This window comes from Entelurus aequoreus, linkage group LG05, assembly GCF_033978785.1.
Source record: "Entelurus aequoreus isolate RoL-2023_Sb linkage group LG05, RoL_Eaeq_v1.1, whole genome shotgun sequence".
In the NCBI taxonomy this organism is placed as follows: domain Eukaryota; kingdom Metazoa; phylum Chordata; class Actinopteri; order Syngnathiformes; family Syngnathidae; genus Entelurus; species Entelurus aequoreus.
In genome coordinates, this window is record NC_084735.1 from 30,993,538 (window position 1) to 31,054,485 (window position 60,948).

Below are 60,948 nucleotides of genomic sequence, written 5' to 3' on the forward strand. Positions count from 1 at the left end.
ATCAGTGTGGGCTAGTAAGCCTACATAGCTCCTTTAGCAGTCAGATGCTATTTAGTAAATAACCACAGCTGTCATTGTATCAGAACATAACAAAATCACATACACTTAGAAGAAGCCATTATTGCTTTAAAAATATATCTTAAAGTTTTAGAAAACTCACATCAACAATAACTTCAGCAGACAAGAAAATAGCATTAACGATCAAGTTAACACACCCAACCGGAAATTATACTTTCAAAGTAAAAGGATTAAAAATAAGAGTCCCTGCATAACAAGGATAATTTTTAACAGGTAGGATCCACATTCATCCCTGGTGTTTTTAACAGGACAGTTTGGTGTTTTTCATAGGCCTGATTAGGGAAAGAGTATAAATGATGTTAGTGTGTTATGGTCCCTCATGGCCTCTCAATGTCTTGCTGATTAATTAGACATTTGGACTTTGTAGTGCTCCTGATGGCAGACACGGCTCTCTCCCCTGTTGAGGATTTGCTCTGTGGAGCGACAGTTGTATGTACAAAAAAAGTCTGACTCGATCATCACGAGTAAGCGCTGTATTACGAGTCCAAAAAGGCTCATACAATGAAGCTACAGCACGCAATCGCCGGGCAGCAACCGAAGCGAGGGATTCTGTTTCTGCTTGGCATTCACTGCAAATCTTTGCTGCTCTCGCTCCTAGTCTTTCTGCCTGGGGGGTTGCGAGTGGGGCGGGGATGGGCTGGCTTCCACCCAAATGCATGCTGGGATTGTGTTCCTCTTTATTTTAAGCCTTCCCTGTAGACATGTCCTGTTTTTTTTTCTTCTTTCCTCCCCACTTTGCCATCAGCTTTGTGCGTCTCGACGTCTCCAGTCTGTTTGTGCACATTTGCGTGAGCACATTGTAGTCACTTCACCATAGAGTGAATATTAATGATGACTCTGTTGTTTTTTTTCTTCAAATCCTTAATGACGCCGCTGAATGTAAGCATGTTTGTCATCCGCTTACACAACATGTAGGGCAAATAAGTCACTGATTGGTCGGATGGCATCACACCTTTTCCTCCCCCAGTGATTGGCGTGCAGGCTAATTAGCTCTCTCTTCTCGCTGCAGGGGGCATCACTCACGACACCTTTCAGAAGGAGCTGATGTGCTTTGACCCAGATGCAGACAAATGGACTCAGAAGGCACCCATGACCACTGTGCGCGGCCTCCACTGTATGTGCACGGTGGGCGACCGCCTCTACGTGATCGGCGGGAACCATTTCCGAGGAACGAGCGACTACGATGACGTGCTCAGCTGCGAGTACTACTCCCCCGCATTGGACTTGTGGACGCCTATCTCCCCTATGTTGCGAGGCCAGAGCGATGTGGGCGTGGCTGTGTTTGAGAATAAGATCTACGTGGTGGGCGGATACTCGTGGAACAATCGCTGCATGGTGGAAATAGTTCAGAAGTACGACCCAGAGAAAGACGAATGGCACAAAGTTTTTGACTTACCCGAGTCGCTGGGCGGAATTCGAGCCTGCACACTCACAGTGTTCCCCCCGGAAGATATGTCAGGCTCGCCGTCCAGAGAGTCACCCCTTTCAGCACCTTGATGAGGGAAGGGGGAGCCCTATTTTGGTCATACCCCCTCAAGCCTCTTAACTCCCCAACAAACACATATAGACATTGTTTGCACTTCTTGGGACTAAGTCTGAACTGCTACCCTCAGTCCTACACTTGTTGTTAAACCAACCTAAAACCGTACAGTAACAGCAACCGATTTACACCTTAATGTTGCACACTCGGTTTTTATTTGTCAGGGAACTACCTTGACTTGGAAAGGGACTTTGCAATTCAACTTTTCTACCTGATGTCGCCGCTTGTTTTACGCCATCGCGCAGAGCACAGCGACACCGGTACAAAGCTCAGGGCTCGGCCCAGGCCCGTCTAAACAGCTCTCCTTCGGTTTCACATCTTTCCTGCGATTGCTACGAAACTGTTCAAGTGGTGTTTTCTAAAATTTAATAAACGTGGTTTTTGAAATACGTAGACTCTCATGGCATCATTACTGGTGACATTATAGTCGTCCCTCACCACTACTCAAATTTCTTCTTTTTTTTCAAAGCATATTTAACAACATATATGCCCTAAATTAAGCATTTTCAAGCATAAAAATAGATAAATGAACTAAACATATCAATACTACATTAGTATTAGCCACTAAATGACAGATCACGCTGTTCAATATCTTGGCCTCAGATTGACTCAGCCTCAGGTAGCATTACATTATATTGGGTAAAAAGAGTGTAAAGAGTGTTATTTCATGTCGAGAGGGCTCATAATATTAAAAAATGCATTTAACGATAGTAAACCGTAGAGGCGCGAACCTTTGGGCACCTCACGATTCGATCTGATTCCGATTCTCGGGGTGACTATTCGATCCCAATTTGATTCATGGTTTAACACGACTATGATTCAAAACGATTCTCATAATGTATTATTTGGTATGTAAATTATAATAAAAACATTTCAAAACAGGGTTACAAAACCTCCTATTGATTGCTGACTTAAGACGGATACGTGCAACAAGAAAGCATGAAGATAACCTAAAAACTTATTTTGTAAAAATGTTTCATTAAAAAAAGTGGGGTTTTTTTTGTTTTTTTTAATATTTTTTGAAAATTAAGAATTATTTTAGAATTGTAATTAAAACAAAAAAAAGAAATTGGGATTCAAAATGTAATAGATTTTTTGAGCACCCTAGTAAACAGGTTTTTTTCTGCTCTAGCTATAAAAATATTCGATTTATAATCGATGATGCCTGCTTGTGCAGAACCAATTAACAGCGATAAACGAGCGATTACTGTACCAGTCTTTTTTGTGATTGATTCCCAGTCACACCTGTCAGCTACATAGAGCTGGTGTAAACAATCCGCTGACCGGCGTTACATGGAACTGCTGTTTTCTCCCTGTGTTGGCATAGGGACAGACGGAGGTGTCGCCCACAGTCTGCCCACCTGCTCTCAGCCGATTAAACCCTTAATAGCGGCATATGGTGTCCGAGACGAGCGCCTCCCGCTGTTACCAGGAACAAAAGGTTTGTGTAATCATTAGGTGAGTTTGGTCCATAACATTACATCCTCATTAAACTCTCATTACAGCACATTAGTGTTGCCTCTGATTCTCCATGTATTTGTGATCACATAAGATAGGAGCAGAATATGATTATTTTTTGGCCATAATCCTTTCTATTTGCATGGGGATACGTTCCAGGACCACCAGTGAAGGCCGGAAAACCATGAGTAATTTGAGACACCCATAAAAATTTCTATTTTTTACACAAGGCTCACGAACTTGCAACTACTCCTGCGAGTGTGTGGCGTTCTCTGATTTCGGAACAACATTTGCACTAAAACCAACTGCAGTTTTAAGCCATACACATTTATTAAATGCATTTTAAATTGTGAACTACTCACTGAAAGGTAAATTGGATGAACACTTTAGCCTAGCCGGCCAGCGCTACAACCACACTTACATTGTGGGGCCACCTCCATATTCCCTTCCAAAGCGATGAGCTGCACTATGGCACACCTCCAAGCTGTGTCTACATAATCCACATTGCTTGGTTGTTGTAATTCCAGTAATGCTTTACACTACGGGTGTCCAAACTTGTGTCCACTAAGGGCCGCACACTGAAAAATTAAAGCATTCAGGCTTAATATTTTATTTATTTTCAAAACTAATACAATGTATTTTGTATCCCCCCAATTTTGGTGATAGTTAAAGGTCCCAGGGACCCAAAATGATGTCAATCATTAAAGTGTTAAAAGTAAGTCATATATTCATATTTTTTTACTTTGAGCGCTTAAATATCTAAGGTTCAAATTCCGATCTATCCGTTGACATAAGTTTCGATTATTCTTATTTGTCAGATAAAACCCAGTTTTTTTGTGGCAAAAACACTAAATATGCAATATTTTTGCCCCAAAAAATTTCAAAGTGGAATATTTCATGTGAAGTAATTGGAGCCTTAAATAGATAAATTATTCATAACAATGTTGCTATGTGTTCATGATTGTTTTTTGAGCAATGACCATTTAAAAAAATATCTGACTAAAAGTCTTAGGATCCAAAAGGGCCCCACTCATAATTAAGTGTAAAAGATAAGTCATATATCCATGTATATTATTTTTACTTGCAACGCTTAAATCAGTAGTTCAACTAACTTCAGATATATCTCTTGATTATAAGTTTTTATAATTTATTTTTCTTATGTTGTATGTCTTTTTTTGTCAAAGAAAACCATGTTTTGTTTATATGGCAAACACACAAAATATACAATATTCCAATGTGGATTATTTGATGTGAAGTACTGGAGCCACTTTACAGTTTTAAAGTAAAACACATGGCAGCTTTATGGTATTAGTTTCAAAATTGCAATATTGCAATATTCCCGTTACATCACATTACATTATATTGTTTGGTCTTTTATTCAAATATATATATTTTTTTGTAATGGTATTTTTAAAATGTGCCATGGGCCATCAAAAAAATCGCCCTTCAGACACCCCTGCTTTTCACTCATAAATCTCATTGCATATTTTGAGGACAGATTTGAAGGAAGTTGACTCCCTTCACTATTAATCTTATTCTGTATATTTTGCAGAACCAGCATCCTCTCCAATAGACATTTGATTGTGGTCTATCTTGTCTGCTGTTTTTAAGGACCTTCTGCAAAAAAGTGAGTCTCAGAAGTTTTTTTGAACTGAACTTGCTGGCCATCATGATGAGATGAAAGATGGCTGTTTTAGTAACACTCAATGTGTGACTCAAATGAGAGTGTTGGGTTGACGATAATACCCAGATTCTTTACCGAGTCGCTTTGTGTAATTGTTTGGTTGTCAAATGTTAAGGTGGTATTATTAAATAAGTGCCGGCTGGTGTCTAGCTGGACCGATAATCAGCATTTCTGTTTTTTTAGCGTGAAGATGCAAAAAGTTGCTGGACATCCATTGTTTAATATTATTTAGACACGCCTCCAGGTGACTACAATCTGGCGTGTTGGTCCGCTTTATAAACTGAGCTCAATCTGCCCTGTTCTTAACGTGTTCATATGAGTAACAAAAATGTGCAAATAAAAACAAGAAAGGCACAAAAATTAAAAACTGCTTCAGTCTAGACTAGTAGATAACACAGCCATCCTTTTAAAGTTCATGAACATTAATAACACTGCTTCAGTCTAGACCAGTAGATAACACAGCCATCCTTTAAAGTGCATGAACATTAATAAAACTGCTTCAGTCTAGACTAGTAGAAAACACAGCCATCCTTTAAAGTGCATGGGGAAAAAAGGCACAAAACATAAATAAAACAGCTTCACTCAGTCCAGACTATTAGTCTATTTGTGCAATAGATGAAGCTCAAAGAGTGGGCTAATAATTTTTTTCCTTGTCATCACGTGTGAGAGGTAGATTTTTCTGAATGAAAACAAGCATCTGCAAGGGGTTCTGGGTATTTGTTCTGTTGTGTTTATGTTGTGTTACGGTGCGGATGTTCTCCCGAAATGTGTTTGTCATTCTTGTTTGGTGTGGGTTCACAGTGTGGTGCATATTTGTAACAATGGTAAAGTTGTTTATACGGACACCCTCAGTGTGACCTGTATGGCTGTTGATCAAGTATGCTTGCATTTGTGTGTCAAGCCGTAGATAGTATGTGACTGGGCCAGTACGCAAAGGCAGCGCCTTCAAGGATTAATTGGCGCTCTGTACATCTTCCTGCGTCCGTGTACACAGCGGCGTTTTAGAAAGTCACAAATTTTACTTTTGGAAACGATACCGATAATCTTGAAACCGATACCGATAATTTCCGATATTGCTTTTTAAAACATTTATCGGCCGATAATATTGGCGGCCCGATATTATCGGACATCCCTACTGACAATAGAATGTTATGATCAACGGTATCGAAAGCAGCGCTAAGATCAATTAGCAGCAACATGGATGACGCATTAGCAATAGATCATTAGTCATTTTTTGCGAGGGCTGTTTCCGTAGTGTGATTTGTCCTGAAACCGGACTAGAAGGGTTAACAGAGATTGTTGGACGCCAAGTGTTCTTTTAGCTGCTGTGCAACAATTTTTTCGAGGATTTTCGAGATAAAGAGAAGGTGGGACACCGACTGGTAGTTTGCCATGAGGTCAGGATCGAGGTTAGGTCCTTTGAGCAGAGGATGAAGAACCGCTTTTTTGAATGTTAGAAGAACAGTACCAGAGCAAAGTGATAAGTTAATAATATTTAACACTATTTTGGAGGGCAATATCCGTCGTACATGCATTCGTATCTGTGTTAATAGAACTCAGTTGGAACTGGGACGCGTTATCTTTAATCTCCTTTCTAATGTTGCATTTTATTATTAAAGAATTTCATAAAGTCATCAGCCGTGTGGGTGGAGCTACTGGGGGTTAGCGATGCTACTGTATTGAGAAAATATTTAGGTTAGTTTTTATTGAGGTAGATGAGATTGGAGTAGTAATTAGTTTTAGCTAATGTAAGCGCATGTTTATAAGTTATTAAACTATCACTCCATGCTTGATGGAAAAGCTCAGGTTTAGTCGCAGGCCATTTGCGTTCCAGCTTTCTACATGATCGTTTAAGAGCTCTGGTTTCTTCTGCAAACCAGGGGTTGTGCCTTTTTTAGCTTTTGCTGTGCTATACTATCAATGGTGTTGCACAGGGCATCGTTAAAGTTGTTAGTGAGGTTATCGATAGAGCCCACATAATTTGGGAATGGTGCTATTACCGAAGGCAGTAAGCCAGCAAGGGTCGTAGTTGTAACAGCATTAATCTTGCTGCTGCTAAAGCAGTGGTTATTAGTAGATTGTTGACATTGAGTCAGAACTTCAAATTTTACAAGGTAATGATCGAACATTACTTTAGTTTACAGGAGTACCATAACTTTGGAGGTGGTGACACCCCGGCCAAGGACAAGGTCCACCGTATTACCGCTGCGATGCGTGGGTTAATTTATTATTTTTGTAAGACCACAGCTATCAATTATAGTCTTGAGCGCCACACACGGAGGGTCTGACGGGGTATTCATATGGACATTAAAATCCGTCATTATAATTATATTATCAAGATCAGCGACAAACTCTGAAAATCTGATAATGTCCGAATAGGGCCCATGGGGGTGATAGATAATAGCCAGATAGAGAGGTAGCGGTGTGACAGATATCATAGTAAGCACCTCAAATTATTTATATTTATTACTTAGGTTAGGGCTAAGGTTAAAGTTTTCTTTGGATATTAGTGCCACCCCTTCATCCCTTTTATGGGGATGAGCAATATGTGCACGAGTATAGTTAGGAGGAGATGTCTCGTTAAGCGGTAAAAATTAATCTGGTTTTAGCCAAGTTTCGCTGAGACCAATGACGTTGAGATTGTTGTCTCTAATGACCTCATTAGCTAATAACGTTCTGGGAGACTACAATCTGATGTTTTAAAAGCCTACATTATAGGTAGTGGGCTGTTTTGAGGACTTTTTGTTACTGGTGTCCTTAGTACTGATATTAATAACGTCACGTTTATTTTGTGTAGTGTGCCTTAAATAATTTCGATCACATCTAGGAATTGATGTGATGGAGATCTTGACATTATTTGCTTGGTGCTGCGATAGATTTAACATGTTATAATTTGCCACCTCATTTGAATGCATGTCCACCTCTGGCACAGTCACTACAGAAAAAACATTGTGAGTTATGTATTATTCTATGAGAATTTTCCAGCCTGGCGCTGGTTAGTTCTAGCTTAACTGACGCCTCACCCGGACTAACAGACACTGTAATTGCCTGTGTCCGAGCTTGCTCAAGTGTAATTAGTAAAGCTTGACTCAAATAGTAGTCTATATTTCTGGAAAGAGTGATGGCGCCTTCCCGATTAGGGTGAAGGCCATCCCTCCTCAGCAAGCCCGGTGTGCCCCAGAAAGAGGGCTAATTATCAATAAACGTTAGTCCCTGTTCTCTACAAAAACTAGCCAGCCACTTGTTAAGCGAGACTAATCTGCTATACCTCTCATCATTGCCTCTTGCAGGCAGGGGACAAGAGACAAGTACTCGATGCCCAGACATCTTTCTAGCGATATCACAAGTCCTAGCTATGTTCCTTTTTGTAATATCTGACTTTCTCATCCTAGTGTCATTGGAGCCGACATGTACAACTATGTTCGCGTAGCTAGTGGTGCGATTAGCCTGTCGTACGTGTTTACTAGGCTTGTTGCAAGTCATCTCCGTAAGACCAGCTTCAATGGCAGGTGCTCTGGCCTCGGGAATACCCTTAATTATGGCTGGTTTACTAAGCTGTATGTTCCGGGTGATGGAGTCCCCTATGACTAAGGTGTGGTCTCCGGTAGACAAGGGTGTAGGATTACCTAAAGGGCTAAATCTATTATGCATTTCAACCGGTTCATCGTGGCTTGTAGGCCTTTTAGGGCTGCTACAAGCTGGGCTAGTCAGCTTGCTACAGCTAACGCTAGCAAATGTGTCCGCAGCGTCTAAAGTTACGAAATTGCTCTGCTCTAACTGGTGGACACAGTCCTCTAGTAGGGCCAACCTATCCATGAGAACGGTGCACAAAGAGCAGGGAGCCATACTCACGTTGTTTCTTTCACCGAGTCAAGTTCTTGCTGTCTTCGGAGCAGCAGCGTGACGGAGCAGACGCCTTCGGAGCGTAGTTGCCTTTGACCGCGAATAGCTTTGTGCTGAGAGGTGTTTCTAATATACAATGACAAAATATTACAAATGCTTTTCTGCATTATACACCATCAATGCTTGTCTACGCCCTCGTTCTTACGCTTAGCAAACAAATTTGAACGTTTATCAGTGACTTGTCGAGGCTAAATAAGGTAAGCAAAATATTAGAAACACCTCGGCGAAAGCGACGACCGCGCTTCACAACTTTCTACCGTTCCCCGTGCAACATGGCACCCTCAGTAAGGGTGGCAAACACAATCTTGTTTTGACTTTCTCACCATCCAGACCGAGTGAAGTGTGAGCTGCTGTCTCTGAGTGCACTTGGAAAATAAACTTCTTTTTATGAAGCGGGAAGACTTCATCCTCGGTCTAGTTAGTGTACAGAGCTGCTACTCCTGAATCCTAAAGTTTGTGTCAATATTACATGATGGTGCTTGTTTTAATGAACAATGGAGCCCTTTGAGATAAAAATGGATGACACGCGTCCTTGCTCGTCTCCTATGCCTTTCATCATCGTTACTACCTCTGCTTCCTGTCGGATTCCATCACCACCGGTGGCCTTATTTGCCTTGTGATAAGATGTGTGTATGTACAGTCTAGCACACATCTGGGTCGCCATGTCTTCTCCTGTAATGGAAGGCAGGAAGTGACCCAGATTGTACAGGCTGCTGGGGTGTGTTTACATGCACGCACCCTTGTGACATTGTCAGGAGTGGGGAGGAGGGGCCTGTGCTTACTGTAACTATAAAGCACCGATCCGCCCACCCCACTCCCAGCTCATCCTTACGATGAAACACTTCGCACAGATCCTCAATGTCGTCTGCATGCACGCACAATGGCGTTAATGGCTATTGATCCCAGCGGCTGGCACGGGGTCAAAGTAACTACTCCCCTTACATTATAATTTCATTTCCGCTCGTAATCAAAAGTGAAAGGTGCTTCATAAAGGTTTACGTGTCTTTATTAATCTTCTTAATAAATATTAATAGGTCAGGTTTTGGTCTGGGCTGTCCCACGTGTGTGTGTCCTGAATAATCTGTCCCCGATTCATCCCTTCTTCCAGCAGCCTGTGTGGACACGTATGAGAGATTATGGCAGCAGTGGGAGGGGTAATTAGGGCGTTTGTTTGTCTCCAACATCTGGCCATGTCGCAGACCTAGATTTTATTGTACGCTCGGCTTGTTTACCCAAATTGCAAAGTGTGTGTTCTGCCTCCAAACTGGAGTGTATCTTTCCGCGGATAATCCTTTTCACGCATCTTTGCCTTTGGAAAAAAAAATTTTTTTAATGATGTTTGCCTTGTTGTAATCTAGATAGAAGAGTCTGCATCTTCCAGTTTGATTTCAGACCTGCAGCATCTTTTTCCCACTCATGAGATGGCTGTCTATCAAGTAAGCATTAATTTACAATCAATCAAAGGATGTGAATGTGTTAATCAAGCAAATGGGACAGTTATATATTTATTTTTTCTTATAAAAAAAAAAGAAATGTGTAGTACAAAATTATTTTTTTTTAAAAATGTGTATGTACGTGTATATAAAAGTGTGTGTGTGTGCGTGCGTCTGTGCGTGCGTATATACTGTGTGTGTGTGTGTATATATATATATATATATATATATATATATATATATATATATATATATATATATATATATATATATATATATAATATATATACATATGTATGTATATATATATATATATATATATATATATATATATATATATATATATATATACAAACCCCGTTTCCATATGAGTTGGGAAATTGTGTTAGATGTAAATATAAACGGAATACAATGATTTGCAAATAATTTTCAACCCATCTTCAGTTGAATATGCTACAAAGACAACATATTTGATGTTCAAACTGATAAACGTTTTTTTTTTGCAAATAATCATTAACTTTAGAATTTGATGCCAGCAACACGTGACAAAGAAGTTGGGAAAGGTGGCAATAATACTGATAAAGTTGAGGAATGCTCATCAAACACTTATTTGGAACATCCCACAGGTCAACAGGCAAATTGGGAACAGGTTGGTGCAATGATTGGGTATAAAAGTAGATTCCATGAAATGCTCAAGTCATTCACAAACAAGGATGGGGCGAGGGTCACCACTTTGTCAACAAATGCGTGAGCAAATTGTTGAACAGTTTAAGAAAAAACTTTCTCAACCAGCTATTGCAAGGAATTTAGGGATTTCACCATCTACGGTCCGTAATATCATCAAAGGGTTCAGAGAATCTGGAGAAATCACTGCACGTAAGCAGCTAAGCCCGTGACCTTCGATCCCTCAGGCTGTACTGCATCAACAAGCGACATCAGTGTGTAAAGGATATCACCACATGGGCTCAGGAACACTTCAGAAACCCACTGTCTGTAACTACAGTTGGTCGCTACATCTGTAAGTGCAAGTTAAAACCTATATATATCTCCTATGCAAGGCGAAAACCCTTTATCAACAACACCCAGAAACGCCGTCGGCTTCGCTGGGCCTGAGCTCATCTAAGATGGACTGATACAAAGTGGAAAAGTGTTCTGTGGTCTGACGAGTCCGCATTTCAAATTGTTTTTGGAAACTGTGGACGTCTTGTCCTCCGGACCAAAGAGGAAAAGAACCATCCGGATTGTTATAGGCACAAAGTTGAAAAGCCAGCATCTGTGATGGTATGGGGGTGTATTAGTGCCCAAGACATGGGTAACTTACACATCTGTGAAGGCGCCATTAATGCTGAAAGGTACATACAGGTTTTGGAGCAACATATGTTGCCATCCAAGCAACGTTACTATAGACGCCCCTGCTTATTTCAGCAAGACAATGCCAAGCCACGTGTTACATCAACGTAGCTTTATAGTAAAAGAGTGCGGGTACTAGACTGGCCTGCTTGTAGTCCAGACCTGTCTCCCATTGAAAATGTGTGGCGCATTATGAAGCCTTAAATACCACAACGGAGACCCCCGGACTGATGAACAACTTAAGCGTACATTAAGCAACAATGGAAAAGAATTACAACTGAGAAGCTTAAAAAATGTGTCTCCTCAGTTCCCAAACATTTACTGAGTGTTGTTAAAAGGAAAGGCCATGTAACACAGTGGTGAACATGCCCTTTCCCAACTACTTTGGCACGTGTTGCAGCCATGAAATTCTAAGTTATTATTTGTAAAAAAAAAATAAAGCTTATGAGTTTGAACATCAAATATATTGTCTTTGTAGTGCATTCAATTGAATATGGGTTGAAAAGGATTTGCAAATCATTGTATTCCGTTTATATTTACATCATACTTGCCAACCCTCCCGGTTTTACCGGGAGACTCCCGGTATTCAGCGCCTCTCCCGATAACCTCCCGGCAGAAATTTTCTCCCGACAAACTCCTGGTATTCAGCCGGAGCTGGAGGCCACACCCCCTCCAGCTGTATGCGGACCTGAGTGGGGACAGCCTGTTCTCACGTCCGCTTTCCCACAATATAAACAGCTTGCCTGCCCAATGATGTCATAACATCTACGGCTTTTAGAGAGTAGAGTGCACAACTGCGCACACATCAAGGAGACTAAGCAGAAGGGCTCCTGGTTAGCGCCTTGCATGGCAGCTCCCGCCATCAGTGTGTGAATGTGTGTGTGAATGGGTAAATGTGGAAATACTGTCAAAGCGCTTTGAGTACCTTGAAGGTAGAAAAGCGCTGTACAAGTATAACCCATTTATCATTTATTTATAAGAACGAGGAAGTTACAGACATGGTGACGCCGTCGACGAGCAAGATGAAGAAATACCCTTGCAAATTCCAAAACGAATGGAAACAAGAATTTCAGTTCATCCAGGACTGTTCGAAGGGGAAGGGGTATGTAATTATGTTGCCTGTACATTTTGTAGAACAGACTTATCCATTGAACACGGTGGCCGAAATGATATACTCAGTCATGAATGGAGAAGTTAAACAGGACAATACTGCCATCTACTGGATAGCCTCCGGAACAAAGAAATTCAATTATTTATTTTATTTATATGTAAAATAAAATTATATATATATATATATATATATATATATATATATATATATATATATATATATATATATATATATATATATATATATATATATATATATATATATATATATATATATATATATATATATATATATATATATATATATATATAAGGTTTTTTTTACACTTTTAACTAGAGGATTTAGGGCTGTATAAGTAAACTTTAAATGATTGATTGATAGTCTGTCTTTAAAAAAAATTTTTTGGAGGATTTGAACCTTTAAATTGCATCTATAATGTATTTTTTTTGTCAAAAGTTTTGCTGCATCTTTGGGTTAAATAGTGCCATCTGGTGGGATAATTAAAAATCATTATCGTCCAAATTTCAAAATGTATTTAGTGCAGGGATTTTCAACTTTTCCCATACAAAGAAACACCAAACTAATGGAGAGTTGCAGTGGGGGCACCCACTAGCTGGCAATTAGAGCACTAATTGCTAGCTGTCATGAATACAATAATGAAATTATTCATGATTTTATATTAAACCTGCAAGGTACAGTGATTAAGGTTGTCATACCACTGTAATTTCTAAACTGCACTAAGGTGTGTTGGATCAATGTTAATGTGTATTTTACAGACATTTCAATGTATGCAGGAAAAAATTGCAGGAGGAATGTAAAAAAAAAAGTCAAATTAACCAAAAATTCTGTGACCCTCATGCAGTAGTACCTCTGCGGACACCCTGAGAGTTCAAAAACCTCCAGTTAAAGACCTGTGATTTAAAGCATTGCATTAATTTATGTTCAGATGAAAATAGAATTAAAAAAAAAAAAGGCATTTTCAATTGTTTTCAATAGGACATTTTTGTCATTAGCTTTTGTGTAGCTTTGCCATTTTAGAATAATTTGAGTTTGCCATTTTAGAATAATTTGAGTAACAGATGACAATTTATTGATCCTGTCAAAATGATGTCTGTTACTTGGCAACTCAAAGCTTCAGCTCCCTCCACAGTTAAAAAAAACACACAAATTTGACATACAATAATTTAAAAAATGGCTCGAAAAAAGGGCCCACAATGTCTTAAAAGTCAAACTAGTTATCAAAGTGGTCCCAGTGAAGCACTATGAATGCAAAATAGATAAGCTGCTCTTCTCAGAGATTTATCTCTATGCAAGTTAAATACAGTACATCTCTCTTCCAGTCCCTTCATGTTCACCACTGTAGAGATCTACAAGTCCTCCAAATACGGGAGTTTGGTCCCTAAAAGACAACAAAAAGAGCACAAAAAATGTAAGTGTGTTTGGAATAATTTTGTAAATTTTGGAAAGTAAAATAAATTACAAATGACTTCAAGTTGTACTTTTGATAAGCATTTAATTGTCTGAATACCAAGAGTATTCTAATGAGAAATTACTGTTTTTCTGTTCAAGTATTACCTTATCGACCGGAATATAAGACAAACCACCCTGAATATATATTGGTAAAATATTTTCTTTCAAAAAAAATGCAAAGAATAAATACATTTTTAAAATGTGTTTATAATATTAATTTAAATCCAATTTAAGTCTTCATTATCTATTAAATCATATTTCTTAGCTGCAGTTGACACAAAGTATAAGACGACTCATCTTGCAGTGTGGTTTTGGAGGGAGAGAGGAGCCTTCTTTGTCGTCTACTCTTCTGTCAATATGATATTTACTTTTTTCCACACTAATTTTTGTTTAGCTTAAATAGTTGTACCAGAGCTGAAAGAATCAACCATGAACAAAATGTGCAGCCTATTTTACTTCACAGATTACTTACCCTGTGGTTTGGAAAAGTTAGACTTTTCAATTTCATTACCCAAAGGACATTAATTTAATTAATTTTTTATAGATTTTTTTTAATTAAGTTTGAGATAACAGGCAGAAAAGCAATATTCAACAATGATGTCATACTGCTATTAACAACAAGAGGACATATTTGAGCTAAAATAGGATTATATTTGTTTCTAGATCAAATACATGTACATACGTGGGAATGTTGAAGAAAAGGCAAAAGCAAGTGATGATATGCGTAATACTGATTCCGGAATCAGCAAAACGCAAGTATCCGATAATGTCACATTACATGTAAAATATCCGATACAAGCAGTCTTGCAGTGGGTTTAATTATGCAAAGCTGGACAGCCAGTTAACATCTAATTAAATTGTTTTTGTTGTATTTTATTGGATTCATTTACAAAAGTTAAAACATGGTAGGCTATAGGCTACTAGGAGCTAGAACTTACACAACAGCTAAGCACATAATAGCACACAAGCTACTGTAGACATACAAGTGTCCTGAATTAAACAATATTGCAGTCTAAAACACAACATTTGTCAATACAAAGTATTGAATAATTATAGTTGCATATTACTTACAAATACAAAGTCTCCAAGGCAGAAGCGTATTAGAAAGTATTCAGTAACAAATTTGTCTGCATTATTCAACTTACTCATGCCCTTATTTAATGAATTAAATTTAAAGAATTATCAAAACACAAATTTCCATTCCATTTTAAAAGCATAAATGTGCATAAATCATTAGTTTTTCTTACCTATCATTGTTTTGAGTAAATTCACTTAAGCCTTTCCACACAACATTCTGCAATACAAAATAATAAAAGTATTCACTATGATTCGTTCTGCTATCGGATAATATCGGTGTCGGCAGCACTCAAGGCTCCAATATCTGTATTGTATCGGAAGTGGAAAAAATTGTATCAGGACACCTGAGCCAGCATTTTAACACTGACATGAAAAACTAAATAAACTCATCAGTATATGATATGGACAAAAAGCTTTGAGTATATTTGTTCCTACATGATGGACACTCACAACTCTAGCGAACTGTCAGACAAAACATATAAATGAAAACAATTTTTTTTAAAGCAAACAAAAAAAAATATTGTTGGGCCGCCAAAAAATGTTTCTCAGCTGTAGTCAATATGGTGCTGCTGCGATACTCCGTTGTAATACACTTTTCTACCACAAGCGGCTTCACTGGCAGTAATGACAACCTCAAACAGAAGTCTGGAGCTAAAGTCATAGAAAAGGTTTAGAAGCACAAAAAGTATGACTAAAGTGTTGACGCTGTGTTTTTATTTGCACTTCAAATGCATTGACAGTTTATTTAAAAACATGTTATCAATTATTATTCTTGTTTACTTATTTTATCACTACATAATTGTATGCGAATACATTTTGTCGGTTGTTTGAGTCCCTTTTTTATGCAGTATATTTGGTTAGTACATTCTAATTAGCCTGACCTAAGGCTAAGCTTTATGTGTGAAATAGTAATAATCTTTGCGATTAACATAGGGTTTCACATTTTTTGACAAGGTTGTTACCTGTTAAACTGTAAGTAGGTTAAATATATTTACTGAATACGATTAAAATCAAGAGTACGATTTATTGATTCAGTGGTAGAGTATTCCTATGTAGTGGAAAAGTTGGGCCTCGAGATCAAAAGGTGAAGAACCCCCTGTATTTTTATTGCAATTGTGATTTACGATTAAAGACTTCGACTAGTCATAAATTAAATAAATAAAAAATAATAAAAGCTTGGTAATTTCAAAAGTTGAGTTAATAATTGAATTCTACCACGAAATAATGAAATGGAGGAAGAAAAAAAAAATTGCTGTGATTCATGGACTGCCGGTCTGGTCTTCAGTTTATTGTTTTGTTCATGCTTGCCTAGCAACAGCATCCCTTAGCAGTGAGTTTAATATCTAGTTGACCACTCATCAAGAAGGAATGTCCGTCCGCCTTTGTGTGACGTTGCTCGTACGGGGGAATGAGCTCCGTCTGACCCTGCAGAGGACGTTTGATTGTTTGCATGTTGACAGCCCTGATTGATACCTCTTTGCCCTCCTCAGCCTCCGTGTCCTGGTTGCCGTGGTTACCTGAATACCTCAGCAGGTGAAATGAAAAAGCGCGTCATGACGAGTGGGCCACTTAACCCGCCTGAAAGGAAAGGTAAAGCAAACATGTTAACTTTGGAGAAGCAGATTTGTTAGCGCCGCAAAGTCATCATGTTCATCATTTCAATTTCCACTTCATTAGCACTGAGCCTTCAGGTGCTCTTTACAGCCAGGACCTCTCGTGGTCTTAATGAGAACAAGGCTGTGCCTTGTTTTTCCTATAAAAGATGTACAGTATGTATGGTGATTAAATCATCACACATGTACACACGTCATGCAACAGGCTGACACATTTACATAAGCCCTCAGCATCCCTCCAGTGACGAAAGTTCATTCTTTTCATGCACAGCAGCATACTTGGAACAGAAACATCGTTTATTTCTGTATTTATTCTGCATGCATTAGTTTAAAGAGGATATGATGGCATTGAGTTTATAAATCCACCTCATTGCCACGAAGGACCACAATGGATGCTGGCCTACTTAAAAGAACCCAATGCCCTATAAAAGTTGCAGAAAACCAACTCATGAAAATAAAATAACAGAATTACTGTAATTATTTTTTTATATAGTAAAAGAGGGAAAAGAGGTTGACCTTAATTTTGGTTTATGTTTCAAGACATCAAGGAATCTAAGACTTTGATCTGAATGTGTTGATGTGTGAATCTGTGTGTTTTTAACATTTTACAATAAGAATAAGAATTAATAGTACAGTAAAAAAGTATACATTTTTGTCACTAAATATTAATAATTAATTTAAAAGGGAATAGTGATATACTCCTATATTGCTTTGTCCTTTTGGTATAACTAGAAAGAACCAGGTCATTCTCACAATTTTACATCAAAACAGTTTATAAGTAAAAGGTTGATAAAATGATACATTCAATGACATATTTAATCAATATCCATCCATCCATTTTCTACCGCTTGTCCATTTCGGGGGCTCGATGGGTGCTGGAGCCTATCTCAACTGCATTCGGGCGGTAGGCGGGGTACACCCTGGACAAGTCCCCACCTCATCGATATTTAATCAAAAATAATGAATATATGATCATGTGTACAATTGTACATACAATTATTAATTAATTCATAATTACATTATATTCAAAATATAAATACAAATGTAAATACATAAATTAGCTCTAACCCTAGTGGTACATATGTTTTTAATATTAGAAACAGTAACTTTTTTATTCTAATGCAATAATCACTCTTCATTAGGCAAAAGTACTTTTTCCCCCCTTATATTTAAAAAAAAAAAAAATCAAACTCAATATTAATATGCAGGTGAAAATCCATGATTTTTTTATCATACTTATTTTTACTTTTTTTTTCTTACCTTACTTTTCGTCTTTTGTGCAGGTGCAGGGTAAAATCCATGATTTTTTCCCTTGTACTTACAGTACTTTAACAATGTATTTAGTATTAGTATTTTCGGGATATTTCCGCTCTTTCTAACTGGTGACTGACTACTATTACTGTAATACTGTTAAACATGCATAATGATGTCATGTGCCTCCATTGTGCACAATACAACCAGCAGAGGGCAGCAGTGATGTCTTCACCTTAGTAGTGTTGAATGGAACATGCTGCCTCTTCATGGGGTACACCAGGAGGAACAAAATGCATACATGCACTCTTGGCACAAAAAATATGAATTATGTCATCAAAGATTACACATATGGTTTGTAAAGATAACACATCACAGATGAGATAAAGCAGGAAGTAGGTGTCAGGTAGATGCAAACATCGACTATGTTCTGGTGTAATCAGTCTAAATGTGCTGAATCACACTTTTGTATGTGACTGAAACCCGCTCTCCGTGGAACATGAGTCACCTGTCTGCTGAAAGAATGACTGACTCACACTCGACATGATTTATTACTGGGTCAGAAGGTAGCGCTCATCAGATGCTGACAATGCTGCGACATGCTAATCAGCTTTGTCACTCACTCTAGAAGCTGGAAATGACAAAGAGTTCTCAAGAAAATGTGCTGCCTCCATGATGTACTTTGTAGCTCATGATGTTCCAGACGTTCTTTCACTTACTTGCTGGGAGTATGTGAGAGTCACAAGCACTGGATCACCTTACCAGTACGCTAACAGGATGTGAACATTTAGTTAGGAGACATTCAAAGTGTATGTGTCTGTGGGTGTTTAATGGGGTTCTGCCACACCAAATTAATCCAAACATGACCTTTTGGACCTTAATCCAGTCTTAATGGAAGAGAAATGTACATTCCTTCAAAGGTCCACACAAAGATCCCTTCATAGAAGTGTCCAAAAATTATTGCTAAAATGAAGCATTCGTAATCAGAAGGTGTATTAGTTCTTAACCGTGATTGATTCATTATTTGATAGGTGTACTATCAAAAATACTTTAGGCCAGGGGTGCCCTAACTGTTTCCACTGAGGGCCACAAACTGACAATTCAAAGGATGCAGGGGACAGTTTTTTTTTTAGTTTTCACCTTCAAAACCTAGTACACTATAGAGATTTTTTTCAAAGAACTAGAAAATGCAATTTTGCTCGAAACTTTGTGTAAATGCTGAAGAGCCAAAATTAGAGATGCTTTAAAATGTAATATCGGAAATTATCGGTATCGTTTTTTTTATTATCGGTATCGTTTTTTTTTGTTTTTTTGTTTTTTTTATTATGTCAACATAAAAAACACAAGATACACTTACAATTAGTGCACCAACCCAAAAAACCTCCTTCGCCCATTCACACTCATTCACACAAAAGGGTTGTTTCTTTCTGTTATTAATATTCAGGTTACTACATTATATATCAATACAGTCTGCAAGGGATACAGTCCGTAAGCACACATGATTGTGCGTGCTGCTGGTCCACTAATAGTACTAACCTTTAACAGTTAATTTTACTCATTTTCATTAATTACTAGTTTCTATGTAACTGTTTTTATATTGTTTTACTTTCTGTTTTATTCAAGAAAATGTTTTTAATTTATTTATCTTATTTTATTTTATTAATTTTTAAAAAAAGGACCTTATCTTCACCATACCTGGTTGTCCAAATTAGGCATAATAATGTGTTAATTCCACGACTGTATACATCAGTATCGGTTGATATCGGTATCGGTTGGTATCGGTAATTAAAGAGTTGGACAATATCGGAATATCGGATATCGGCAAAAAGCCATTATCGGACATCCCTAGCCAAAACTGAACTGAAATGCTAACAGTTGGCACGCTGGCCAGATAGGGTAAGGTAACAAAACATGAGCACAATAAACTAAAAAAGCTAGCATGCTAATAGTATTATGCTAACATGCTAACAGTTAGCTTAAAAACAAATATGACTCTAGGTTGTATACCTGTTAAATTAGCTAAAAAAGTTAGCCTGGTAAATACAGTAGTTACCGTATTTTTCAGATTGTAAGTCGCTCCGGAGTATACGTCGCACCGGCCAAAAATGCATAATAAAGAAGGAAAAAAACATATACAGGTATACGTTGCACTCGAGTATAAGTCGCATTTTTGGGGGAAATTTATTTGATAAAATCCAACACCAAGAATAGACATTTGAAAGGCAATTTAAAATAAATAAAGAATAGTGAACAACAGGCTGAATAAGTGTACGTTATATGATGCATAAATAACCAACTGAGAACGTGCCTGGTATATTAACATAACATATTATGGTAAGAGTCATTCAAATAACTATAACATAAAGAACATGCTATATGTTTACCAAACAATCTGTCACTCCTGATCGCTAAATCCGATTAAATCTTCTTCCTCGTTGTCGCTCCTGGTATGCACCGCTAGCGTCCTTTCTTTCTGCTGCTCGATCGCCGTTTTCTTCTGCATATTTCACTACGTCCAGCTTGTAATCTGCAGTATATGATTTCCTTTTCGGTGCCATTTTTGTTCAGTTTTTATAAGTTACCGCCAATGTAGAAATGATCCATTTTAATAGCTACAGCAGTAGCATATAGCAGTTAGCATCCCATGACCCACAATGCACTTCTGCCATGACCCTCCCCCGCCGAATTCTTATTGGTTGACGTGTGTGTGACGATTGCTGACATTTTGCTTCGGCTCTTCCGTGAATTAGATAAATAATATTATTTTATATTTTACGGTAATGTGTTAATAATTTCACACATAAGTCGCTCCTGAGTATAAGTCGCACCCCCGGCCAAACTATGGAAAAAACTGTGATTTATAATCCGAAAAATACGGTAAGTAACATGCGTCAAGTACCAAAATACATTACTCTGAGAGGTGTACCCCTAAAAAAATGGTTTAAAATGCTAGCATGCTAACGTTAGCATGCATCAAGTAACAAAATATGACTGGGGTGTGTACCTAAAAAAAAAAAAAAAAAAAAAAAATTGCTACAAAAACAAAGACAGCATGCCAACATGTCTCATTCGTCAAGTAACAAAATAATTCACGCTGATGTGTATATCTGCAAAATTTGCAAAAACGGTAGCATGCTTATATTACAATGCTAAAAATTGTGCCACGGGCCGTTAAAAAATAGCTACGGGCTGCAAATGGCCCCCGGGTCGCATTTTTGTCACCAATGTTTTACACCAAGTGTTGTACAAACTACATACAGAATGTGATGTACTGAATGTATTCAGGTTACCACAATAGAACATGGTGCAGCGTCTTACATTGGCAGGGGGACTTGTTTCAACTGATTTCTACACTGTATAAGACATGGAGGAACTACGGTGGCCCAAAAAGTCTAATTCATGCTTCTGCCTTGTCACTTTGCCGTCCCCTACGACCAAACTGGTCAACCTTCGCTTTATCCCCTGGAAACTACAGTATTTTGCTATTCTTTCCCATTGCCATGCTGTCAAGTTTTGTTGGTTCTTGTAAACCAGGGATATTTAACTTAAATGTTTTGGGGGCCACCTTTCGAGAAAGCTAAGGGCTGCGGGGCGTGCCTTCTCCCGTCACTATTACCGGTAGTCTTATTTTGTGTATTCCAGAGAACCAGCGTACTCTAGAGTGGACATTTGATTTTGGTCTATATACATTGTCAGAGTTACGGGAGCACTCTGCTGTTTTCAAGGATCTTCTGCAAAAATAGTTTTTTTTAACTAAACTCACTGGCCATAAATAGAGGGCCTAAAAAGGAACCTTGAGGAACACCAATAGTATAACTAAATATGTTGAACAAATGACTATTGAAGTATGCTACAGCAACACTTTAGTCAGTAAATCACATTACCAAAAAAAAATGCCAAAAAGGAGAGGACTTAAAAGGGTGCCTTGAGGAAAGCCTCAGGTATCTAAATCACAAGTTTGGACTCCGGTGTTCTGTTCGCTGGCAAAGTTAAAATGTCAATGCAAGGACCTTCCATTTTCTTTACAGTGTTCCAATTTGCCTCAAAAATTTCTCCCAAGTGTAATTTTTCGCCGGATTTGGCCCCTGGTCCGTCCGTCCATTGCACTGGTCGCCCGGAGGGGGGGGGGGGGGACCACATCTGCGGTCCCCTCCAACGTTTCTCATTGTGCCCATTGGGTTGAGTTTTTTCTTGCTCTGATGTGGGATCTGACATTTGTGATTAAGGGCTATATAAATAAACGTTGATTGAATAATTGATTGAATGATGTAAACAAACAAACAAAGATCCTTGTTGCTGCGGCTGAGCCACATCAATCTGCAAAGACTATGGTGAAGGGATATCCCTTATTTTCTGTTAAATGTCCTGTGGTTAGGTGGTGACTAGTCCACCTGCCACCCTGTGAGGGACGAGCAGTAGAAAATGGATGATGGATGTTCATTATTTTCAAATGCAAATGTGGACAGGTATGCCTTTCAACTCCCTTTCGATCCTTTAATAGCTTGCCGTGAGGGTTTAGCGTGTGACGTGACAATGGCTGTGTTTTACGGAGTCACCGTAACTCTCGTCGACCATTTAGCTTGTTGGCTTCCTTCATCGCAAGCAAACAATGACAATAAAAGCTAAGCAGGATGTGGAATTTAGTGCTGGAATTAACCAAGCATTCATCCTTTATAACAAATGTTTAAACCAATGAGAGGAGAAGGTGTACGTATTGGTTGGTTGGCTGAACGAGTTGTACACTTACGGGAAAGGACGTAAACAAGCCGACCAATCACAGAATATCATGCGTAGCGTACGCTGGCGCCTCTAGCCAGGCTTCAGGTCAAAAAGACTAGGTAGAGTAGTCTTTTATAAAATGTAATACAGTATACCGTATTGACCCGCATCGAAGACGACCCCGCATTTAAAGTAAGTGGATGCTTTGATAATTTTGCATTAGATACTCTAAATTTTCCATATCTGGGAATTGAGTTCAAATGATTGTATGTTCATGTCCAGTGATTATAAGACTTATTTTTTTTCCTTCCAAATCGTCTTAAAAAGACACACCTCCTTATATTTGTGGTGTAATGCTTTATGAAGGCATACCAACAATGTCTCCCTCAGCAAGTCAGAGCTTTTTTTCCTGTCACACACACACACACACACACACACACACACACACACACACACACACACACACACACACACACACACACACACACACACACATACATACATACATACATACATACATACATCGAAGATGCATCCATAACCTGCCCTAAAAGAAAAAGTGTTAACTGTTGGACAAGTTACCAAACAACAAAGGAGGAGTAACTAGACTGTTCAGTTTGTCTTATAAGACGTTTTACCTCTCATCCGAGCTGGCTTTATTGATTTATATCTGTCAAATCTAGCCTGAACCCTAACTATAAACATGGGCGCATGCCCAGACAAGAATGGTTTCGCACTACTGTGGTGCAAAACTGCTGTTAAGATTTAAGGAGTGACACATCTGCCAACACAACAGCAATCGTTAGAATGGAACGAATGCAGTATTGTGTGGCAAAACAACCATTGTTAAGATGCACAGAATAGAGACTAGCACAATAACAGTCATTGGGACAGGGGTGCCCAAACGTTTTCAGTTTTAAGCACGATACACAAATAGTCTAAATGTAAATAATGAGGTAAATAGTGCAGATATTATAAATAAACGGCAACTCGATAGCCTTGTCGACATGACATCAGTGATTGTGTGAGTTTGAAAGAGGTTAGTATCAAAATGTATTACATTTATGAAAGGAGCGACACCTCTGTCAGCACAATAGTCACCAGGAAGGAATCCCCCTAATGCGAGGGTGCCCAAAGTGGGGCCTGGGAGCCAAAATAGGCCCGAAAAATTGGTTGCATTTGACCCACTGGCCCCACTTTGGGCACCCCCGCAATAGGGCGATTCCTTCCTAACAATGGTTGTTGTGCTGACAGGGGTGTTGCCTCTTTTTACCTTAACAGCTGTTTTGCACCACAATAGAGCAAAACCATTCTTGTCTGGGCATGGGCCCCTCTTCTAGAGGAATTATAGTTTTTTAGACAAACTTTATTGATCGACAAGTGAAATTGTTCCACACAGTAGCTCAGTTTCAAAGGATGGAAAGGGTAAGGGTGGAAATGATAATGCAGGTATTAAGTAGACTAAAAATGTATCATAATAGCAATATAAAATATAACATATATGTAATATTAACATATTACATATCATCATCATCATCATCGGCATCGCAGTCTCGGAAGACCATTGATTTCCTGTGCCTCGGAGTCAGGTCTTGTCGCAGCGTCTCCTGTGGCTGTGTAGGCCAATTCGTGAGAGACATTCCCGGCCACAGATGTCACATATCCAGACCGGTCCCATAGATGTTGTCGGTGTCGCAGAGCCCGGTTTCTTTCTCTTTTTCCTCTTTGCCTCATGGTGTTGGGCCAGGGTGGTTTCTGACTTGAGCAGTCCGCTGCGGAGTGCCTGCTGCCACTGAAGGCGGTCCTGGGCTGCATCTTCCCAGCTGTTGGGGCTGATGTCAAAAGACTTGAGGTCTTGTTTGCAGACGTCCTTGTAACGCAGCTGGGGACGGCCAATCTGCCTCTTGCCAGTTGTGAGTTCAGCATAAAGGATGTCCTTTGGGATTCGCCCATCGTCCATCCGCCGGACATGGCCCAGCCAGCGGAGACGTCGCTGCCTCAGTAGGGAGCACATGCTGGGAAGCTGTGCTCTTACCAGGACTGATTGATTTGTGATCCTGTCCCTCCAGGTGATGCCCAGTAGACGCCTAAGGCAGCGAAGATGAAAGATATTTAGCCGCCGCTCTTGGTGGGAGTATAGGGTCCAGGTTTCACTGCCGTACAGTAGAGTGCTGGTGACACAGGCTCTGTACACCTGCACCTTAGTGCGGATAGTGAGCTTGCTGTTTTCCCATACTCTCGCTGTAAGCTTCCCAAAAGTTGAGGCAGCTTTTCCGATGCGGCCACTGAGTTCGGCATCGAGTGACAGGTTGTCGGTGATGGTGGAACCGAGGTAGGTGAAGGTGTTTACGACTTCCAGGGTGTAGTTGTTGATGGTGATAGAGGGGGGTGGTTCAGTTCCCTGTCCCATCGTCTTGGTTTTGCTCAGACTGATGGTCAGGCTGAAGTCCTGACAGGCTTTGGTGAACTGGTCCATTAGGGTTTGCAGGTGCTCCTGGGAGTGTGCTACCACTGCTGCGTCGTCAGCAAACAGCATGTCCCGGATGACGAGTGGCCTGACCTTTGTTTTGGCTTTCAGACGGGCAAGGTTGAATAGTTTACCGTCTGTCCTTGTGTGAAGGTAGACTCCTTCAGTTGCTGTACCAAATGCTTGGCGCAGGAGGAGGGAAAAGAAGATCCCAAATAAGGTGGGCACCAGCACGCATCCCTGCTTGACACCACAGCAGATTTTGAAGGGGTCTGATGTGGACCCATCGAACTGGATGGTGCCATGCATGTCGGTGTGGAAGGACTGGAGGATGCAAAGGAGTTTGGGGGGACAGCCTATTCGTTCAACCAGCTGAAAGAGGCCACTCCTGCTCACAAGGTCGAAAGCTTTCGTAAGGTCAATAAATGCCATGTAGAGTGGTTTTCTCTGCTCTCTACACTTCTCCTGCAGCTGTCTCAGAGAGAAAATCATGTCAGTAGTAGACCTACCAGCTCTGAACCCTGCCTGAGATTCTGGGTAAATTTTCTCAGCGAGAACCTGGAGTCTATTCAGTGCAACCCTGGCAAAGAGTTTGCCGGTAGTGCTGAGTAGAGAGATACCACGGTAGTTGTTACAATCACTCCTGTCTCCCTTATTCTTGTACAGGGTTATGATGGTAGCATCCCTCATGTCCTGTGGGACAGCACCTTCACTCCAGCACAGACAGAGGAGCTTGTGAAGTTGGTCGAGGAGAGCAGGCTTTCCACACTTGAGGATTTCAGCTGCGATTCCGTCACTGCCAGGTGATTTACCGCATGCTAGGCTGTCAATCGCTTTGCTTAGCTCCTCAGTTGTTGGTTCCATGTCCAGTTCTTCCATTACAGGTTGATACTCAACATGGCAGAGGGCTGCATCGGAGACAGTGTTGTCGCTGGCGTAGAGTTTGGAGTAGTGTTCTACCCAGCGGTCGAGTTGTTTAGAGCGGTCAGTGAGGATTTCTCCCAGTGCCGATTTCAGCGGAGCAGTTGTGTGGTGTAATGGTCCAAGCGCCTTTTTGATGGGGGGGGTCCTTTAGGTTTGGCTCTGTAGATAATTTTTGTCTGCAGTTTGACTTTACAGCAGACGAGGGAATGATCGGTGTCACAGTCTGCACTGTGAAAGGTACGGGTTTGGAGGACACTTCTGAGTTCAGAGCGCCGTGTTATGATCAGGTCCAACTGGTGCCAGTGGCTAGATCTTGGGTGTCTCCAGGAGACTTTGTGGCGGGGTTTGGACTGAAAGTATGAGTTAGTGATGCAGAGATTGTGAAATGTGCAGAACTCAAGGAGACGCTGCCCATTCTCGTTCATTCTACCAATGCCATGGTAACCCAAGCAAGATGGCCAGGAGTTATGATCTGAGCCAACTCTTGCGTTAAAGTCACCAAGCAAGTAGAGCTGATCTTGTTTGGGGATGTTTCTCACAGTCGCCTCAAACTCATCATAGAATTTGTCCTTTATTTCGTGGGAGGAGCTAAGTGTTTGTGCATACACACTCACCAGGTGGACAGGTCCCATGGTGGTGTTAAGGCAGAGGGTTAAAATTCTCTCTGATCCACCTGTAGGTAGTACTATTGCTCCTAGTAGAGTGTTCTTGACTGCAAAGCCAACTCCGTATTCTCTGGTTTCACCCGGAGGCTTCCCCTGCCAGAAGAAGGTGTATTCTCTTTCTCTCAGTGAGCCTGATGAGAGGAGTCAGGTTTCCTGAAGGGTACAGATGTCTATTCGTCGCTTCAGGAGTTCGTTGTTAATGACTGCAGTCTTGCGGGCGTCGCTTATATCGAGCAGGTTGTCAGTTAGTCCGGGGGTCATAGTTCTGACGTTCCAGCATCCCAGACGTAGTGCTGGAGTCTTTGTTTTATTTGTTTTGCTTGGTGCAAGGTTTACAGCCCACTTGTCAGGAAGAGTCCCTTAGCTTCATGCATCCAATGAAGCAGGCAGGCTGTTGCGGAACAGCACCTAATTGGCTGGGGGCTGCCCAGCTTGAGGCGGGCGGTAGCTATTTAACCCATAGATGGGGCAGTGGTTTGCGGACGCCAGGGCGTGTCCACACACCGGTGGGCCGGCACGCCTCGCCTCTGGGGCCCACTGCTGCTCCGAGATCCCCTACAGTTTAGCCTGCGTCCGCAAAGACGCAGTTGCCGTGCGTGGCCACGAGGAGGCACCACAGGGGTCTTGGTGGTGGAGAGGCTTTGTACCAGCAGGAGGAGGCTTACGCACTCGGCTCCTCTTTTCACCCACCCAGGGGCTAGCTGGCGGCGATAGCTGTAAGCAGAGAGTAGCAAGCAGGGGCAGCATGCAGCATGCGCTAACTACAAGCACTTCTGCCACAAATCTAACGCACTGACGCATCACACGCACCCTGTGCGCGAGCACTCACACACTTATTATACTGTATATTACATATACAGTATATAATATATACTGATATATTATATTATATTATATTATATTTTTATATAATATATACAATATATAACAAATCCCAATTACCATGTACAATATTACAGTATATGTAACAGCTGCAGCAAAAAAAAAGGAAGTATAAAATAAAGAGTAGATCCAGCATAAAATATACATTATAAACAAAGAGAGGTAGCTAACATAGAAGCGGTCAGGTAATAGACAGATATCATCTATTGCTGTATGGCGAGTGATTATACAGCTGGATGGAGTGCGGAATGAACTAGTTCTTGAATCGAACACTAGGAACGAAGCTGAAGGAGCCCGTTGAAACTACACACTGTATATCACTGTGCCTTACGTTTTATTACTGGCTGTGGAAATCTTGTCCACCACTGTACTCCGTATGGAAAGGCAAACTGTCCATCTTTAACTGCCCGAAGACTTTCTCGATGGATAGTTTTTATATATGAATTGAATTGAAGTATTTATTTCAAACCTGCACAGTACAACACACATTTTTTTTTTTTTTTTTTTACATTTTGGCAGAGACATTTATGCAAGGCTTGAAAAGGGGTTGGATGAAGCAGATGCTTATAATATCCCAACCCCTCTCACTCATTCCACATTTAACATAGACAATATAATACAAGAACAATACTATACAAACAAAAACAAGAAAAGCTCCTTTACACTAACAATACAATAGTACCAATGTTACTGAGACAAGACAAGATGGGACAAAACACACACACACACACACACACACACACACACACACACACACACACACACACACACACACACACACACACACACACACACACACAGGCCCAAACACTCCCTGACCATACACCTCTCTCCCATCGCTCTGTGCTGAGGGCATCAATCTCTTGCCTCCTCGTACTTCTTCAGTACTTCTTTTTTAAACAGTCTTTTAAATTGAATCATGTTAGAACACGTTTTTAACTCGTCCCCTAAGTTTTTCCACAGACTGACTCCACGCACTGAAATGCACATTGATTTTAAAGTTTTTCTAAATTTAGGCAAATATAGTTTGTTGTTTCCTCTTAGACTGTAACTATGGTGAGCATCTCTATCCTGGAATAGGTTCTGTATATTGGATGGTAGAGAGTTTTGGGATGCCCTAAACATAATTTGAGCAGTTTTAAGATTATATATAATATAAATGTCCATCTATCTGTGTTCCTTTTGTGTGTAGAGACTCCAGTCATTACAACCTATGCTCACAGGATAACTTCCACATGTTGGTTCCTAGAGCCAACACAGAACTTGGAAAAAAAACATTCAGTTATGCTGCTCCCTGGTCATGGAATGACATCCATAAAGATCTGAGGCTACCAGAATGTATCACTTCGGGAGAGTTTAAGTCCATTTTAAAAGATCGAGAAACCAGTTCTCTTGGGAAATGTACTTGCTTTTAAATTGAATTATTACTTAATCGTTTAAAATTATTTTTGACCTGTTGTGTTATGACTGCTGTTGTATTGTCTTGTTGTAATTATTATTATTGTAACTTTGTTTGTGCCGCCCTCTTTGTCAGGTCGCTCTTGAAAAAGAGATTTTAATCTCAATGAGTCTTTACCTGATTATATGAAGGAAATTGAATTGAATTGAATTGGATTATGAGCTCCGCTGTCCCTCAATTGTCTGGTAGAGTGGGTGGGCAGGATTGTCCATGACGGCCAGCAGTTTGTCCAGTGTCCTCCTGTCCCTCACTGACACAAACGCCTCCAACTGCGTGCCAATAGTTGTAATCAGTTTGTCAATCTGGTTTAATTCCCTTTTGCTGGTGCTGCTCCCCCAACAAACCACTGCAAAGTACAGGGCACTGGCCACAACAGACTGATAAAAGATCTCCAACAGCTTGCTGCACACATTAAAGGACCTAAGCTTCCTCAGGAAGGCTCACGCCCTTCTTGTATACAGTTTTGCTGTTGTCCTTCCAGTCCAGTCTGCTGTTCAAGTGGACTCCCAGGTACTTGTACTGCCCCACTGCTGCCACCTCCCGGCCCTGGATTTTGATGGGCTCCACAGGGGTCATTCTCTTCTTGAAGTCGATGACCAGCTCATTAGTCTTGTCCACATTAAGGAGCAGATAGTTTGCCTGAGACCACTCCACAAAGTCAGGGATCAGTGTCCGGTACTCCAATTCCTGCCCCTCTCCGATACACCCGACCACACCAGAGTCATCAGAGTATTTCTGTAGGTGGCAGGACCTGGAACTGTACTGGAAGTCTGAGGTGTACAGGGTGAACATGAAAGGAGACAGGACAGTCCCCTGTGGAGCACCTACACCACTAACCACAGTATCCGACAGGGAGCTCCCCAGTCGCACAAACTGGGGCCTGTCAGACAAGTAATCAGTGATCCAGGAGACAATGGATGAACTGACACCCATCCTGAGCAACTTGTCACTCATCAGAATTGGCTGAATGGTGTAAATAGACTCTGGAGAAATCATAGAACATGATACTCATAGTGCCCCTCCCACCATCCAGGTGAGAGAGAGCACGATGCAGCAGGTAGATAACAGCTGGTACCAAGCGCTCAGTCTGTGAGCATGAACTGATGAAGCCTCTTTGGATGAGAGGCAAAATGTCTTGTAAGACAAACAGAAAACACAATTTAATGAAAAGTAGGGTTGTCAAAATGAACGCGTAATTATTATTCAGATTAAAAAATGTAATGCAATTAACCCATCTGCGGCACAGAGTGCCTCCTCCAAAGTCCCTGTAATGTTGCTGGTAATAAATTTTGGACAGTTAGTCTAATTAGTGTCACAGACTGTAGGAGCAAACAAGTCAATATGAAAGACATTAAACAGCATGTTGGCCTTCTCCGTGGGAAATTTGAGCACAAAAGAAACATGCCGAACCAAATATTATACACACTCTGCAGGAAAACGTTTTCGTCCTTATTTCCAGCTTAAAATATCACATAACAAAAAACGTGGATAAATGTTTGGGTTTTGTGAACATGATTAAAGGGCCCCTCAAATGCTGACAACATTGGGACTTATTTCATAGTTGTGGACCTAAAATTATGTCTTCAGGTAAAATTCCCCCTGAAAATAGACACAATAGCAATTTTAGACTTGCATAGTATGTGTTGTGGTAGCAGCTTCATCCCGAATTATTCAAACACAGAATTTGAAGAAATTACAAATATGTCTACCAGATGCATTGTTGCAGGTTGTAGTAATACAACTAAGGAAAGAGCCGGCCTGCATACATTTCCAAATTATAGGAGCATGAGGAAAGTATGGTTCTCTTCAGCCAAATAAAATAGTGCAAAATTCGACGCACCAAGTGAGAAAAGTGTAATTTGCAGTGACCATTTCAATGATTCTGACTTTAAAGAAGATGGAAGTATGGATGGAATTGTTTTTTTAAAAACTCAAGCCATATTCGATCATTAAAATTAGGAGCCCCCTCAAAGGGAGGAAGACTGAGTCTGAACCTGTGGAAAATGGAGAAAGAAAAGCAGGCCCGGAAATCAAAAACTAGAGAAAAAGATGTTAAGCCTTCTACTATTTAATTTTGCGTCCTATCCTACTGATGTGTTCCTCAAGAGCAGGAAAGTCTGTAAATGACAACTTTTATATTTATTTTTTACTCCGTATCAGTTTTAAAGTAATCATGGACCAGGGCGACAAAAACATGCAAATAAGTAAGAAAGTAAGTAAAGTAAGCATTTATAAGTATTTATAAAGCGCTTTTCACAGAAAAAATCACAAAGCACTGTACAAAACATAGGTGAAGTAAAACAACAATTACATTAAAACAGGGGCAACATCATAAAAAGAATACAAAGTGGATTAAAATTGATAGTTAAAAAGTGCATTAACTAAAAGCTTTACTAAAAAGAGAAGTTATCAAAAGTTTCTTAAAAGTGTCAACGCAGTCAAGATCACGGAGGGACTGATGAAAATTGTTCCAGAGTCTGGGAGCTTTAGCCTGGAATGCCAGCTCTGAACGGGTTTTGTGAAATAAGTGATCAAAATAATAGTTTTACATTGCCTCTATCCACACTTTCTGTGTGGAAAAATGGGCAATTAATTGTGATTTAATCAAATGTATTTGTTTGATGGAGCTAGTAAAAAATTTGTCTTGACTTAAAAATAACTTCTTAAAAAGAGGGATCGCCCAACACATTACGTTACCCTGCAAATTATTTGCCACTTGCCAAGATTTCAAATGTTATTTCTATAAATTTCCCTAGTTTTGAGGTCTAATTTTCTTATTTTTAGTCATTTTACAGCATCATCTTAATGTTAGCATGAATAATTATATTTGGTCTATTCTGCGTTAAAATTGAGAAAATAACTATTCAAATAAGATATGTTATTTTACTCCACATAGAAAATCTTGTTTAAAATTTCAGCAACATCAAGAGGATGCTTAATTTAAGAATTGCATTTTAAATAATGCTTGTTTTCAGAATAAAGTACTTATTTCTAGCTTAAAAGTCCTGCTATTTTTTTTAGATATAGAAATCTTAATTTAGGATGTTTTATAAAGTAAAATTAACTGGCTGCATAGACAGATAATTTTTTCTAACTTTTAGTAATATTTTTCCTAAAATCTAGTCTTTTTATTATGTCAGCTCTTTTTTGCAGTGTACAGTACTGTTGGAAACATCTGTTGTAAGAAAAGGACGCCAAAATAGCAAACGGGAACCATGTGGAAGTGAGACATGCAGATGGAAGTCTGTTGACAAAAGCTTTGAAGATTTGAAATAGTGGACATTCTTTATTAGTGGGCATTCTTATTAGTGGACATTCCTTCTTATCGTGGCTTCGTAGCAGCACAGGAGTGGACGACTGCTGAGTCTATTAGAGTCAAAACAAGTCCAACGGAATCCAAATTTCCTTACAAAAAATATGTTTTATGACAGCTGGAAAAACAACGTCAGACACTTGAGCTCCCACTTCCGACATCATCACAGATGGCTCTGGTAAACATCTCCACAGGAGGAAGAGTTGAGCTGTGTTTAATAGAACCTTTAGGAAATGTACAGTAATTTGATTCATTTAAGCCTTGTTCTATGTGCGTTTTTGTCTGAGGAGAAATAAAAGGCGACATTCACATCACATTCACTCAATGTGCTTAGTGGCATAAGCTCTCGCAGAGAGATTAAGCATAAAGCACACTTTTTTTTTTATTGTCTAATATGGTGTGGAACATTTCTCAAAAATGACACCATACTTTAAAAAAATGAGAACATGCATTGAATCAAGTCAGTATAATACATCTAAATTATGTTTATATTCTGTACAAACTACCGTGTTGTGTTTTTTGGACTCCGAAGTGTTTACATTACTCCTCATGTTGCCCCCAAATTGTGCAGAAACATGCAGCAAAGCACTGGCTTTCTTCTAAATTGATGTTAAAGAACTCTGCTAGATTATCTGTAAACGTTGTCATCAGGGATTTATTTTCCTAAAAAACTTGGCTGCAGAATGAATCAGCGTACTTTATATTGTACTTAACTCCTACGCATATTTTTCAATGACTTCTCTCCTTTTACTGTATTCACTTGCACTGCAAGACACAACCGAGGTATTCAAGTGTATTAGAAGCAGTTTTCAATAGGATGCAGTAGAGTTGTACCCTACATCAACACCTGCCTGACAGCATTATGATCTTTTGTATAATTATTGTAAATAGCATGATTTGGGTTTTAACATACAATTTGACTTTTAAAAACATCTAGGCTAGGATTCTCAAACTGTGGTACGTGTACCACAAGTGGTACGCGGGCTCCAGCTAGTGGTACGCCAAATAATCACTTAATTAAATATATTCAAACAGTGTTACTGTTCAAACTGTGTGTAATGTTACAGTGGCCAAAAATATTAACAACCAAAAATATTTAACAAGTATATTTAATACCTCTGCCTTGTTTTTAATCAATGTTTAGGACTACTACGCTTCTGTATTTTAATGTTTGTCATTATGGTGGTACTTGGAAAGCCAAGTGTTTTCTGAGGTGGTTGAAAGTTGAGAGAACCACTGACCTAGGCTACAATTAAAATGACAAAGCAAACAGTAGTGATGCGTAAGTGAGTGTGTGGCACACTCAGTAGCTGTATTGACACTGCGTAGACACGCTGGCGCCAACGCTGGATAAAAAAGTCACTGCATTTGACCTGGAAATTCAATTAATAGTTAGCGAATATGTTTTTTCGTATTTATATATTCTGCACGAATAGCTTTGCAAAAAATAATTTGAAACGTTCATATCTGGTCAATGACCCAAAGAGTAAACAGGAAGATAAATCAAAATAATCTCCAGTAGTTCTATTTAGATCGATGATTGTGAGAAAAACTGGCACTACTATGACTTTTTTCAGTACGGGTTGTCACTCTAAGATGAAAGAAGCGCCAGTTTTCTGCTTTGTAGTCAAACGACACAGCAGCTGTATCGGTCAAATGTTTTTTTTCCTAAAGGTACACACACATCACTTCTTTGTTTTGTGATGCTTCAAAGCGTCAGTATTGTTTGACCCGTTACCAGCAAACAGTGACTTTAAATAATAGTTTGCCATTATTAGTGTTTGTATTTATAAAAATATGTGGCCCTGTGATGAGGTGGCAACTTGTCCAGGGTGTACCCCGCCTTCCGCCCGATTGTAGCTGAGATAGGCTCCAGCACCCCCCTCTGCCCCGAAAGGGATAAGCGGTAGAAAATGGATGGATGGATGGATGGATGTTTGCATTGTATTTATATTTACGCCCATCCATGTTCTGCTTATCCTCCAACATTATGTGTAATATCAAACGTAGATAAATCTGCAATAAAAATATATACATAATCATACTACATAGTTATACATTCTTTTTTTATGTTTAACAATGTAACGTTACATTTTTTTTTGTATTTTTACATATTGAATTATTAGTTTTTTTTGTTTTTTTTTCTATATTACATTTATTATGACAATATTGCTTTATCAGATGACAATACTGTATTTTTAAGTTTAAAATAAATAAATTAAATGAAAAACAATAACAAATAAAGCCTGGCCTTTTTTTATATAATTTTTCTATCCGTAATAATATAAATATTGCAGAATGTCCTAAGAGGGTTTGTTTTGTCATTTATGTCCCAGCTGTGTGACTCATAGTGATGTTTCTCCGCAGCTTCCTTTGCCGCCGTCGCCTCCAAAGCAGAACGACCACAAGGAGGAGAATCAGGAGGCCGAGAGCGCCCCCTATCAGTCCTGCTTTGAGAGGCAGATTGTGGTCCTTAGGCTGGTACATCACACACGAGGCCTCGCTATCTCCGGCGTTGTTCAGCGCCACCACGCACACCTCGGAGACGTTCTCGACGGGACCCACGCCGCCCCATCGCCGCTCCCTCCCGAACCTCTGCCTCTCTTTCCCTCCGACCGTCACGCTGTAAGCCGTCACGTAGGACAAAGGGGCACACCAGCGCACAACCACGTCAGACCCGTTCCAAGCTACGGATTTCAGGTAAGGAGCCTCCGGCGCCACCAGGTGAGACGTAACCCCCGGACACAAGCAGTGATTGGTGACGGTGCACGGTGGTTCGTTCTCCGTGCAGGGGTTGTAATCACATCTCTGCACAGCTATTCCTCCTCTCGGAGAAACGATCTTTGGCGGAACAGTGCTCGGTTCGTCCTCTGGGTCGTAATATTCATCCGGGGGTAGCTCCTCGTCCTTGGCGGGTATGAGGGGTCCTGCGGGATTGGACCCTGGCTGGGTAATGGAACTTTTAATGAGAGCCAGGAAGATAATTGTCAGGGCAAAGTTTCTGTTGGCAGCCATCACAAAGCCTGGAAATGGTACAAAGAACACTCATCAGTATCAATATGTACTTACAGTATATAGTCACTTTTACAGGAGGGAACTAATCATTTGGTCCCTGCTCATTTTACAAGTTTCCCCTTACAATCAAAATAACATGAAATATAGATATCTACTTGTATTTGACCTATAAGTATTTCATCCCAGGAGGTAGTTTGGTAAACTCATTATACAAGATTCTCTCTAAATTGTGAATGTTTTGAGGCTGTCCCTTGGCAACTTGAATTTTGTGTTCCAAGTTCTAGAGACTGACTTCCTCTTGAGACACTCCTTTTCATGGTTTGGGTTTTTTCATGCCATCTTCATGTTCATCGCTCCCAAAGCCCGATATATCCGACAGCCGGGATGGTGGTTTTAGGCATTTCTCTTTAACTCAAAACACGGCCAGTTGGGTTGAAGCTAAAGAGATTAATTTAGCAATGTAGTTATTGGTGATGGTACTCCATACTCGACTGAGATCATTCACCAGCTTCTACCCGGAATGGGTACTTAAGACATTTAAACTAAACAAAACTAATTCCTGGTAGCTGGGAATCGAAACTCTCCTTTGGTACTGTTTCCTTAGCATTCAAAAAAAGCATCTATTTATCCTATGCTTAAAAGACCTAACCTCGATTCTGACCTCCTGTTGAACTACAGGACGGTGTCGCACCTTCTGTTTATCTAAAAAGTCCTGGAAAAAATTGTTGCACAACTTCTAAATAAAAACTTAGCATTTAACAATCTTTGTGAACCATTCCAGTCAAAGTTCAGGGCAAATCACTCTACTGAGAGGGCCCTCGCAAAAGTGACTAATGATCTATTGCTAACTATGGATGCTGATGCGTCATTCATGTTGCTGTTACGTTCTATTGGCACGTTTCGGTATGTCAGACTGAGCTTTTTCTTGGTTTAACTCCTATCTCATTGGCAGGATGCACTGTGTATCCCGTATTAACGTTACTTCGAAGTATGTTAAGGTAACGTGCGGAGCCCCACAGGGTTTGGTGCTTGTCCCTGCTCCCTTTAGCATGCACTGCATATTTGCAAATACGGTGTTAAAGGCCTACTGAAATGAATTTTTTTTATTTAAACGGGGATACCAGATCCATTCTATGTGTCATACTTGATCATTTCGCGATATTGCCATATTTTTGCTGAAAGGATTTAGTATAGAACGACGATAAAGTTTGCAACTTTTGGTCTCTGATAAAAAAAAAGCCTTACCCCCACCGGAAGTAGCGTGACGTAGTCAGTTGATCGCCTCCTCATATTTTCCTATTGTTTTCAATGCAGCTAGAGTTATTCGGACCGAGAAAGCGACGATTACCCCATTAATTTGAGCGAGGATGAAAGATTTGTGGATGAGGAACGTTAGAGTGACGGACTAGAATGCAGTGCAAGACATCTTTTTTCGCTCTGACCGTAACTTAGGTACAAGCTGGCTCATTGGATTCCACACTCTCTCCTTTTTCTATTGTGGATCACGGATTTGTATTTTAAACCACCTCGGATACTATATCCTCTTAAAAATGAGAGTCGAGAACGCGAAATGGACATTCACAGTGACTTTTATCTCCACGACAATACATCGACGAAACACTTTAGCTACGGAGCTAACGTGATAGCATCGGGCTCAACTGCATATAGAAACAAAATAAATAAATCCCTGACTGGAAGGATAGACAGAAGATCAACAATACTATTAAACCATGGACATGTAAATACACGGTTAATGCTTTCCAGCCTGGCGAAGGTTAACAATGCTGTTGCTAACGACGCCTTTGAAGCTTACTTAGCTAGGGAGCTAACGTGATAGTATCGGGCTCAAATGCAGATAGAAACAAAATACATAAACCCCTGACTGGAAGGATAGACAGAAAATCAACAATACTATTAAACCATGAACATGTAAATACACGGTTATAGCTTTCCAGCTTGGCGAAGCTTAAAAATGCTGTTGCCAACGACGCCATTGAAGCTAACTTAGTATTACGGGACCTCACAGAGCTATGATAAAAACATTAGCGCTCCACCTACGCCAGCCAGCCCTCATCTGCTCATCAACACCCGTGCTCACCTGCGTTGCAGCGATCGACGGAAGGACGAAGGACTTCACCACGATCATCCGTGCGGTCGGTGGCTAGCGTGGGCTAGCGCGTCTGCTATCCAAGTCAAAGTCTTCCTGGTTGTGTTGCTACAGCCAGCCGCTAATACACCGATCCCACCTACAACTTTCTTCTTTGCAGTCTTCATTGTTCATTAAACAAATTGCAAAAGATTCACCAACACAGATGTCCAGAATACTGTGGAATTATGAGATGAAAACAGAGCTTTTTGTATTGGATTCAATGTATCCGCATACTTCCGTTTCAACGATTGACGTCACACGCATACGTCATCATACATAGACGTTTTCAACCGGAAGTTTAGCGGGAAATTTAAAATTGCACTTTATAAATTAACCCGGCCGTATTGGCATGTGTTGCAATGTTAAGATTTCATCATTGATATATAAACTATCAGACTGCGTGGTCGGTAGTAGTGGGTTTCAGTAGGCCTTTAACTTTCACTGTTATGCTGATGACACCCAACTCTACATGCCCCTAAAGCTGACCAACATGCCAGATTGTCGTCACCTGGAGGCGTGTCTACATGAAATCAAACAATGGATGTCCAGAAACTTTTTGTATCTTAACGCTAAGAAAACGGAAATGTTGGTTATCGGTCCTGCTAGACACCAGCACTTGTTTAAAGATACCACATTAAAATGTGATAACAAAACAATCGTACAAAGCAACTCAGTGAAGAACTATCCCAACTCTCTCCTTTGAGTCACACATTAAGAGTGAAACCTAAACAGCCTTCTTTTATCTCCGTAATAACGCTAAAATCCGGCCCATTTTGTCCACCAATGACGCAGAGATCATTGTACACCCGTTCGCTACGTCTCCTTTCCATTACTGTAACGTGTTATTTTCGGGGCTTCCTATGTCCAGCTTTGAAAGATTACAGTTGGTAGTAAGAAAGTATGTACACTTAAGTTGCGGATTTAAGGTTTTGTTACTTACGTACAAAATATTAAATGTTTTAGCACCATCTTATCTTGCTGATTGTATTGTACCCTACGTTCCATCCAGGAACCTATGTTCCAAGAACGCCGGCTTATCCCAGAGCCCAAAAAAAGTCTAGAGTGTTTTCTATTCGGGCTCCAGTACTCTGGAATGCCCTACCAGCAACAGTTAGAGATGCCACCTCAGTAGAAGTATTTAAACCTCTTAAAACTCTACTTGATACTTTAGCTTTTAAATAGACTCTGTTTTAGACCAGTTGACCTGCTGCTTCTCTCTCTTTCTTGCCCCCTTCTCCTGCAAGATGGCCACAGATAATTGATGGAGGAGTGCTAGCTGTTTTAAGTCTTGACCTAGTGTGGACCACTCTTCTATGACCTGGATAGAGATCTCCTACGACCCTCTGCTTGCCCCCAATGAACTAGACTCTCGCATTATAATGAATGATATCATTGTGGTTTGTGCAGCCCTTCGAGGCACCTGTGATTGAGGGCTATATAAATTAACTTTGACGGATACTTTGAGGTTTAATAAATGTTAGTTTGATAATAAAATCACATTTTTTAATTAACATTTAAAACTGAGTAATGATAACTGTGCTGTCCACTTGTTATATATTGTTTTTTTAAACTTCTGAGTCTCATTTGCAAGTATTATGTAGTAGACTTTACATAAAAGATTTGTCCAGGGTGTACCCCGCCTTCCGCCTGAATGCAGCTGGGTTAGGCTCCAGCCACCTCTGCAAGCCAGAGAGGGACAAGCGGTAGAAAATGGATGGATGGACTTTGCATACTGTTGGAATTCCAGAGACACTAGAGGGCAGTAGAGTAAAGGCATAGCCAGAAAGTAATATTTGCTATGAAATTGAATGTACCAGTCTAGTCTTATGTTGAGCCCTTGAAATTGTTTGTACTGTAAGTATTGTACATATAACACACCAGCCGTTTGATTGTAACGTTCATCTAAGTTGTGTTTTTTATTACCAAAGGTGTTGAAATCGCCATGTAAAATCGCTAATGCTAATCAGTAGCATGTCTATGGCAAATTAGATGTAAATTAGCATCAAGTCAGCACATTTTGGACAAGTGGAACCTTACTGTGCATTTAAGTGATTTCTATGAGACATACTTGCTTTGTTGGCATTGAATATTGCAACATTATCTAGCGGCAGTCCAACTGTGTCTGCTTTGAGGGCTTGTTTCCACGCCAAATGTTTGAGCCATTGTTTGGTCTGCAACAAAAATGTTAAAATATAGCACCGTTTGATTTTATGTGAATCGATTATCGTTAGTACGGACGGAATTTGGTCAGTACCTTAATTAAAGTACAGAATTTAACACTCATCCCTATCCTTCGCCTTTTTCATAAGCATTCTTACTAGAGATGTCCGATAATATCGGTCTACCGATATTATCGGCCGATAAATGCTTTAAAATGTAATATCGGAAATTATCGGTATCGGTTTTGTTATTATCGGTATCGTTTTTTTAAAGTTATTTATTATTAAATCAACATAAAAAACACAAGATACACTTACAATTAGTGCACCAACCCAAAAAACCTCCCTCCCCCCATTTACACTCATTCACACTCATTCACACAAAAGGGTTGTTTCTTTCTGTTATTAATATTCTGGTTCCTACATTATATATCAATATATATCAATACAGTCTGCAAGGGATACAGTCTGTAAGCACACTTGATTGTGCGTGCTGCTGGTCCACTAATAGTACTAACCTTTAACAGTTAAATTTACTAATTTTCATTCATTACTAGTTTCTATGTAACTGTTTTTATGTTGTTTTACTTTCTTTTTTATTCAAGAAAATGTTTTTAATTTATTTATCTTATTTTATTTCATAATTTTTTTTTAAAAGGACCTTATCTTCACCATACCTGGTTGTCCAAATTAGGCATAATAATGTGTTAATTCCACGACTGTATATATCGGTATCGGTAGTTAAAAGTTGGACAATATCGGAATATCGGATATCGGCAAAAAAGCCATTATCGGACATCCCTAATTCTTACCCCACCAAATCAAATCTTGTATGAAGCTCCAGAGCGAAGGCCACTGACTGCCATCTTGTATTTCTTTAAATTTTTAGTTATGGAGCCAACCATGTTTGGTTTTTTTCAATCACCAAGCTTCTTGCAGAAGAGACAGGACTAATTTTGTGCTTCACGGGCACATAAGTGGCCTGCGGTAGTCAGAATCAGTGGCTTCATGTGGCCCCATTCAAATCCAACATTACTAGTGTTTGATTTTGTACATTAAATTAAAGGGATTATGATTTTTTTCCTACATTTAAAAAACTTCCTTGTGGTCGACATAACATGTAATGGTAGTTCTTTGGTCAACATTTTGCATAGATTATTCTTTGCAGACTGTCTTCAAGCCGTTTTCCGACCTTCTCACCAGGATGTGTTTTAGGGAGGTTGGACATTCCAACAAAAAATATAACATATGTTACTTTTTGGAAAATGTAAAAATCAATGCTGGTGGTCTTAGTAAGCAATGTGTTTGTGAACAAAACGGCCAATCTCCTGCATCTGACATTAACATCTTACATGTGCCACTAGGATAAATCTTGGGCCCGTTATTATTTTGTAATATTTTAAATAATAAACAAATAAATGCAATTATTTTTTGGCCCGGGACATTATAAATGTTTGCTTTTTTCTGCTCCCTTTTGGAAAAAATGTTTTTCTTTTTTTTTCTTTTAATATTATTCCCATTGTTTTTTGATATAACTATATTGTATTGGAAATGCTATATTTGTTTTTTTTGTTTGAAATGTATACATTAAATTAAATAGTGTGTACATCAATGACCTACCAAAAATGTGTCTATCTAATATATTGATGCACGAAGATGATGCTGTTCTATATGTGCATACTAAAAATAAGCAGCAAGGCGCAGCTGCTATGTCAGAGGTATTCAGTTGGCTGCAACGCTCCCACTTACACCTTAATGTTTCCAAATCAGTGTGTATATTGTTCTGCAAAAAAACAACAACAAAAAGAATTAATACTTACCCAGATGTATTTGTACTTGGAACAAAACTTAGGGTCGTGCAAAATTGTAAGTTTTTGGGAGTTTGATTCACTATTATCATATACAGCGCATCTGAAAAGTATGCACAGCGCTTTACTTTTTCCACATTTTATGTTGCAGCCTTATTCCAGAATTGGATAAATTGTTTTTGTCCTCAAAATTCTACACACAATACCCCGTAATGACAATGTGAAAAGTTTTTTAGTTTTTGCAATTTAAAAAAAAAAATTTTTTTTAAACTAAACAAATCACATGTACATACGTATTCACAGCCTTTGCTCAATACTTTGTCGATGCACCTTTGGCAGCAATTACAGCCTCAAGTCTTTTTTAATAAAATGCCACAGCTTGGCACACCTATCTTTGGGCAGTTTTGCCCATTCCACTTTGCAGCACCTCTCAAGCTCTATCAGGTTGGATGGGAAGCATTGGTTTTCATCCAGGATGTCTCTGTACATTGCTGCATTCATCTTGGTCTAGTCAGGGAGGTGACCAACAACCCGACGGTCACTCTGTCAGAGCTACAGTATTCCTCTGTGGAGAGAGGAGAACCTTCCAGAACGACAACCATCTCTGTCGCAAACCACTAATTAGGCCTGTATGTTAGAGTGGCCAGAGAGAAGCAATTTCTCAGTAAAAAGTTTGCCAAAATACACTTGAAATATTCTCATTCCATGAGAAACTTGGTCAGATGAGACAAAAGATTGAACTCTTTAGCGTGAATGCCAGGCATCATGTTTGGAGGAGACCAATACCATCCTTACAGTCCAGCATGGTGGTGGCACCATCATGCTGTGGGGATGTTTTTCATAGGTAGGAACTGGGAGACTAGTCAGGATAGAGGGAAAGATGAATGCACCAATGTACAGAGACATTCTGGATGAAAACCACTGCTTCCCATCCAATCTGATGGAGCTGGAGAGGTGCTGCAAAGAGGAATGGGCGAAACTGCCCAAAGATAGGTGTGCCAAGCTTGTGGCATCATAGTCAAAACGACTTGAGGCTGTAATTGCTGGCAAAGGTGCATCAACAAAGTATTAAGCAAAGGCTGTGAACACTTATGTACATGTGATTTTTGTTTAGCTTTTTGGAATACGGCTGTAACAAAATGTGGAAAAAGTGAAGCACTGTAAATATTTTCCAGATGCACTGTAAGCATTAAGTTAAAAAAATCGGTGAATAAAATCAAATTTCAAATATATAAGAAAATATTTAACAACCAACTGCTGAGCTTTACTTTAATTTAATGATTATACCCATATTTCAATTACTTATACTAAACATTGACAAATAAATCCAAATTTGTCAAAGTTATTTAGAAAAACACATTAAAAGTACTTGAAAAAAGACCCATCATGTATCATCATTGCAGAATACTCCTGAAATACTACCTAATCTCAAAGTATACAAAATTATTAACCTAGCGTCACCTCCTCTATAAACATTATAAAGTGAAATACCAACCGGACAACTAAGTCCGGCACCTGAGGGGACCGTTTAGTGCCGTTTAGAAAAATTGTGTTTGGCCAACTCTCACTTTCCTATGGACCCTATGGATTACAATACCTGTAAATATAAGGGAACTAGCAACACAAGCAGCATTTAATAAGGCTTTGAAAAAAATGTCTGCTTTAGAGTCAAAATTGTAATCATCATTTATTGACTACTTGTACAAAAATAGAAGTGTTAATGTATATTATGCAATATCCATTTTATCAATTGTTTTATGAATCATGTGAGGTAAGTGTATGGCAGTGAGTGTCTACAACATCCGATTCACTTCTAAACCCTGGAATTGTAATATTGTGTGTACTGTGTTTTAAAATGAGTTTGTCGTATTTCTTATCAACTTGCCAAGGGACAGGAGATTAAAATATATATCACAGATTTACAAGTTAAATGTTCATTATTATGTATATTGTAAATATATTAATCTAAATCTAATTTTATATTTCATATGTTTTTATATGGGGTGGTATAGCTCGGTTGGTCGAGTGGCCGTGCCAGCAACTTGAGGGTTCCAGGTTCGATCCCCACTTCCGCCATCCTAGTCACTGCCGTCGTGTCCTTGGGCAAGACACTTTACCCACCCGCTCCCAGTGCCACCCACACTGGTTTAAATGTAACTTAAATATTGGGTTTCACTATGTAAAAGTGCTTTGAGTCACAAGAGAAAAGCGCTATATAAATATAATTCACTTCACTTTTTGTGGTTTGAAAGTTAAGCTCACACCAATTCAAACATTCCAGACAGTATTCCAGTAGCATTGCACAAGAGGCCCAGTAAATGCCTGCACACACACACACACACACACACACACACACACGCACACACACACACACACACACACACACACACACACACACACACACACACACACACACACACACACACACACACACACACACACACACCCATTCAGGACACAGTGAAGCCCAGTCCGCTGGATCCACTTACGGGAATGCTGCAATTTCTACACAACGAATCTCATTCAAACTCTTAAAATATTTTTTTATTCTCTTCACATAAGTGGTCACATTTTTGTGCAAAAAAAAAAAGTTCAGCTGAGTAGAATGCTGAAAACGAAGCTCCTACCTGTTAATGGTGCCGCAGATGCTCGCACTCCTATGAACTCTTGAGGAATCTGCAAGTGTGCCCTCCACTTGCCTGCTGCTCCTATTTATTTATCTGAATCTCCTTTAAAAAAAATCACCTCCTCCTTTTTGCCCTCCCACTCACTCCCCCCTCCCGCTCTGTTAGAGTAAAATGAGTGTGCAAGCTATTAGCAGAGTTTGCTATGACTATGAAATCATTGCTGATGAGGCCAGCATGCGCATTATTGCAACATTCTGCACATTTTTGCCTCTTAACGAGCTCTTGTTTGCCTTAAAGGGGAGAAGGCGATTAAAAGAGTGGCTTCGGTTCATTGAGGGTTTATCATTGCTGATGATGGCTGGTGGCTCACTCGTCTCACCTCAATAAAATGCAGGACTTTGCATGCAACACGACAACTATGTGTAAACTAAAGTTCGCCTGCTCACCAAATCTGGGAAATAAACGTGATCAGACTTGCTGGATGACAGTCTACAAGGTCGCCTCTCTAAAATGGCTAAAAGGGAGTAAAAAGAGGGATGTTGAGTAATTTGGGCGGATGAAATCTTTGTTAACATCAGGAAAAAACATTTGGATTTTATGAGAGAACTAATAAAAGGAGCATTGCTGATGTCGCTTCAACTATCACATCTGTCTTCTCTTATTTTTGGGACATACTCGGTCGGGGCTGTGTTGTCTATCTCTCTATCTGCACACATTAATTGGTGTGTGGGTGTTTACATGCACTGTGTGCACTACACAGTGTATCAGATACCAACGTGTATCACTGCTATACAAATAAAAATGTAAAGTCCATCAAACAGGAAATTTGACCTACTGCATAAATGCAAGCAGATGGCTACTTTTAGTGGGTTGTTTTCCACACAATTCACTGTCACCATGTCAGTTTTTTCCCCGACCACATGTGAATGGTCAACATGGGCCTGCAGATGTTTTCATCCAAAGGGTGACTCAATACAACAAAGCATGTTTGTCCTCTGTGAAAAACAATCATCTGTATTTCAAACGCAAAACACTCAAAGAGGAATAAAACCTGTTCAACTGTGGAGAGGACATCCTGCACTTTGTAATTTGTTGTCTACAAAATGGCTGCTTACAGTGACCAGCGTGAACACAAGAGAAATACATTATTGCCTTTCGGTTCAGTAGGCCTTTAACTTAACACATTGCACATTTCCACTAAATCCACCTTCATCTACTACTCACTGCCCATTTCATTCATGTACATGTGAATACGTAGAGATTAGTTTTTATCATATTTTTATTTTATTCATCTTGTTCTATGTTTTATTTAATTTCATTGTGATTTATTTTTGCTAGTTCATGTTTCATGTAGCACCATTGCACCGAAAAAAAAAAAAAATAATTGTGTGTGAACCCTCACTGACAATGGCACAAAAAACATTTCTGATTCTGTGATTAAACAGTTTGTTTGTTTTGGTAAAATGCAGGTGCAGCTTTCCTCGACACATTTCATTGCTGTTTTTTTTCCCGTTTGTATCTTTTTTTTACACATAATCTCTGTATTTTTTACCTAAATTAAGCATTTTCAGCCATAAAAATGGCTAAATTAACTCAACATATCAACACTACAGTAGTATTTGCTACTATCCTCCTCAGTGTGTTGCTACTTTGTTGAATAGAGAAACTGGAAATTGTGATGGATCATGTCGTATGCATGCATCTACGAAATAAACTCAAACTCAAACTTTGCAGTGGTGTGGAAACTTGTGTGTCTCTATGACCATGTGTGCTACACCGGAATGGGCTCAGCCCCCAGCAGGTTGCACAGGGTATAGGTCAGACGAAGAGCAGCACCTGGCCCTCCAGGTTGGGAGTTGGGCGTGGGTTGAACAATCCTATCCCAGAAAAAGATCAATGTTACATATTCACATACAAGAAACTCCAAAGTAACTTACGCCCTGGGTGAGGTTGAACCCACAGCTTGAGAAAATGTGACGACTAGTAGTGAAAGCCCTTTGGAAACTACTATGCCGGCGACCGTCATCTCTACCAGGACCACCACTAACATCAGAACATGAAATGTCAGAACCATGTTTGAAATCGGTAAAACCGCTGAATTGGCAGCCGAGATGAGACGCTAGAACCTAGCTTTTTGGAAATCAGTGAGTCTAGGTGGACAGGCTTTGGTCAGCTATAGCCACTGGGGCGATGGTGCTGTCCCCGAGCCACAAGGAAGCAAATGAGCCCCACAGCCAGGGAGTGGCCTTGATGTTACAAAAAGATGGCACACAGAGCTCTCATTGGATGGGAGTCTCATAACCAACCGATTCTTGCTGACTGCTTCCGCTCAACAAACAAGACGTTCAACATTAATATCATCCAAGGCTGTGCCCTGACCAATGAGAGTGATGACATCAAAGAGGATTTCCACAACAGACTGCTGACCATCATCCAGGCATGCCCACGACGTAACATTACCATCACCATGGGTGACTTCAATGCCAAGATCAGCAGCAAAAACCAGGGGTGATGGGAAAACAAGGGGAAATAAATGAGAATGATAAGAGGTTTGCCAAGCTGTGTGCCACTACCAACCGGGCGGGAGCTTCTTCCAGCATAAACGGATACAGTGTCACTAGCCCTTATTACACAAAACCTATCGACTATTTCTGCATTGGGGAAAAAGTTCAAAAGCTCTCTTGAAGATGTACAAGTGAGAAGGGGAGCGGAGGTTGCATCAGACTACCATCTTCTGGGCGCCCGCATGAAGCTCAAGCTGAGGCAGAACTGGTCAGGGAAAATCAGCCAAGGCCAGAGGTACAACATCACTGCTCTGAAAGAAACAGCCAGGCTACAAGAGTTTAGAACCACACTTTTTAAAAAGGCCCAGGTTCTGCAACAGCTGAATGAGGGGAGACCATGGATGAAAAGTGGCGGAGCATTAAGGAGGCAATAACATCAACATGTCAGGAAGTGCTAGGTTACAAGAAGCAGGGGCAAAAAGAATAGATTTCAGCAGGGACCTTAGAAAGTATCCCCGAGAGGCAAAAGAAGGCAGAAATAAATAATTGCTGTACACTTGCTAGAAAAGCCAAAACCCAAGAATATTATTCAGAAGCAAATAGAATAGTAAGAAGGGGATAAGGGCAGATAAGAAAAATTACATGGAGGCACTGGCAACAGGGAGCTGTATACTAACACAAAAAAACTCTAAGGCAAGTTTAGCAGGCCAGTAAATGACAGATAAGGAAAACATATTCCAGGCATGCAACAGACCTTCTCCATCAAACCTATCCAAGCAGCCAACATTGACCATCTTATAGTCTGTGATGTTCCAACGAAGGAAGAAATGTATTAGGCGAATCTAGCGATTGACAAATGGGAAGTCAGCAGGGCCAAACACCATTTCTGCAGAAGCTTTGAAAGCAGTGACCACAGTGGAAATACTCTATTCCCTATTCCAAAACATCTGGGGGGAGGAGGACATTCCATCAGTGTGGAAGGAGGGTGCACACTCCCAAAGAAGGGTGACCTAAGTTCCTATTCTAACTACAGGGGGAAAACACTTCTTTCAACCCATCCATTCATCCATCCCATCCATCCTTCCATTTTTTACCGCTCATCCCTCTCATGGTTGCGGGGGTGGCTGGAGCCTATATTCTGTCAACCCCAGCTAAGATATTCAATTGAGTCCCCCTGAACAGAATGAAAGATGCGGTTGACCCACATCTCCGAAATCAGCAAGCTGACTTCAGGAAGAAAAGATCATGCACTGACCAGACAACAACCCTGCAGATTATTTTAGAACAGTCCTTAAGAGTGGAAGTCATCGATATATGAATTTTATTGACTATGAGAAGTCATATGACAGTGTGGATAGGCAGACCATCTGGAGACTGCCAAAACCCTATGAGGTAACAGTAAAAATTACTAGTATAATCAGGAAATCCTATGAATGAATGACCTGCAGAGTGGTTCATGGCCAGCATCTTACTAAAACTTTCCAACTGCAACAAGAGTGAGGCAAGGATGCTTGCGGTCACCGTTCCTTTTTCTGTTGGCAAAAGATTGGGTAATGAAGACATCAACTGCCCAGAAGACACATAGTATCCAATGGACACCTTAGACACAATTGGATGACCTTGACTTTGCTGATGAACAGGCACTTCTTTCCCACACACGGCGACAAATTCAGGAGAAGACATCTATATTCGCAACTCAATCAGCATGCCCTGGCCTTCTTACATGCAACGGGAAGAGCCAGATCCTCAAAGTAAACAATAATAGCATGCCCCCCATCTGTCTAGGCCAGGGGTCAACAACCTTTTTGAAACCAAGAGCTACTTCTTGGGTACTTGTCAGAAAATTTTTATTTAAATTATCAAAAAAACTTTCCGTTGTGAGTTTCCAATGAACAGACAAGAAGCTGTCTTTGTTGCACCAAGCCAAACGCTTGGAAGATTCCGCTGTGTACGCTGGAATGAGACGGGAGGGGTCATCCATTGTCCTCGAAAACTTGATCAAGCTGAATCCAGGACAAGCCCAAGCCCGAGGGATCTTCTTCTTTTGTCTTCAATGTGACCGAAAACAAGGACTGTTTACATACTCCCCATTCCTGTTGAGAAATGTGTTGTTGCATAAACATTGAACATCTAAATAAAAGAGAAGACGAAAATCTTCTTCGTCAGAGCGTGGTGCAGGACTGTACAGAGAGTACAATGGCCAGGACTCTCCTCAATTGAGTCCAAATTGAATTCTGTCTCTGTTTGATTCCTTACCTTTTGTGATGTCATCAGTGTTTGAACCTGACAGTACTGATTAATGCGAAGGTCTACCAGTTTGATACACACTTAAATAAATTGCCAGAAATAGCCAATTTGATCAATTTACCTTTAGCTCTATGTTATTATTAATAATTAATGATATATTTGTGGAAACCCTGATCATCTTAATGATTTCTCACAATAAATATATATAGAAACAGATAAATATCAATATGCAACACTTTATTTTTATATTTTCTCTAAGTGCACATTTTTCAAATTGAACATTTTCAAATGATCACTTCTAAGACAGACTTGTGAAATCACAATATCCCATTTTAACTAGCTAGCCACTAACATTTTTTAACAAATCATGAATTACTTTGCACCATGTTTGTACAAATAATAACTCATGTAAAATACAAAAGTCAACTCTCAAATTTTTAAATAAATCATGTCACACTTTGAACTGGACACCAAATCTGCTATCTGTTTCTTTGTCAGTTAGTGGGAAGCCTGGCATTGCATGCTGTTAACTAGTGTGTTGTACTCTGGTGTGTAACTTGACACTGCAACTCTGAGTGAGTCTTGCAGATGTGCATCAGTGAGGCGTGTTCTGTGTTTGTTCTTGATGAAGTTCATGTCAGAAAAGGCTGATTCACATTCTGTCATTCCGTCTTACATTTTTTTTCCTTTTACGGAAGGTTTTTTGTAGAGAATAAATGATGAAAAAAACACTTAATTGAATGGTTTAAAAGAGGAGAAAACAAGAAAAAAATGAAAATTTAATTTTGAAACATAGTTTATCTTCAATTTCGACTCTTTAAAATTCAAAATTCAACCGAAAAAAAGAAGAGAAAAACTAGCTAATTTGAAACTTTTTGAAAAAAATTAAAAAAAGAATTCATGGAACATCATTAGTAGTTTTTCCTGATTAAGATTAATTTTAGAATTTTGATGACATGTTTTAAATAGGATAAATCCAATCTGCACTTTGTTAGAATATATAACAAATTGGACCAAGCTATATTTCTAACAAAGACAAATCATTATTTCTTCTAGATTTTCCAGAACAAAAATTTTAAAAGAAATTCAAAAGACTTTTAAATAAGACTTACATTTGATTCTACAGATTTTCTAGATTTGCCAGAATAATACTTTTGAATTTTAATCATAATAAGTTTGAAGAAATATTTCACAAATATTCTTCGTCGAAAAAACAGAAGCTAAAATGAAGAATTAAATTAAAATGTATTTATTATTCTTTACAATAAAAAAAAAACTTGAACATTGATTTAAATTCTCAGGAAAGAAGAGGAAGGAATTTAAAAGGTAAAAAGGTATATGTGTTTAAAAATCCTAAAATAATTTTTAACATTTTTTTTCTAAAATTGTCTTTCTGAAAGTTATAAGAAGCAAAGTAAAAAAAAAAAAAAAAGAATTTATTCAAACAAGTGAAGACCAAGTCTTTAAAATATTTTCTTGGATTTTCAAATTCTATTTGAGTTTTGTCTCTCTTAGAATTAAAAATGTCGAGCAAAGCGAGACCAGCTTGCTAGTAAATACAAACCCTGTTTCCATATAAGTTGGGAAATTGTGTTAGATGTAAATATAAACGGAATACAATGATTTGCAAATCATTTTCAACCCATATTCAGTTGAATATGCTACAAAGACAACATATTTGATGTTCAAAATGATAAACTTTTTTTTTTTTGCAAATAATCATAAACTTTAGAATTTGACGCCAGCAACACGTGACAAAGAAGTTGGGAAAGGTGGCAATAAATACTGATAAAGTTGAGGAATGCTCATCAAACACTTATTTGGAACATCCCACAGGTGAACAGGCAAATTGGGAACAGGTGGGTGCCATGATTGGGTATAAAAGTAGATTCCATGAAATGCTCAGTCATTCACAAACAAGGATGGGGCGAGGGTCACCACTTTGTCAACAAATGCGTGAGCAAACTGTTGAACAGTTTAAGAAAAACCTTTCTCAACCAGCTATTGCAAGGAATTTAGGGATTTCACCATCTACGGTCCGTAATATCATCAAAGGGTTCAGAGAATCTGGAGAAATCACTGCACGTAAGTAGCTAAGCCCGTGACCTTCGATCCCTCAGGCTGTACTGCATCAACAAGCGACCTCAGTGTGTAAAGGATATCACCACATGGGCTCAGGAACACTTCAGAAACCCACTGTTAGTAACTACAGTTGGTCGCTACATCTGTAAGTGCAAGTTAAAACTCTCCTATGCAAGGCGAAAACCGTTCATCAACAACACCCAAAAACGCCGTTTGCTTCGCTGGGCCTGAGCTCATCTAAGATGGATTGATACAAAGTGGAAAAGTGTTCTGTGGTCTGACGAGTCCACATTTCAAATTTTTTTTGGAAACTGTGGACGTCGTGTCCTTCGGACCAAAGAGGAAAAGAACCATCTGGATTGTTATAGGCGCAAAGTTGAAAACCCAGTATGTTTGATGGTATGGGGGTGTATTAGTGCCCAAGACATGGGTAACTTACAAATCTGTGAAGGCGCCATTAATGCTGAAAGGTACATACAGGTTTTGGAGCAACATATGTTGCCATCCAAGCAACGTTACCATGGACGCCCCTGCTTATTTCAGCAAGACAATGCCAAGCCACGTGTTACATCAACGTGGCTTCATAGTAAAAGAGTGCGGGTACTAGACTGGCCTGCCTGTAGTCCAGACCTGTCTCCCATTGAAAATGTGTGGTGCATTATGAAGCCTAAAATACCACAATGGAGACCCCCGGACTGTTAAACAACTTAAGCTGTACATCAAGCAAGAATGCGAAAGAATTCCACCTGAGAAGCTTAAAAAATGTTTCTCTTCAGTTCCCAAACGTTTACTGAGTGTTGTTAAAAGGAAAGGCCATGTAACACAGTGGTGAACATGCCCTTTCCCAACTACTTTGGCACGTGTTGCAGCCATGAAATTCTAAGTTAATTGTTATTTGCAAAAAAAAAATAAAGTTTTTGAGTTTGAACATCAAATTTGTTGTCTTTGTAGTGCATTCAATTGAATATGGGTTGAAAAGGATTTGCAAATCATTGTATTCCGTTTATATTTACATCTAACAAAATTTCCCAACTCATATGGAAACGGGGTTTGTAAATACAATTTAAAAAATAGAGGCAGCTCACTGGTAAGTGCTGCTATTTGAGCTATTTTTAGAACAGGCCAGCGGGCGACTCATCTGGTCCTTACGGGCGACCTGGTGCCCGCGGGCACCGCGTTGGTGACCCCTGGTCTAGGCTATAGGTGCTGATGTAAATGTTAGTATGTTAGCTTTCCACTAGCTGAAGAATGTCGGGAACCTCTGAGCTGCCTCAGAACACCAAGATCAGGATCTTTAACTCCATGGTAAAGATTGTACTTTTCTACGGGGCAAAGACCTGGAGAACAACGGTGAAAAAATTATGTCCTTTATTACCGCCTGTCTCAGATGAATCCTAATAGTACACTGGCCAAATACCATCAGTAATTTGGAGCTGTGGCAGCGAACAAAACAGCAGCCTGTGGAGGAAGAAATCCTCAGAAGACGCTGGAGATGGGTTGGCCATGCCCTTCGCAAGCCTGCATCCAACACAGAAAAACACACCCTCTTTTGGAATCCACAAAGTAAAAGGAGGAGGGGCAGACCAAGGAACAGCTTGCGCAGGGACTTGGATACAGATGTGTAGAGGTCTGGCCACATGGGGGAAGCTGCATAGAAATTGGCCCATGAGGACTGGGATTACTGGAAAGCTCTTGTTCGTGGCCTTTGCTCAAAGTTGGGAAATGGCTGTAAGTAAGTTGCTACTATGTGAATATTATTGAATATTATTTAATGTCTGGAGGGCTCTAATAGTGTTTAAAACATGTATTTGGAAGGTCGTAAACTGTATGCTCTAGCTATGAAAATATTGGATTTATTGTTAATAATTCCTATTTTGCGAAAATTCCTTCAACACGGTCAGGCCCAGAACCAATTAACAACGATAAACAAGGGTTTACTGTAACACTGAACAATTTTTTTCCCACATTACATAACTGTAAAAAAAAAAAAAAAAAGCCTTTCAAAAGATCAAATAAAGCTTTAAATTGTTTTAAATTGTGAATAATTACTCTTGGTTTTCCTTTTATCAAACTAATAGAAAATATTTGGTATTTGGCACTATATACCATTTGACACTGCAAAGGACATTGCATAAAATGTACCAGTTTACCAAACATACTTTTAAATTAATTACATTGAAAACTAATACAAATAAATCATCAAACTGTCACCTCGTTTTAGGACTGTACTTTCTGAGCAATCAACAGCGTCCTCTAGCGTCATTATTTGTGAACAACACACCATTCATTCAAATAAATGTTTTCTGTCGTTTGTTTTTGAGAATGAGTGCAATATTGGTACATTTTGATGATTGATTGCTGTGTGACAATAATTGACACCACGCCATGGGAATACTTACTAACAACATCCTTAGACTGAGAGATCGACGATTTCACGGTGAATATAAACCTTACATGTAGATGTATGATTTTAGTCGTTGAATGCTAATTTGAGAGCATTTATGATTTTATTATGACGTCAATGCTTCTTAAATTGTATCTTATACATTTTTCTAATAAAAAAAACATTATTTGCAATTATAAATTATTAGCCTTACACTAACTAAATTTTAGACATCTTTTTTTTTTCAACAAGCACAATTAGTTCAGGAGAACTTTCGGAAATATGAACTGAAGTAAATTAATTTGTGTCATTAACGATCATTTTTTCTCTTTTTATTCTACATTTGTTGTTTTATTCGCACCAAGTGTATTACATTTATTAGGAAAGTGAATTCCATATTTTTTAAACACTCAACAGATGAAGCTCTTGTCCAATAAGAGTTCAGATAAAGTGTGACGTCATATTTCTGCGACGGGCCTCAGTAAACAGTATCGCTGAGCCAGATTTAAAATGGGAGACGAATATATAGAGCAATGTTTACATCTTTTACGGATACGATGATATTGTCCCGAGTAGTATTACTCAGTACTATATAATTAGTTTACATAAACTGTGTTTTGAGGAATATCCACTGAAACGAAGAGTGTCTGTTGTAGGTAACGTTAGCTTGCTAATGCGAGCGTAGCGTGCGGACCCAGTTGTTTTTCTCATTGACGTCAAGCCAATGGAACAAACGTAAGTGTTGTTACCCGACTCTCACCTTCACTATCGACCTATTCTGATGCCTATTTTAGTGGTCGTGTTAACGGAGCTGCTTTAAACAAACCAACTAAAGTTCAGCTATGACTACCAAGCGGGCAAGCTTAAGCTACTCCAGCAGCATGAATTTAAATAGTGGAAACCGCAAGCAGAGTATAAACCCTATTCCTGACAGGACTGGGCCAGAATCCTGCTACGATCGCAAGCCAGACAAGGCCGAGTATGTCGGCATGAGTATCACATCGCTGAAATCCCGCCTCGCCCCCACCATTCAAACTGTCATGTCGACTGCTGTTGATACTCTCCTGGGTGACGTGGTGCTTGTGCTCAACGAGACCCATCAAGAGTTGCTGCACAAAGAACAAGAGAACGAGAGACTCAAACTGCGCCTGGAGGTGTCCGAAAGGGAGTTGAAGACTTTACAGGAGTGTCTTTGCAGCGCTCAGAAGCTGATCGACCAGCTTCAGATCTCATACACCGGCACTCAGAACATCGGTCAGTCAGTTTTTGTAGCACCGCTCGACCGAGACCATCAAAACCCTCGTAATGTGAATGGAGCCGGTGTTGACCTGGGTCTAAGTGGTTCTGTGGACGAAGCACTTCATGGGTTTGAGCCAAGAGATGAGTACAAAATATGCCAGCTGTCTATTCAACCAGATGGTTCTGTCACCAACCATGTTCTGGGCTCTTTTACAACAGACATGTGCACCGACACCAACACACCAGGTAAATAAATGTGCTGTACAAAATTGTTAATTTGTGTCTTCAAAGCTCTTGTTCTTCATGACGTGTCTGCTTTAGATGACAGGCAGCCCCAGGGTCCGGGGGAGAGTACCAGCTTTGAAATTAAAGTAGAGCAGGGACCAGTTTCAAGCTCCAGTCAGACCAACAGGAAGGACCCGCAGAATGACAACAGAGTGGGCGATGGAGAGCAGTCGTCACACACCGTGAGCTTCATTCAAGTTGGAGAGGAGGGAGCATCCCAGCATTCCTTCACCCACTCGATGCGTCATCAAAGGCCCATTCGAGAATGCACCAGTGTCCTGCAGCAGGGTGTGTTGGATGGACAAAAGCCACTGGCGAGGACTTCTGGACCCAACAGAGGTGACAGTGTTTCTCAGGGGAGACCTGGAAACTCTGCCGGACCCTCTAGTGTGGACACTGCAGTTGATCCCGCTAGCGATCGTCCACATCATTGCTTAGAATGTGGGAAGACATTCCGTCTGATTTCCAGCCTGAAGAAGCACATCCGCATCCACACAGGAGAGAAGCCCTACCCTTGCAGCGTCTGCGGCCGCCGATTCCGCGAGTCCGGCGCCCTCAAGACTCACCTGCGTATACACACTGGGGAGAAACCGTACTCGTGCTCAGAGTGCGGCAACTGCTTCCGCCACTTGGACGGTCTGCGCAAGCACAGGCGCACGCACACCGGAGAGAAACCTTACGTGTGCTCCATATGCGGGAAACGTCTGAGCCGCTTGCAGCACCTCAAGCACCACCAGCTCATCCACACAGGCGAGAGGCCGTGCTGCTGCCCCTTCTGCAACCGCGCCTTCAAGGAGCCCGCCGCGCTGCGCAAACACATAAGGACACACCGCGAAGAGGGCGGACACTTGCCGGTCACAGCCAGCGAAGAACCGGATACAATTGATGACATTAACAACCTGCACCCGGCAGCTCCTTCTCCCCAGATGAGGTTTGGTGAGTGGGTGCCGGAGGAGGAAGACAACTCAGTTGTTGACTGTGTCTAGAAAGGTAAACACTGGATTAAGGAAGACATTTGCCTTGGTGTGTCCCAATCATCTGTGTTTGAATGAGAAATGCTTATTGTTGGATTGACAGCTTCATTTTGGCTGTCTGAATGCTAGGATCTTTTTTAAAAAGCACTAACAAATGAGAACAAATATTAATAGAAATTTGCTGGCCAAGGCACAGCAATGCTATACTAGCCAATAAGAAGCCTAAAGAAAGTCACTATATAGGCATAATATTAATATCAGTGAATCAGAGAAAAGAGTAATTCTGTCTTGGTAAGTCAGCAAATTGGTACAAAAAATGTTTTTTTTATAAATACCTGATTTGGTATTGTCTTTTTTTTTTCTGTTGAGGCATTTTCCTGCTTTACGTTCTTATACGTTTTTAACTTCCTGCCGCCGTGGTAGAAAACACATATGTTACAAGTTGGTCAGCTTCTTAACAATCTTGACTATAAAGTTGAGAACATTGACAATTCTGAAAGTGCCTTGACTGTTTAAAATGATCAATATTGTAATTATTACCTGGAATCCCTGAAATGTTTTGCTATTCTTTATTACAGTCATACCGCGTTTGATGGGTTTTTGTCGCCCTAATCAATCGAAATGAAACTAAGAAAAGGGAGAAAGCACGAAGCGTTGAATAATTTTGATCTTATAGCACCAAATAAGGTGAATCTCTGTTTCTGTGGGAGGCGGCGTGGCTGGGTTGATATAGCGGCCGTGCCGGCAACTTGGTGGTTGCAGGTTCGATTCCCGCTTCTGCCATCCAAGTCAGTGTAGATGTGTCCTTGGGCAAGACACTTTACCCACCTGCTCCCAATGCCACCCACACTAGTTTAATTGTAGATAATGGGTTCCACTATGTAAAGCGCTTTGAGTCTCTAGAGAAAAAAATACTATATAAATGTAATTCACTTCACTGTTAACTATTTGGCTCATTGACTAGAGTTACACGTTTCATATTCCTTTTTGCACACCTTTTCATTAAACAAACCGTGTGGAGTTTGCATGTTCTCCCAGTGACTGCGTGGCTTCTCTCCGGGTACTCCGGCTTCCTCCCACCTCCAAAGACATGCACCTGGCACGAGTGTGTGAATGGTTGTCTGTCTATCTGTGTTGGCCCTGCGATGAGGTGACCCCGAGAGGGATAAGCGGTGGAAATGGATGGAATTATATTTACCAACTACTCATTCTATTTGCGGGTCATATGTAGTGACTTCTTTAATCCAACAGGTGACGCCTTTATGAAACAGTCAGCCAGTGTCAGTGCAGTGCCAATACGGCCAGTAAGTGTGCCACACACTCACATAAGCGTAATTTATTCATCACTAACAAATACCATAATTAGAGGCTAAATACACACAACACCAACTTTTGTACCATATTTCCCTTGAAATGCAAGCTCACATTCCAAGTTGTTATGGCGCTAAACTATTCACATGTGTTCACGGCATGTGTTTTCACAGAACTTTTATCATTTTAATTACGGTTTAGCTCTCTAGTATGGCTTTTTTTGTAATTGATCATGTCCTTAGTCCATCTAGTTCCTGACAAGTTTCACTTTCGAGTTTTACTTTTGTGTTGTTTCTACCAGCCCATTGAAACTGCCTAAAAGCTAATATGATCCAGTACAAAAATGAAGCTTTATAAAGCTAGTAATGATCAAATTGACAAACAAAGGAAAATGCCACCAAGTGTATTTTGATGCTCTTTTATGTCTGTAAATATGACTGTATTTATGTCATTCTGTCTAATGACATTGCATTTGTTGTTCATACTATTGAAAATATAAATATGCTAACTCATAGTGTAAATATACACTTAACTTTTTCCCAAATACTCCATATAGTCTCTGAAAATAATAATGTGTGTCTTTTTTCGTGTATGCTATATTGTGCTCTAATGAGCTCCTGCTATCGAAAATATGCTCCAAATGTAAACTATGTTGTCGTAAAGCCACAGTATGGCTTGTCAAGGTAGAGTTCCCCCCTGATTATACTGTACTTCTACCTTGTATGATCGTAAATAAGGCATTTGAATGAAGCGTTAGGCAAAAAAAAATAGAAGTCTGTGTTTATTGTGAAATTACCTTTCTATGCTTCTGTGCTCAAAATGTAGTGTATCCCTACCCCTTCCCAACATGTGCATTAAGTCGACTGTAAATGTTTCTAAATTAAAAGGCCTTATTCATACTTGACCTTTATTGGAAAGACAACTTGTTGCCATGTGGAATTAAGATGCCCCAAGCTTAGTATACTCTAAAAGTATCCAATGGTTTCCTTTACAACCTGGATCAGATGCCTCATGTAACAATGAAAGGACATGGAGAGTTGGTAGGTACAGTACAGACTACGCCCGAAACAGCTCTAAAACAAACCGCAGGCAAGTTGATTAATACGTATTATTTTCACAATCAAATCACTACTCTGAATGTAACACTTGTTTTTCACCACAGTGCCACCTGTTGGATCTAATGACGCTTGCGTTGGACACAAGTGATGCCTGCTGTAACCTGCTGCTACTTTGAGGTTTGTGTTGTGTTCAAAGACACTAGCCACTTGTATTGACGTGACCCTGTTGCATCACAACTGCTATGCCATACAGATGGTCGCGATCTGTGTACATACACACACACACACACACACACACACACACAGATCCCAAATAACACCGAAGTAAGAACAGCTGATGTGTTCTTTGGTGTGATTGCAAGTTCAGCACAAAATACATACTGTACTGTTCTGTAGTACAGTCTATATTATCATTTAAACACTTCTAAAAGGTTTTACTGGAATTCTTGCATGTCTGCAACCATCATATCTTATCAAGGCACAATAGTGTAGAATTAAAACATGTATAGAACTTAAAGTAGTCAGTGTACAGCTTGTGTAGCAGTAAAAATGTACTGCTCTCTGAAAATAACTCAACACTCAGCCATTGCATTTCTCATTCATCCATCCATTTCCCGCCGCTTATCCAAGTCCGGGTCGCGGGGGCAGCAGTCTAAGCAGAGATGCCTGAACTTCCCTGTCCCTGGCCACCTCCTCGAGTACCACCGGGGCGTTCCCAGGCCAGCTGTGAGACATAGTCGCTCCAGCGTGTCCCAGGTCTGCCCCGAGGCCTCCTCCCGGCTGGACATGCCCGAAAAACCTTACTAGGGATGCATCCAGGAGGACCTTCTGTGTTTATTTTCTAATTGTCCTATATTCAATGTGAGCACCATTGTTATCTGGCACTGCCTTAATCCTTTTGGGCATGGAATTCAAATGAGTTGCACAGGTTTTTTCTTTCATAAAGTGTGTTTTGGTTCCTTATCATGTTGGAAAATTACCATGGTGCCCAGTTGACCAAAGAATGTGTATCCGATGTTCTGGCAACGAGTGCTCCCACTGGAATTCATGCTCCCCATATATGCGCATGCGTATGAAAGTGTTTCCCTTTGGAATTCTTGCTCCCCCTGTATATGCGCATATACAGGGGGAGCATGAATTCCAATGGGGAGCATTCGTCGCCAAACACCGGCTCTTTTCGTCATTGTACGTGCTGGAATTGATGTTTCCCTCAATTAACCGTGGCTAAGTAGCACTCATGCAGCCCAAACTATGAGTTTACAACCACCATGCTTGACTGTTGACAAGACGCAATTATCTTGGTACTCACTTTTGTCACGAGCTATTTAGACAAAATATGGGTGTGTTACTGTTGACTCCTTTTCAGTGGACAGTCGTACACCCATACTGCTGTACAAGCTCTACACTGACTACTCTTAAGTATATCCGAGTTTAATAATGTGCCTTGAAAAGATGTGTTAAGATGAGATGTAATAAACATGGTTGCTGAAATGTGAGGAATACAGTCACTTTTTTGACTTACAGTGGTGACTCGGTTTTCAACGAAAATGTTTTCAAATATCGTCTCGGTTATCACACGGCCAAATATTGCGAGTAACAAACTAACCCACTTCCCCGTGTGTCATCCCATGGAAGCAAGAGCCCAAACAATGAAATTCCACATGGTTTGATGACACGATCTTATGTCATTAAAAACACTATTTCATTATTACACAACATGCCCCCAGCTCCGTCACCCTTCTATGACATCATGACTGCTTGACATTTATTCTTTGCTAACACAGTCACACCATAAGCCTCTGTGCCTTTTTTTTTAGTACGGCTGCAAAATTATAACAATAATCCACCTTGGGGCCAAAGAAAGTTGCGAGTAACAGCACTTTGATAAAGAAGGTGGAAAAAAAGAACTCGTAGAAGGTGGTGAGTTGATCGTCTGTCTCTCCTCCCTTTCTTCGCCAACAAGAGTTTCAATAAAGCTAAAAGTGATGCGAAATGTTTTATTAACCAATTTTAGCTGTAAGTCATATGCATTCTGCAATGTTTTCCGCGTGTAAAACTATATTCGCGATAAAATGTGTTTTGTGTTAATAGTTTTGGGTGTCTGGATAGCATTAATTGGCCACGGATGAAGCGCTGGCTGTCCAAAGTCGGGACCCGGGGTGGATCTGTGCATTGGTTGGGGACATCTTTCTGCGCTGCTGACCTGTTTACGCTCGGGATGGTCTCCTGCTGGCCCCGCTATGGACTGGACGCTCACTATTATGTTAGATCCACTATGGACTGGACTCTCACAATATTATGCTAGATCCACTCGACGTCCATTGCACCGGTCGCCCGGGGGGGGGGGAGGTCCCACATCTGCGGTCCCCTCCAAGGTTTCTCATTGTCCCATTGGGTTGAGTTTTTCCTTGCCCTGATGTGGGATCTGAGCCGAGGATATCGTTGTGGCTTTTGCAGCCCTTTGAGACACTCATGATTTAGGGCTATATAAGTAAACATTGATTGATTGATTGATTTACATTACTTATTAGAAAAACAGCTTTGCTTTTCTTACAATTCCGTCGTCAGTTCAGATAATTTATTTGAGATTTAAAAAAATAAAAAAAGCAATACATACATATTCATACTCAGAATAAGCAACAATAATGTTGCGTGCACTCGGTTACATAGCGGAAGCACCTTGAGCTCAGAAGGGGTAAGCAGAAGTAAA

General features: G+C 40.0%; 3 protein-coding genes across 7 annotated transcripts in view; 2 read left to right on the plus strand and 1 right to left on the minus strand.

Moving 5' to 3' along the window:
- Positions 1 to 2,011, plus strand: part of klhl13 (kelch-like family member 13) — a 65,408-nt gene extending 63,397 nt beyond the window's left edge. For both annotated transcript variants that reach the window (XM_062047736.1, XM_062047735.1), the window contains one exon: positions 1,088 to 2,011. In XM_062047736.1, coding sequence (XP_061903720.1) covers positions 1,088 to 1,575 — 488 coding nt within the window. In that variant the 3' untranslated portion in view covers positions 1,576 to 2,011. The remainder of the gene's footprint in view (positions 1 to 1,087) is intronic.
- Positions 2,012 to 31,308: 29,297 nt separating this feature from the next.
- LOC133650472 (LRRN4 C-terminal-like protein) lies at positions 31,309 to 44,217 on the minus strand. Its single transcript, XM_062047737.1, has 2 exons — positions 44,156 to 44,217; positions 31,309 to 35,420 (listed from the first exon to the last, which is right to left on the minus strand). Exon 2 carries the CDS (start codon positions 35,410 to 35,412, stop codon positions 34,723 to 34,725), a length of 690 nt encoding a protein of 229 aa, XP_061903721.1. The 5' UTR covers positions 35,413 to 35,420; positions 44,156 to 44,217; the 3' UTR covers positions 31,309 to 34,722.
- Positions 44,218 to 52,560: 8,343 nt separating this feature from the next.
- si:ch1073-224n8.1 (zinc finger protein 135) lies at positions 52,561 to 58,219 on the plus strand. Of its 4 annotated transcripts, none has more exons than XM_062047749.1 (3): positions 52,561 to 52,716; positions 54,306 to 54,856; positions 54,932 to 58,165. In XM_062047749.1, the coding sequence occupies exons 2-3, from the start codon at positions 54,361 to 54,363 to the stop codon at positions 55,879 to 55,881; spliced, it is 1,446 nt and encodes a 481-aa protein (XP_061903733.1). In that variant the 5' UTR covers positions 52,561 to 52,716; positions 54,306 to 54,360; the 3' UTR covers positions 55,882 to 58,165. The 4 variants fall into 4 exon arrangements, with proteins under 4 accessions (XP_061903733.1, XP_061903731.1, XP_061903732.1 ...); XM_062047747.1 differs by lacking the exon at positions 52,561 to 52,716 and adding an exon at positions 58,185 to 58,219 and having other exon boundaries at positions 53,850 to 54,856; positions 54,932 to 55,885; XM_062047748.1 differs by lacking the exon at positions 52,561 to 52,716 and adding an exon at positions 53,850 to 54,106.
- The last annotated feature ends 2,729 nt before the right edge of the window (positions 58,220 to 60,948 follow it).

Bases quoted from the DNA above. Each gene is read 5' to 3' on its own strand.
- si:ch1073-224n8.1 (XM_062047747.1), top strand. From the start codon at position 54,214: ATGACTACCAAGCGGGCAAGCTTAAGCTACTCCAGCAGCATGAATTTA. The intron at 54,857-54,931 runs GTAAATAAATGT...TGTCTGCTTTAG, and splicing joins CACCGACACCAACACACCAG to ATGACAGGCAGCCCCAGGGT.
- LOC133650472 (XM_062047737.1), bottom strand. From the start codon at position 35,412: ATGGCTGCCAACAGAAACTTTGCCCTGACAATTATCTTCCTGGCTCTC.